We start from the raw sequence: 72,089 nt of genomic DNA, 5'->3' as shown, positions 1-72,089 counted from the left end.
AATATACCTGCACGTCAGATAGTCATAGCAGAGTGAGTAAAGTCAAGAGAAAAAAAAAGAAAGACATTTACCCCTGATGTGGAGTACATGTAGGCTACCAATATAGAACACGGCATAGTGCCAAAAACGCTGAAGGCATCTAGATGGGAGCTACATGCTACACAAATATGGTTCGCTACAGCGCCACTGTCAGTTACAGAGTCGCCCTATCTTAGGGCTAGCGCACTGGAGCAGAACTAAGTGCTGAATGTACATCGCATAGTTACTGTACATGTCTGTGGTTTTAGCATTGTGACGCCAGAAAGTCCTCAGCGTCCTTCAGCGAAGCAAAGTGTTTCTTCCCTCCATTTGGTCAGTTTCACTGGGTACGACAGTGATGGTTTGAGGCCCCGCTGGTAGAGTGTGGAACTCACTGCTTGATAAGCTGTGTGCTGCTCCAGGACTTCCGGGCAGTAGTCCTCAAAAACTGCCACTGGATTCCCATGGTAGAACAGCTTGCCTCTCCTTTTGCAAGCTTCTCGAACAGTCTTTTCCTTGATCCTGTGGTTACGAACTTGTGCAATCACCAGCCTTAGTTTATCCCCGGGGCACTTAGCGGTTAAAGCTCTGTCCAGCTCGGGCCGGATTAACAACTCCATCGGCGAAGATTTTGAGCAGGAGTTTGGAGAAGAAGTCCGTAGGCTGTGCGCCCTCAGCAGTCTCAGGCACCCCCGCTATCCGTATCTTATTATGTTGGCTGTGGGTTTCCAGGTCCACAGTCTTAGCTTTTAGCTTGTTGTAGTGAATTTATCCTCTATCTCCAGCAGTTTGTCACTGACTTGGCTCGCGTAGGCTTCCAGACAAGTCAGCCTTTGTCTGTAGCCGGAGATGGTCGTTTGGACACAGTCCAGCTTAGTTTCGAGGGATGCTATGGCCAATTTAAACTTGGTGGAGAGGGTTGTTTTGTGTTCCTCTAGTAGCTTAGTCAGGGCTAGCGCCCGCCGACTCATTGTCTTTTCTTCCATCCTTCCTTGTGAACGCCATTCAGTCTCTGGGTAGTAGCAAAATGACAGTTACGGCAGATGCCGAGATGCAAGCGAAAAGTTATGTTAAATATTAGGTTAAAACGAAATGTTGCGGGAGCTCACGCACTGAGTGTCTCCTCCATTCGCGAAGCCAGAAGTCCTCTCCCAGTTTAGCTTTGACTGAAGCATCACTGGTTATCATAAAACATCAGGTAATTAGATATGTTAAGATAAAGTCCACCATGAGTTATGTAACAAGATCCAGATGCAGAGCCAGATTCATTTAACAAGGCTATTCACAATTCTGTCAATTATATGCACACCTGTCAATATGCAAGATAATCCCTTGTCTATGAAGGATCTAGAAATCTAATATACAGCACTGGCAAAATGTGAGAACATGCAACACACACACACACACACACACACACACACACACACACACACACACACACACACACACACACTGGTTAGAGGGGGATTACAGTGTTTACACTTGATGTACCTCATCATGACCTTATTGGTGAACAGGCCTTTCCAGGACCCTAAGCAAACTCAATAAAACTAGCCTCCAACTCCAGACCCACTGCACTCTGTGAGGTCCCCCAGAGTGTCGAGCCAGAATGAAGGGAGAGAGGCAGAGAGAAAGCTAGAGAGCAACAACCAGAGACTGAGAAATAAATGGAAAGGCAAATGGGGAGAGAACAAGATATTGAGATTGAGAGAGAAGGGGAGGGTGAGAGCAGAACAGGAAAGAGAGAGATCAAAGACAAACAATGAAGCAGCTGAGACAGGGAGAGAAACATTGAACAAGGGAGAGGGGAGCCCGGTGGTAGAAAAGTAATTCAGCGCTGCAGGGAGAAGTTGTGTTCCGTTCCTGCTCTTGGCCTCACCAGCTGTAATGAGCCTCAGATTACAACTAGACCCCGACCCTGACATGTGCAAAAGGCATTCCTGCTCGAGCTGGCAAAGCTGGAGACTGCACTCAGAGAATCAGCTCATCATTAAAACATATTGCCCTCAGCCAGAATAATTGAAAATAGGAATATGTACTGTAGTTCCTGTAGGCCCTGATAAGAAAGAGAGATATAGAAAGACATTGGCAGACAGAGTGATAGGGAGCTCATGAAGATTGTACATTTGGCTATTGACATTTACTTTTTATTCTTATATGCATTTAAGAGTAGATCAGTAGACTGTGTGCTGGTGCTGTGTATTTATGTATAGTCGATGTGACTGAATGAATGAAATACAAGCAAACAAATGACTGATTTCAGTATCTTACAGGGAAGCAATCTCAGTAATATATTTAACTATAAGCATAATCTGACAACAAAGAGAAGGTTATGAGAATGATGAAAAAAAAGACACATCAGGATTTAACTTGAAAATTGTCTGCATAAGAGATCTGTTGTGAAGCCTACACAGCTTCTATGTGATTACTAAATAACTATTCTATTACTACAATGTATTTGGACCATGCACAAAATGGACTCTTACCCCAAAGAAGTTGTACTTGAACACAGAATTGAAGATGTTTTGCCATTCAGGCTTTATTAGTTCTATGGGGAGTACCAGAAAAAGTCAATATGCAGTCAATATACTTCGGGTTCTGTATTGTTGTCAGATAACAACAACCAACAACAGGTGGTTTAAAAAAATCCGCTTCTACCAGTTCATCTCTCAGGTGGATAAAATGAGCAACCCTCAAATACACCCCTAAACTGGCATCCACATGCAAACACATAGGCTGACACCTAAAGCAGCAGTTACACACAAATACTGATATAGCCATATACTGTACACACACAACTTTACACAAAAACAGATAATGTATTGCTACTGAATATACACTCAAGTGTTATACTGATTTTAGTCTTGAGGTGATATAAAATGCCATTAAGCTTCAGCTTGCATATGTGTACTTAAAGCATATATATATATATATATATATATATATATATATATATATATATATATATATATATATATATATATATATTAACCTTAAAAGAGAAAAAGCAAAATCAAGTATCCGGTCTGTGAAATTGAAGGGCCATACATCTGCAATAGATTCTGAGAATGTGTCAGCAGCTGTACATTCCCACCCAGCAGGCTGTCATTTGGCACTGTTATTTCACTGTGCAATGAACCACCAATGCTATGCCATCACACCGCACTTCACCACCAGTAAGGATTTTCTCTTACATACACAGTGAGTGGAATTCTCCAAAAATGTGAAATGGAGCTAATGCACAAGGGAAATATAACACAATTTCTACAAGCACTGTAGCAAGACATTTGTGGAGCAGACGGAATACCAAAAAATACAGTCCCCTTTTTTCGGTGCATGTAGAAATCACCTCATGCAAGTCGAATAGTATGCTCATACTCTCCTGTAAGGTGGTGAGAGTTTGCCTGTTAAATGAAGGGTGAATACATCCTCGATACCGGCTCTCCTTTCCCACTACACCCTTCTCTAACTATCAGACCCCCCACCCCCCTTAGCCCTCCACCCGCTCCATCATTTCATCCAACCACACTGTATTGTGACACAACATCAGGGTGCACTGAGTTGTTTTGGCTGTATCCCTCTTGTAAATCTATTATAGTGGACACAATTTAATTTTGGATATATATCCTGTTATGCAGTTCGATTTATAAACCAGAGATGTACTGGCATATTTTCCCCCTGGGTAAATGTATAACACTGTAAACCTGGAGTATAGCTGGAGTATAGTCTCAGAAATTTCTTGGACCTAGCATTTTATCCATGTCATGTTTCTGTCTCTATCTACAGTACTGTTATCCCATTTTATGCTACCATCAAACACTGGTTAATTCAATGCTAACATATTGTACTACATAGATACATAAGCACTTCAGTATAAACCTGGGATTATACAAAGACATTTCAAAGAGGTCCAGTGATAAAAATGTCCTCCCAACAAAGGTTCAAACCTCATAATCTCGTAATTGCATCCTTTAGCCTACCCCTGTCTATCAAATAAAATCAGCAATATTTATTGTCATTTTTCAGAGGAAAATACTTTTAACATACACACAAATTGATGTAGCACTTATATGGAAAACAAATATCTATCTTTACCATAAAAGGTTAGTCCTACCACAATTAACACAAATAAATAAGACAGCATATTGTGAATGAAATATACAAGAAGTGCATATTTTAGAAGAGTGCAAACAGAGCTATGCGCAGCCCCATATCACTTTATTTTTATTTACTTTTTACATTTTTTCTACTTATTTTCCTAGTGAGACAAATGGTCCTGTGACTGCCCTGTCAGTAGTTTAAATGTTGGCCTGAATAGAGTTATTGCTGATGTCATGCACATGAGTAAGTGCTCATTGTTGAGCCTGGAATTGTGTTTTAACAAGGTTCATAGTGGAAAATAAGTAAGTAGTTGATTTAAAACATATGGTCAAGGTGTGTAGAGCTACTTTGGTTACTGTTTTTTCTATTCTCATTAAGTTATAAGAAAATGGTCTTAGGTCTGAAAAGAACCGTCACTGCGTTACACCATTTGGTTAACCTGACTCTCTTTTTCTGATAAAACTGATGCTACTGCAACATCTAAGCTAACCTCTCTAGGAGCTGCCATTGTTGATTGGAACAAGCAGTCGGCTCCCGTGCCGTCATCACCCCCCACTCTGCCCTCCCTTCTTAACTGCCACTGGCTTCTTACAGGAGGCCAATTGGCTGGCTCACTTTCCATCTGAACACAAACCCATTACTTGCAACCTGAAAAGATGGATTTGTGTGTGACATGTAAACCTGCGATTCTCGCTGGATCTCATGTTATTGCGGGAATTCAACTGCAGTGCAAGGTAATCATTATTACAAATGATCTGCATGCATAGCCATCCATACTAAACCATAATAATAAAAAAAATTAAACAAGAGGCAAATGGTCGAAGTGCTGAAAGGCTTATGCTTTATGGACATGGCTGAACAGTAGTTCTTCTAAATGCAGTCAAATAACTGTATTAATTAACTACCTAATTACTAATATCGCTACGAACATGTAGCGATATTAGTAATAAGAAGAATAAAATCCTGCCATCCCGAACATACATCTATTCGATAGTTTGTATGATTAAAAAATGTCCATATAAGCTATGTGACACATACTTATAATGATCTGTAACAATTAAGAGCTCTGTCATATCATCACCTTAAAGTTTAAACTCATGTTGTTCTAGAATATACATTTGGTGTGCAATATTATACCCAATATACGGTATAACTATGCACATTTTGAAATAAAAAACATTAGACATCACTTTGTGGCGTAAGTGGCCATAATGACAATAAATATTTTGTTAACAAGCAGTAGCACACAATTGTAGGGAAACCAAAGAGGGAAAGTGAATGCTTTTCAGCTAACTAATGTTTCCGTGCAGCCTATAGCTCAGCTTACTACCCAGAGGAAAATGTTATCTTGAAGAGATAACCATGCGGCTAGTTTTGAGCTGGCATCAATGCCTGCTGTCACTCATTAAACTACACGTCAACTGTTTCAGTATGGAATGCAATAGAAGTGTCAATGCTACATGCTAAACAGAAATGTCTTCAAAAGTCTTATACCTGTGTGTAACATAAAGCCAGTCAGGCTTTTATGCACTGAAAGTTTTCCAATGTGATCAAGCTGAAAGCTATTGCGCAGCTGTGTTTGGAGCAGAAAACAGGTGAAACATAGGATATGGTTAGTTTGACAAGCTTAGAAAGATAAACTGGCCATGTTAAGGCGAATGAAAGAATATTGTTGTTTTTGTCATGAACGGTGCAAGGAATAACTCAGAGGAGCGGGACCAAAATTCAGACAAGGACACCGAGAAAGGTTTAAAGAAACATTTAATGAAAAAACGAGATGAGGGGGAACCAACGCGTGGATCAGTAGACAAAACACAAACGGGTGGTGGAAAACAGGAACTCGGGAAACTATAACAAAAGAAACAAAGAAACGGTTAACAAAGAACAACGCAACACGGATGGAGAACACGATCATAAGTATAGGAAGCTAACCAAGAGAGAGACACGAACCAAGAAATAGTAACAACGGTCTGGGCCAAATGTGAGCCACATCCATCTAAATATCCAGTAAGTGCTGATGAGGGGATGAGCCACAGCTGGGCGGAACCATGCCTAGGACAGAGATCCTGACAGGTTTATGTGTTTTAAAAAAAGTGAGTTTGAGTGGTCTGCGGAGATATTAGCTATATGATATATGATAAGCTATATGGGATTTATTGATGATAATAAAAACATAAAATAACAGCAGCAGCAGTATCCTTTAAAGTGACACTGTCTGTCTAAAATACAGGTTCTTTCACCAACAACATAAATAACAGTTACTGTGATATGTGCCAGGATATATACTGGTAAATATTTGATCGACAAGCTTTCTCAGCTCACCACCGGCCATGCCACAAGTCAGAAAATCAAGGGGATCTTCTTTGTGATTTGATGCAATAGAAATGTGAAAAATGTTGTAGCCAGAGGACAAGCACACGGACACACATACGCACACACATGCACACACACGCACACACGACCCGTCTGCTCTCATGCTTGTTAAGACCCTATCTCTCTTGTGAGAGAGGGTGAGAGCCCTTTAGCCATACTCGAAGGGCTCATTTCCATTCCAGCACACAAACATAAACACACACAACATACACACATACTGCACATAACAACAAACACATACACTAGCCATTGGGATTCTACAAGCACCTGTAGATTGTAATGAGACATAGAGTTCTTTTTGACCTTGGAAGCACCAAAAGTGAAGCTCGTCAACCTCCAGGAAATGCTTGCTAGGGAAACTCTGTGTGGGTGTGTGTGTGTGTGTGTGTGTGTGTGTGTGTGTGTGTGTGTGTCCTGCAGTAATATGCTAGGCCTCATCCCAGTGTTCCATTGTGTGTGTTCGTCTGAGACCCGAGCTGTATACTTCATCGATGGAACACCTGCTGCTGCAGTAACTAGGATGTCAGGAGACTTCATAAATATATATTAGAATCCGAGCTGATACTAAACTAGGGAATAACCCTGGGACTGATCTCTCAAGGTCAGTCTATCTGTATATCCATCCATCCATCCATCCATCCACACTCTACTACGTCTCTTTACCTTTACCCTTTTTTACCCCTTGGGCTGATGTCTGTTTTCAAAAGGTTTGTTGGAAAGGAAATTAACACATGTAAATGTACAACCTTGTTCATAGAAAAATTCCAAATATTAAAAGTGGCAATGGTGGGAATAATAAGAATAAAATGAGCAGAAGAAAAAAGGGATGACAGGGGCAGGGTGCAGATTAGCTTTGTTGTATTTTCAATTGTAAAGAGAGATGCAGTCAAGCTACAAAGGAAAACACAAAAAAACAGATGCCACTGACTAATACATTCAGTGTGACTCTAAGAAAGGGAAAACTTCTCCTGACTAAATGCACTGTAACCAAAGTACTAACACTGGTAAAAATGTCCAGTGCAAAGCAACTTGTTGCATGCCTGAATGTTATTACTTCATCAACTATAACATTATAAAATATTGTATAAAGGGAGTCTATGTTGCTGTACAATGTCAATGCAGACATTCCTTTCACTTATTTATTAATTTACATGAATGTAGTCTAATTTAAATTGTACGTGTTCCACACAAGGTGATTGACAATTTCAAGATGAACTTAGATAGACCTACCAATACCGACAAAACCGAGGGCTCTCTCTCTCTCTCTCTCTCTCTCTCTCTCTCTCTCTCTCCCTCTCTCTCTCTCTCTCTCTCTCTCTCTCTCTCTCTCTCTCTCTCTCTCTCTCTCTCTCTCAGTTTAATTTCAATGCAATCCATGGGGGCTTTATTGGCATGGAAAACAAGAGTTAACTCCTCTCTGTCTCTCTCGCTCTCTTTTCAACATTTTATCAAAGTGTGCTGTTCCCGTAAACGCTTTTCTACAGTGCTACTTCAAAATGCACCTTAAAATATGTCAAAAATGTTCTTGCATGAGGCCCATTCTCATGTTTAAGCTTCATCTTGTGGCTGTGGCAATGACACTGCAGTGATGTGTCAAATATCATCAGATTGTATGTAGCATGTTTCAGGAAAGAATTATAAAGATATTACTATTTTGAATTTCAACAGTTAAACCTCATTCTCCGTGAACCTTCGCCTCATGAGCTTTAACAGCCCCCGTGCCTGTGATGACTTACAATACCTTGAAATGACAGTATCTCGGCACAAAGTCCAGAAAGGATGTATTCCGTTGAAAGGCATCCCACTTTAAATATAGGTCCATCACACTCTGACATTTTATGGTACACTTCACACCTCTCAGCATTAATCTTTCTAATTTGATTTGAGAAAAGATTTTCTTTCTTACCTTATTCATTCTAGTCTTTAAATCACTCTGTGCTGAGCAATGGCAGGGTATTGTCAAATCAAGGCACCTGTGAAGAGAAGTATAAAAGCGTAAAATATGTAGAGGTTTAACCTTATAAAAGGCCATTTCACACTATGGCCTATAACACATTATTTGGGAAAAATACAATTTTAGAAATTGCATTATTTATAATGGTGTTTCTGTATTTTAATCCTATCCTGTAAATGGGTTGTTTTCAAAGAAAATATTGATCTGATCATATTGATGACATAAAATGTGAGTTAAATATGTAATGTGTTTCTCATCTTGCAGGCAATAACCTTTAGGTAGTAGAGACACATGAACACAAACCCAGAAATAATATCTCTACTATGAAGTGAAGTCATCTGACTGGGTAAACCCTGGACCTTAACATAAAATACTGAGTGAGCCAGAAGCCCATAAACAGGAAATACCTTTTTGCAATGTCTGAATGCCCCATAAATTATCATGCTGATATTAGAGAGTACCTGGGTGGATCAGTGCTACATTACCTCATGCTTAAGACAATGTATGGACTTGCAAAGCTGATATATTGCTCAACCCAAGGGGGAATCCATCTTGCCTGACAGACAATGGAGCTACTGAAAGACATAAAAGCCTATCAGACTCCACCATTCGCCTGTAATTAGAAACATAATGAAACAGGCAAATGTGCGTAATATAGAGGTGAGGGAAATGTGGATGGGATTCTAATTGATGCTATAGTTTTGTATGCATTTTTGCATCTGACGTTTGATGTCTGAATTTATTTTCAAAAAGAAATATCCATGTATGTAAGTTGTGTGTGGGTATGCATGAATACAAGATGAAGGATGCTATAGTCTCAATTTACTTGATTTAAAGTTGCAAACTAAACTAAAGGAGGTGTTAGTGATGTAATAATATCCTATAAGAATTGCTGATTACATGTATCCAGGCATATGCACATTCGACAAGAATATGTCCCATGCCATAAAACACAGAAATATATCTGCACTTGTTTATGGAAGCTGAAATATTTCAGTTGTGTTTACATGCAGCTGAGAGTCAGCCAAATGGCCCTTCTGTGTGATAACATAATATTCCTGCCTGGAAGATGAAAAGGTCATGCTCAACAAAGTGACGATAAGCTAAAGAGGATTTTTCAATCTTATGGCAAAATGTCTCCATTTTCAAAAGCCAGACCTTGAACTCACAAGGTGACAAACAGTTCCAGGCTTCAACCTATCAACTTAATTCAACTGCTGGTTGTTAAATCACCAATTTATCAGATATCTGTGTTATCAGAAATAAATTGCTCTTGGCAGTTGTGGAAAATTGAAGGCTTGGTCTGGATTGGGTGGTCAGTTTATTGCTTGAGGTGAATAATTCCTTCATAAAGCTTTTTTTCTCCTGGTGACCTCAGACATATCAAGTTTTAAGACAAGGTAAACACTGGGGTAAATGCATCTCTCATCTGCTAAGTAACTTTATAGTTTGGGAGGATTGGATTATTTGCAATCTCATTCAACCCATTTTAAAATATGCTCTGGATTTCTGGACAGTTTTGTATTGAATATACAAATCTAGTTGATTTTTATTTAAATTGCTGACTGTTGCAAGATATATTCTAGTCAGAACTTACAATTCCATAATGAATACATTTGAATATCATCAACCAAAGACTGGTTAATACCCTAAATACCCATTAGCTTGGCTTACTTTTCCAACCTGATCAGAAACCAGGGAACTTTCAGACACTGTTACAGAAAAAGCTGTGTTCAACTATCATTTAAATGGGACCTATACTCCACTGCTGGTGGCTACTGCACCTGTATTTACCCTCTGTCTGAGACACTTTGTTGCAGTGCCTGTCTCTTTAAGACCTCCTCCCGAAAAGCCCAGTCTGCTCTGATTGGTCAGCACTTCCGGGTATATCCGCTCCCTGCTCTGTTCCCCTTTCTGCAGAAGATCACTGCAATGTAGTACTTAGTGGGATTTTGTATCAAAAATCACTGATAAAGCGTTCTAAACCAAACACTACACAACAGGACATGTTGCAGCTGGAGTGTGATCCACAAACCAATACTGCAGCTTTGTCTGGTGTTAGCATTTAGCTATTTTCCATTAGCAGTGGACTGTAAGTGAGTAAAGCCTTTAAAAAGTTCCTTCTATCAGTATTAGCTTTGCCGAAAATCCAACTACATATTGGGCTTTGTTAATGAAACAGTCCTTGAAGTGACATAGGCTTGGCTGTTGTTGGACTGCTTGCTTCTTTAGGAAAAGCCATATTAAGTTTCCTTCGCAACTGAAAAAGCACTTTCTTGGTAACATACTGAGGAACTGGATTGCTGATAAACACTGCAACAATATATACAAAAAACTAAGGAAAAGCATGATAGTTCCCCTTTAAATCACAGTGATGGACAAGGAATGTTTGTTTCTATCTAAATTAAATGTATGCCATTCATTATTATGTTTTTGACAAGGAGGGTAAAAACAACCTGAGCGAAACATAGAAGGAAAATAAGAAATGATAAAATAAATCACAACATCCTTATATTTTAACCAAAATGCCTTGTGACATGAACACCCATACTGACCTCCAGCACAATCTCCTACAGTCCACATGACATATATGAAACTATTTTTTCACTTTCCAATTTAAGGACTAGTCAAAGTCAAACCTATAGCTCATTCCATGTGTGGGTGTCTCGATTCATTTTCTCTTGACTTCCAATTTAGAAAGGTAAAAAAAAAAAAAAAAAGTAAACCCCATGGCAGTGACCTCTGCTGTAGGTCCATGAATAATGGGGACTATTAGTTGCAAGGTAGTGCACTTCGAGAAAAAGTAGTAATTTGAGCCGCAGGGCTGTTTAATTCAGACAAGCCATGGAACGAGACATTTTGCTAAATGTTTTGCATAGGTTAAAATATTGTATGTAGGACATGCTGCAGGTCACAAACATATCTCACTTGCTCTTTTTCTCTGTCTCACAGGTGCAAAGTAAATGCTTGGCCCTCATCCTGTTTTTCCCTCTCCCTCCATCCTGCTCAAATATTTACACCAATACACCAGAATCTTTGCAAACTATCATGTTTGCTTTATCATCCTTCATTTGATACCCCTGTGTAGACAGGTAGATTTTTCAAGAATGACCTGCTAATGTGTTAGAGCTCTATAACCATGTTGTTAATTTTACGCCACAAGTTAAAGAGTTTATAAAAAAAAATAGTGGGAATTAATTCCTAGATTATCAAAGGATTGACTGTGGCTCAAGGTTTGAAGAATGGAGGAAAAAAAAAAAGCTGGAAAAAGAGTCAGTCGAGCTTCAAAGACCAAATTCTTTCGGTGGAATTGGTGCTACGATAATGATCCATTTAGCCAGTCTGGGAGATTGGCTGCCAAAAGCATGAGGGGGGAAATTACTCACCCATCTCCAGCGGAGAGATGTTTGTTTCCCAGCCCTGCCCTCAAATTATTTCAATCAAAACACAAATTAAGTGCAATTAATGGAGAGCTAAAATGTTCCAAACCAACTGATATGAAATCATTAGGAGTCACCTCAACCACATCTCCTTATTTCTTTCTGCCTTTTTTTCTCTGTGTCTCTTTCTTTCTTCATCAATTGGCCCTCACTCAGGGTAAACTTCGCACTTCATTAATTAATTCATCACCTAAAAGCTGAGTATTGATTTTCAGTAATGGCTTTACAAATCTGTTGGACACCTAGCTGCAGGGATAATTAAAAAGAATGCGTATTGGCAATAAATCATCTTTAAAAGGGTTCAAAGTCTCACAGGTCATGCGGGAGGTAGGTTACCATATCAACAAACAGGCCCTAATATCCCCCAGTAATTAAGGACACCAAAGGACAGCTTTTACGATTGTTATTTTTTACCATAGTAACATCAACCAAAGTGAGCCTAATGGATGTCATGAAACATTGAGTATAGAAATCTCAAAGTGATGTATTGTTGAAAGGTTATTGATTGAATCTGTGCGAAATACAGACTGACGGAATAAAGGTCATGGAGAACACACATTTTAAGTGAATGCTGGCTGTTATATGTGTTACAAAGTTTCCCTCAGTGTATGGTAAACAAAGGTTACGGTATTGTAACTAGGGTTGGGAATCGTTTGTGTTTCCAATACCAGTGCTAAAACGATACTCCACCTGTTGGTATGGCAAGGGACTGCTCTACTTCCAGTTGAACCCAACTTGGTAAGGTGTACGATCAACTGGGGTGTGTGGAACATAGTGGTGTGTACTGCATTGTTTACTGTTGGCACATATTTAGGTAGGCACGTCCTGATTGGATGGTTACGTTTATGGAAATCTCAGTAGGTGGCTGCATGCTGTTTATTGGAGGAGAGCATTACCATCAAAGCCCAGTACAGGGCAGAGTATTTGTGAAATAGAACTGTCACTGAATTAAACTGACCCTTACATACAAGTCAACTACCCAAACAGCATTTGGAAAGGCTGTTCCCATGCATTTTTTGTAAAACAATGAAAAGTAATGCGCACTAATTTGTGGGTTATCCACTTATTTATTGCGTGTGTATTCCACGTATTGAAAGCATTAGATGTATTATAAGACAGCGAATCACTGTGTAAAGAGGTAGGTTGGGGTGGTGGATGGTTCCCAAAGCACAGGACAGTTACCCAGCCGAGAAGGGGTTGTTTCCCGGGCAGTGGAGGTTCATGTCACGGACGTACAAAACCAAACCTCGCCTTATGGTTTTCATGCCTTACCCTAACCATCACTGTTTGTAGGCTAAATTAAGTCCCGGTGCCGTTCATGTCCCAGACGTACTAAACAAAACAACAGTCTTTTTTGTAATCCTGTCACCGTTTGTAGGCTAAAATTGGTCATGTAACGGTATTTTATGGTGCCTTGTTGCCGAAGACCACTCCCAGTCCCTTGCCTTCTGGTGGTCGACTTCACGGTCCCCTTCTGGTCCGTCACAGTCTGTCAGGCCTCTTTCAGAACTTTCAGAAGTGTCAGAACTTTTCAAACGATATCGTACGGATCTGTTCAGGAGAATATGTTGATTTGGGACCAGCTTCAACTTAGGCTAAATCCTAAAAAGGATGCAGTCTCTTTTCATGTATTATTATTAGGTTTATTTTCTATCATTTTCCTAACTGCTTCTCTTTTCTTTGTAAATCTTTATGGCACATCTATAAGGTTCAAATAAGTTTTGTCAATCAAAGTTGCTACAAGCTTGTTCTATGATCCACATATACAGAAACCTATTGATTTTGTCATTACAGATATAATTTTCAATACCATTGTCGAACTGATATATCATGTTTGTTGTTTTTTTGTTTGTTTTTAAATCAATACAACTAAATGCCATTAGCAAAGTAGCATTACTGGTTCAAGATCCCATGAGGTTTCTGAATGATTTGATGATGGCCTTCAAAGAAAAGAAAAACATTGATTATTAAAACCTCTATGTGCCCATGTTTTTCCATCCTTGGGGATATAGATAAAATAAGTGAGATGAATGGTTTATAACTGTTTAAGGTTTGTAAGTTATTAAATATTTAAACCTGTGAGCCTGAAATACTCCACCAGTGAACTTGCTATCACCTGAGCAGGGAACGATGTAGCAAAAAGCTTTGTTCCAGTGGGGGAGGAGACAATGGAAACAGATGTACTGTATGTCTCTTAACACTAGAGTATCAATTGCTTCGTGCTCCAACAAGGTGAATTTGTCATTGAGAACATGTAAATGTATTCAACCAACACCTTACATCATAGTAATCACAGCCTACCTCCGCTGGGGCAAGACCTGTGATTTAAGACAGGAGACTCTTTTTTATAACTCTCTTAAAATGTCTTGTTCTTGCTCGCTCTGCCTCCCTCCCCTCCCTCCTGTTCCTCCCCTTCTCTCTCTCACTCTCACTCACACACACACACACACACACACACACATACACACACACACACACACACACACACACACACACACACACACACACACACACACACACACACACACACACACATACACTGATAGCAAAGGAGAACATAAATCTGGCTTGTGTGCCAGACTGGGCTATGGACACCATAATTAAAGAACATCAAATGAAAGAATTAGTGTCCCTTCTTTCATTGCCATGCAAGACTTGCAAGTCCTCTGCAATTTCTCAGCTCCTCTCTGCTTTACACTTACACATCTAATATACTGTCTCTCCTCTATCTCTCACATGCACACACATATGCACACATACAAACACACGCACACGCACACACACACACACACACACACACACAAACAGGTACACAAGCGATTTCATGAGCCTACAGACAAAAACCACTGTACAAAAAGATGGATATGCTTGGGCATTGGCTGACACCAAGTGTGCACCTGCATGCACAGTCATCCAGTCTGTACTATTCAGACATGTTTTGAACATATTAGAAACACATATACTGACTGATGTGGATACCGTGTACACTCTATACTGTAATTTCATTTCAAGGCTAGGCCACCACAAGCTATAGGCCGTCTAGATTAACTAACTTTGGTCTGCTTGAAATAAAATAAATGTTAAATTTTTTGATAGTTAGACCCTTAAGATTCATTTGGACTTAAAGTTATTAAGAATATATGACTTTGTTGAAATGTGAATGTAGGGAGACACCAAATGTTTAAAGTTTGACAACTCAGCCATACGTTGTTATTTTGTGACATTATGTTTTTTCCAAAATTAACACAATTACTGAATAGCTTAACCACCCTTTAAATGACCAGATCTTGGCCTCTGTAGGATGTGGTGCTTGTTATCCTTGTTTTTGACCTGCATTTTAAGTTAATAGATTTAAAAAAAAAAAGGTATAGTGCTTGGATTCTGCCTGCATTTAAATGTTTCCAAAGAGAAGGAAGGAAACAGCAAATTTTGCACACCCTCTTAAAGGAAACTATTTATTTTTATATCATTTAGTTAATAGACTTCTTAATGGATAGAACATCTGCTCATTTTGTTGCCAAAGTGTATTGACAGTGATTTTTTTTCTTTATTGATTATTTCAATTTATCAGACAATAGGCTTTTAAAGAAGGGAAGTTTAGACAGAGTGCACTGTAATCCCTCTTATTGCCAAGGTACCTTATTTTCTAATTGTTATTATTCTTGAGTAGTAATTAATTTGGTAGCCTTAAGTATTATTGGAGACATTTTCTCACGTCTGCTGTTTTGTAGAGCAGGGGGGGTTTAGAGGAGTTGCTTTTGGAAGCTAAATATGCACTGTCAATAGGTATGTTTTGAATATAATCATGGGGAAAATATCTTGGCATGGTGCTGAAATATGACTGAAATGAAAAAAGTATTTGAAAAGTGCTAGTAATTTTCAAATTTGTCCCAATATTTACACACAGAGATGTGAGAAAAATGTACAAAATCTACATAAAAAGCACCACCAGTTGTCTGACTTGATATATTGTCCTTGTCACACCACTCTGTGTCTTTTGTGTTATTTGAAATGCCCCAACCAGAGATATAGTATGTACACTATGATCAGATGACAGACAGGGATTCCATCCACATGCTCTGGAATCTCCTCTTCTGAAATGCCCCAATCACAGTCTCACTATGCAGACTCAGCGACATGCGTGTAATTCCACCCCTGTGACAGTATAAAATGCTCCCTCCCTCCTGCTTTCCTCTCGCCTACCTTTCCTGTCAATTACCACTCCCCACATGGATGGAAAACTGCACATCTCAGCAGTTAGAGAGCCACCTCTACTTGAAGATTTTCCAAGGTTTGGATTGCAAAATAATATGAAAGGCTTCAAGTAGTGGCTTTTGAGTATGGTTCCCTGTGGGATGTAAGGGCTTACAAATGACTGCCTTTAAGTCCTAACTGAACATAACAAGGCCCTGGAGTTAAAAAAAAAAGAAAAGAAAAAAAAAGACCTGGGAGAGCTCGAATTGAGTTGAGGAAAAGGGGGGAAAACATTTTTATTGGAAAAACTAAGACAAAAAATTGAATTCTGCTCGCACAATATTTTTCAAATGAAAAGAATATATTTTTTCAAAACAGTGTATGTGTGTGTGTGTGTGTGTGTGTGTGTGTGTGTGTGTGTGTGTGTGTGTGTGTGTGTGTGTGTGTGTGTGTGTGTGTGTGTGTGCGTGTGTGTGTCCGTTTTAAAAGTGACAAAGACTATCTCATTCAAATAAGGGTTGCCTTATGAAGAATCTTTAACGGGGAAGGAAAAAAGAGGAGATGGATGTGAAAGGCTCAGTTTAAGTCCATGACTTTGTTGCAAACCTACAGGATGAATCAGCTGCACTAGTTAAAAAAATACTGAAAACATCCCTGCTTGTTTGACTTAATTTTGGCAGGAACAGGAAATCCATGATTATTCTTTATTTCAGACATGTAAAATATTACGATAAACTCTAAGTTACCTTCAATAAGTAAAATGTTTTTGACTTTATTATCTGCACACATGGTTTCACTATTATAATTTAATACATTAAAATATTTTTAAATACTAAATTGATCCCCAGAAGCATAAATATCCCTGCTGCTATGGTTAATACATCAACGCTTGTATTGTACAACAAAAGACATTTCACACTCATACCATAAACAATTCACCAACCACAGTATATTTCTGTATGGCATTGTAAATAGCCTTACTTTATTACCCACATAAAATATATTTCTATCACAGCACTGGTTCCGTGGCGGTCCAGAAGGCTAACTTGGCCTAAAACTGAGGATTCATTATCATGCCAATTACTGTGCCACTGTTTTGTTTGTCCCAATTTACATTTTAGTGACAGGTCTGTGTATTTAAACCTAATTGACATTGATCCACAGAAAGAGGTTGGAGCCCTGCCCATAACACAGTTGTTTCCTCTTATGTGACAATCAATTACAGCTTCATGATTAGACCTATGCAGTTATCATATCAACACACCCGACCACCACCACCCATGTGTCATGATCCTGTTTTATTTTGTATTTTCTGAGTCATGATCCGAGTCATATTCCTGGTTTATTATGAAGTTCTCTCCTCTTGTGCCCCGTCTTTTCTACCTGTCTGTGGTTGTCTGCCTTGCCCTGATTTGTTCCACCTATGTTGCCCTCCCCAGCTGTGTCTTATGTGTGATTAGTCTTGTCTATATACAGTATCCCTTTGTTCCCTTTCAGTTCGTCAACATATTTAGGGTTAGGGTTAGGGACGAAGTCATCAGGAATGGACCTGTTGAATTTGTTCCGTTTCTTCTTCTTCCCGAGCACCGACAGAGTTGGTAGGATTATTCTTTTTTTGTCCAAATGAATCGCCTTTTTGGAAGCTTTATCATATTCGGGGCAAATGTATGTATTTCATTGTTTTCAGAAATGTCCGTGGCAAATTGAATCACTAGCGCCCCCTAGAAAACAGCCCAACTCCCAGGTTGGAGAAAATTTATGAAAACCGGTAGGCATATATAACTCATCCAGGCGTACAAAAAGCCACTTGAAGCAATATCCTGAACTTGACGAAGTTGACCATTTTAAATTGTATGGCCACATTTTTCCACTTTTGCATGTGTCATACTTTAACCAACCCCTCCTAGAGATTTACAACGATCGACTTCAAATCAGCACCATCTTGACATGTGTGACCAAACAATACTCGGCATTTGCATTTTAACTGCACCATATGAATGATGCATGCCGCCAAATTTACACCTCTCGCCATAAAAACAGGAATTCTGAAAATCGGTAGACATATATAACTCAAGACATACAAAAGAGCCTCTTGGAGCAATATGCTAAAGTCAACAGGAAGTCAGCCAATTTAAATTGTATGCCCATTTTTGCACATTTGCAGGTGTCGCCCTTTAACAAACTCCTTTTAGGGATTTAACACAATCAACTTCAAAATAAGCCAGTATCATCTAAAGACATGTCTGATCAACAATACTCGTGTCGCCATTGCATGGCGCCCAAGTTTGGCCTTTCACCTACAAACAGGAAGTCGCTGTAACTTAGGCATACTTGTCCAAACCACATCAAATTTATCCTGCATGCCAAGAGTTAAAGCCTGGCCACACCTACATCTAAATATTGAGTCACAGTGATAGAGCCCCATATTAGCAGGATGAAAAATGACAAACATTATCCAATTTACATGAAATTTCCATTGGAGGTTCTGCACTTCATGTATGGAAACATAAGGCACTCTAATTTCAACATACATTGTCCAAACTCCACCATCTCTAGCAGCACACAGGATGTGGGAAGTGCTGCAAGAGTTGCGATAGATAGCCCGCTGCTTGGGGCATGACAGGTGCAAGGGCCCGTTCATCGCTGCTCGCAGCTTTAATTATAGCTCCTCGTGTTTTTCCTTGTGTCTGTTTTTGGTTAAATTAAATCAGTTTTTCCTTAAGTTCTTGTGTCCTGCCTGTTGTTTGCATCTGGGTCCTGCTCTCAGCTAAAACCTTGACACCATGAAGTTCACTTTTGATTTAGAAGCCATGGGTAGCGAGCCATGAAAACTCTGGTTTTGTAATGATAACATTTCTATTTTAAAAGCTTATTTACACATCATGATATTGAAACAAGAAATGCTTGTGATGTCACGCTGTCTGGTATGGGTTATAAATATTAAAAGAACCCCAACCGATTTCCATTAGGAACTAGCTCTACTATGCCTTGAAGCAATCCAGATTAATATTGGTATGATGCTGCTGGTAAGCCACCTTGCTTATAGGTTTTACCCAGTTTGAGCGTGTGTGACAAGGAATCACTACAAGCCTCAGCAAAAGCAATGGACCAATTACCACATACTTCTTTTTCGGGGGCATTAATTACTTACCACGTCTTTAAATAATATTTTCTGCCGAAAATTGCATGGAAAAGTTGATACCAAGGTTGATATCTCATGTTTGTAAATATGTAGCTAGAGTCAGCAGTATGTTAGCTTAACTTAGCATAAAGACTGGAAACGGGAAAAACAGCTAGCCTGGATCCGTCCAAATGTGCCAATATCCGCCAACCATCCGCTCTAACGACCAAAATAGCTGGGGTATGTACCTTATTTTACCAGGGGGCAATGTGAGGCAGCAGAGCTTCCAAGCCCTGCATAACACATGGCAGAACGCAATATGCACACAGTGAGGCTGGCTGCAGCCGCATGCAACTGAGTCTGTATAGCAGGTAAAAAACTGTTCCTAATGTATTTTGGCTGTAAAGCTCACTTATCAACATGTCAGGAAAGCAATTAAGCATATATCCCCAAAATAAGCTATGCCTTTCAAAGTAGTGCCTTGGATCAGGATAGATGTACAGATGAGTCAATGTTCAGAGTCTTACTGGTCCCATTTTCTCCTGAACATTTCCAATGCATGCATTTTATTCCAACTGACAGTTTCCCCTAATGATACAGAAATGTCAAAATTTTAGTGCTACATACAGGTATGTTGCTTTATGCATCAAGAAATGCTGCAACTTTCACATTGTGCATCACAAACCAAATGCATGGAATACAATGGGGTATCCAGTTAAAACATTGATTATTCAAATACAGAATCACGGTAGATCTTTTTGCCTTTCATGGCAGAAGGGGTCAGTGAACAAGAGCTGGACAGAAATAAACCTGAATGTAAATGTGTGGGTATACCTTCAGATTTCTCCCACCAAGGTGATGAGTGATGACTGTTTTTCTGCCCGACTGCCACAGTGGGTTAAGACAAGGGGCTTTATGATGCATGGACATCCTTCGTTACTAATTAACCTTCATACCACACTAATTAATTAGATTCCAGCAAGGTCAAGCTTTCTAAATGGGACAATTAAGTGCCTTACTCATACAGTATTGCACAATAAAAAGCCTAACAAAGCCTAACAGAGAGAGAGAGATGTCTCTACTAGAGAAAATGATCAAATGTTTAGCACATTTCACTTACTATATAAAATACGATACTTGTGATATTAGAATGTTTAGAATTTGTGAGGATGCTGCTAAACCTTCATTTTTCAGGATATATTTTCTTTAAAATACATTACATTATTTGATATTCATAATAAAGTGATGGCAGGGATGGATATTCTCAGTCTTGCCTAAAACTGCTTTTCTGTCTGTTGATCTTAGTGTACTTAAATTTATCGGAAAATACAAAGTCTGCAATGCAGTTAAAGTGAGACCACCTCATTATACTTATACTATAGAAAAAAAAGAGGCTGCTGTCAATTAAAGTTGTAACCCATGTATGGTTTATTCATGTTATAAAAGTAAAAAGATTTTTGTTGTATTCTGAATGTACATAAGATGTGACGATTACTAAGGACGGATAGGGGTGAGTAGGGGTGTAAGAGGTTGAAAGAACAGATTATAAAAGGAAAGGCAATCCTTTGGTCTGCACCAACACAAAAGATGGCTGTGTTTAAACAAAATATTCAAATGAAGCAAGGTAATAATGTGTCGATGTGAGCATGCTGAGGGCCAAAGAATGTCTTAACAACACATTAGAGATTTCTCAAATGATAGTGGTAGTTGCAAAGCAGTAAACATTAACACACATTTTCAACAGATCTATTACAAAAAAAGATGTGAACGAGAGGATGTGAGAGTCAGGAAATTAAATCTGCATGAGTACACACACACACATTTAATGGACCAGTTGGACTGGACAGCTTGCTTATGTTCAAGAAAAAAAAAACTTGAAGCGAATGCAAGTACGCACACACACACACACACTTCTTTACATATTAATATGTATAAACATATGCATATACAGTATATGTGTATCTATTATACATTTGCATACAGTGCACACAGAAAGTAGGGTAGGTATCATTTAAAAGGCTATTCCCCCTGTACACTTGAGCCCATATCTGACTAACAGTGTGGAACCAGCCAAATGTGGCAGCCAACTGTTCCCCATCCTCAGGCTATGCCTAGGCTTGGCCCAAGTACAACAAATTGTATCATTGTGGCGTGCAAGTGTGTATTCGGCTGTCTGTGTGTATTTGGCTGTACACTGGAGAGGGACCACAGAGAACAATGGGTTGGTGAGATAAAATGACTGTACAGAGTAGCATACAGTAATGCAGTTGACTTGAGTCTGGATGTGTGTGTAGAGAGATGACATGGCATTTACTCTCTTCATAGGTTCAGACTTCATGTGGTCGCTAGTGGATTGATGTCAGATCTCACACTTGGTACTGAAGCAATTAGTTAATTAATCAGTTAGCCGATGGACAGAAAATTAACATACAATTTGGTTGAATGGCTACTTGTTTAAGCAATTAATCAAGCAAAGAGCAAGCAATGCATTTGTACATTTGGGGTTTACAGTGTTGATTGGACAAAACATGTAATTCAAAGACATCATCGAGGGCTCTAAGGGATTCATGAAAGTCCTTTTTTAATTCTCTAACATTTTGTACATAAATGTTGGTTGCAGGTCTGACATAATGATGGAGTAATAGTTATCTTCTGTGATACTGGGTAAAATAGCAATGCGCTTAGATATCTTGTTCATGAAAACCTAAATGCTTATCAGGAGCTATCAGACAGAATTTTAAACCTGAAAACCAAGCTTAAAAAAAAAATATATATATATATATATATGTATATATGGTATTTAAAAAAAAAAAATTCTTCCTAAATTGGATCAGGATGCATTTTATTTACCTATTCTCTTTGTCCAGGTGTGTGTCCTGTATGTGTCTACACCTGTCTATCTATGAAACTGTGTGTGTGTGTGTGTGTGTGTGTGTGTGTGTGTGTGTGTGTGTGTGTGTGTGTGTGTGTGTGTGTGTGTGTGTGTTCTCTAGACATCTAACTGTGCATTTGACAGAGATTAATAAGCAGTAACCTCATCCTGGGACAACCACGGGGCTGTAATCCTATATTTTACTAAACCCCACATAAATAAAACTACAGGGTGCCATTTGCTTGTAAAGACAAAAGGTTCTTTAAACAAAATCAAGCACTAGTAGAGAGGCGGGAAAAGAGAGAAAGGAAAATCACATTTTTTGTCAGTGACAAAAAGAAACAAATGGACAGGCAGATGGAAGTTAAAACAAAAAAAAGTAGTTTCCTATTTCACTGGGGTCACTTTGAGAACCAAATTCTTCCAGATGGTGTGTTTTAACATTTGATTTGTTTTTAGGGAATGATGTACTGTAGTTAGATGATATGGCTGATGAGAATGCATCTGTGATGTGCCCTGGGACATATGAAATGCCGTAAAGAGTGGAAGGTTAAAGAGCCTATTACACAATCTGCTTAGATCATAGTGAGCACTGCAGATTTATACATTATGTTCTTCTCTGTGTTTTTAAAGGAATTCCCATTTTGGGTAATGGACTTGCAGTCCTACTGAGAATTAGATTAGATCAATGTCAATGTCATCTCTGAGGGTTTAGAGCAACGACAGGTTAAACAGTTAACTTGCGGTTTAACTGAATTATTTCAATATCACAAGATCATGTGAGAATTAAACATACCACATTGCATTTTCAAGGTATCATTTGTTAGTGTTTCGAACCACGGTGAGCTACTGGTTGTGTGTGTGTGTGTGGGGGGGGGGGGGGGGGGGGCAAAATAGTAAACCAGTCACTGTAGGTTATCTGTACAGCTTCACCATTTACAGCATGTTATAGTGAAAACTCAAAGATGAGGTGAACGACAAGAAAAATCATTATTATATGAGTTACCTGCCACAATACATGAGCTTAGTGCTTTTATCAACTATTATTTAAAACACTGACATGATAGTGCAAACATGTTTAAATTGGATATGCTACTGATATTGATGTGAAGAAGGCACTTGGATGAATCCAATTTTCATTTTAACCATTATAAAATTACCATTAATATACTGTATAATCTACTGCTAGCAATGTTTAATTTTTTTATATCATATATTTAAAAACTACAACTAAAACCTATCACTCATCTTAATCAAGATAGACTTTATTATTATCTATTCTAGTATTCCTTTTCACAGTAAGTCTCTCTGCCAGTGTACTCTACAATATCATTGTCTAACAAGAGTGCAAAAGTTTCTATAATATTTTCTCAAGTCTATTATGCATGTCTAACCTGGTAAAAACTTTAGAGAGAGAGATTAGTATGTATGCGTGGGTGTTAGCAAGAAAGAAGAAGGGGTAATTAGAGAACACGCTTGTATTATATTAATTCACCCACCAGGGAAGTCCAGCAACACAATCCTTTGGCACACAGAGACAAAATGCCACATCTCCAGGTGTAATTTATTAACGAGTGACGGTAGATAATATGGATGCCCTGGCTCACACAAGAAACAATGTGTTATCCAGTTACCATTACACACAGCTAGCACTGCAAAGGGCTTATATTAATGATGCACCCATTTGGTCTATATGGAGTACACGTTAAAAGCCAATGGCTTGCATGTATTAGAGCTTATTAAGAGGCCAGTGATGGAGAGAAGGAGATGGGTTTTGTGGGAAATATAAATTAAATGAGAGGATAAGAGGACGTGAGAGAGAAAATGAGAAATGAAAAAAAGTAAAAGGAATTAAAAAATAAAGCAAAGAAGACAGCAGAAGGAATAAATACACGTAAGACATAAAATGGGAAAGGAGAGATGGAGTTGGGTGAAATTGAATAGTTCATTAGACAGCAGAATACACCCAAGTGCTCCCAGAAAGCACACTAAATTAATCAAATACGTACGGAGATGCCACAATGCCTATATTACTAACACAGAGACCATTGTGTTGGGTTTACTATAAATTAATGTCCATTACAGAGCAGGGTTCACAATATAGACAATGAAGAAGCATAATCAGGGGACACATTTGTCTCCCATAATGACAAGAAGTCATTATAGCCATTGCCATTAACAAAGACAGTACTTTGTTAACTAGTGGTAGTATTTATATAAATGTTTCCTTACAATAAACAACTGTTTATCATAGGAACACAAATATCATCTTAAGTAATAGATTGTTTAAATAAACTAAATTACAGTCAAAAACAACAATATTCACATTAATCCCATTCAAATCTGCTACTTTTCGCCACATTTCATTATTAACAACATTGTAATTTATTCGAATGTGAAAAATTGATTCAATATCCAATCTACCAAGTAGAGACTAAAGTTCCATTTACCGCACCATGAAAGAGGTCTGTTTTCCAGACTATTATGAAATGACTGATAGAAGAAAGTGACAATGATCCAGCCTCTATGACAACCTGCTATCATTACAGTATCAAATGACCCCTTGGGTTATATTACAACAACCCAGTGTCACCAATTACCAAACAAAGATAAGTTGTAATATCAAAAACATGCATTTATACTGTCTGTTGTCAAATGTTAATGTTTCAAGAGGTCATTTGGGCACACTTTGAGGCTGTATTGAGGCTTTTGATGGACAGAAATACAGCAAATTGCACACTGAATGATTGGTAGAGAAGTGCTGAAGCAAAACAAGTAGGGTTGTTATTATTAGTCACAAAAAAGGAATGGAAAGCAAACGTGTATGCTTTTGGGCCAAGATTACTACTGCAATATCTCAAGTTAAAGCCATAGACTGCATCTCTGTGATGTGACCCATAGGATTCTGAAGAGCCAAAATTAAGCTCACAGTGGGCGGCTCCCTGTGGATATGGGTGTCATCATCTTGACAGTGGCAGACTAATCTAAAAATGTACAAAGAGGCGGCAACCTCAACTTAAATTCAGGCAGCAGAAAACTGTAGCTGTTTGTGCTGTCTAAACTTGAGCCGCTACTGTGGCAAACTGTCTTCCCCATTCAGTTACCACCACAAATCTGATCTAATTCTATAGGAAATACGGCACTTACTGTTATACTTGTAAAACTAATAATTGAAGCAAATCAATGAACCTGAATTTAGATAACATAGATGTATCCACAGTGAGATAATGAAATTGATCATCTTTAGGTCACAATTCCCCACATCACTGTTGCAAACAGTGCACATCTTTATAGTTGTGACACTGATAGAGGTCTGCGTGGGGATGAAATGTTTGTCCTTAATTTAAGGCTTTAACTTTAAGCCTTATTTATAATTTAAATGGGTGTGTTATTGAAAAAAAAACCTCCCCCCATACAGTTGTCATGAATAGTGAAATTAACTATAGAGACCAAACATTTTTTTTTGTATCAAACGGTAAGCATGTTCATTTCTGCTGTAAAGGCAGGGCATTTTAACATGGAGCTCCATGGGGATTTGCTGTGTTTTGGAGCCAGACTCAAGCAGCTACTTCCGCATTGATTTCCTTACTGCAACCTGGAGGTTGACGCTTGGTTAAAGTGTGGACTGTGGACTGCCCAGTTACAATATGCAGTACTTCAGCTCGTAGTGCCTGTGTAAGGGAAAAAATACATTCGTAAAATTCAGAACAATTACAGTACATTACATATCGTAACTAGTCCAAAACATGGACTGTATGAAAAATGGACGCAGCCTCTCCATCGAGGCCCATTCCTGTGTCAGTCTAATGGAAAACAAACCGGCTCCGGGAGTCAAGTGCAGGCAGCCAGCATTTATAGTATATGATTTAAAGTATTATCCCCAAAGCAATTTCATTCAAAAGCAACTGGTCTTGGTTATTTGTCTAGGAAGACGTTTCACCTCTCATTAAAGAGGCTTCATCAGGCTACATCAGGCTGGGACCCAGCCTGGTCAGATGCGTATATGAACTGATAAAGCCTCTTGGATGAGAGGTGAAACGTCTTCCTAGACAAATAACTAAGTCCAGTTGCTTTTGACTGAAATTGCTTTGGGGATAACGATGACCTGGAAAAATGAGAACATTCACAGGCTCATTTAAACTATTTCAACACACTACTATGCCCATAGACTGTAAAAACACTGACCCTCACGGCCTGAATTCTTTCGGTGCTCCAGATTAGCATCTAGTGTATGTTCCATTGATAGTAGGCTGTATTGCAAGTCATTGTGCAAGTGCAGCTACTTAATTAGCATAACATAACTAACATGTTGTGTTCCTAAACCATCCGTTAGTACAGTCGTTGAAAGAGCAAACCATCTTGTCATTTATGGTCACACCACCACACGCATGACCGCAGTCCAGGTCAAGATGATGGAGTTAGCATACTAATCCTGACAACTAGCCTCCGAGGAGAAGATAGGGTCAGCGGCTAGGTGTCACTCATCCTCCAATGAAATAAAAAATAGCCTGGTACAAAAACATTCACCCCCCTCAGTGTTGTCATGGAGTAATAAACATACCTACAAGAATGTTTTTTTGTACCATGCCTTAAAAAGGTTTAATTATGCAGTGAATTTGGCCTGTTTAACATGGGGGTCAATGAGAAACTGCCCTATTCTGCAAACTACTCCTAGTGGACACTCTGAGAACTGCAGTTTTTGGCACTTCCTTATTGGATCAACCAGTAAGTCGCTGTGGTGGGGGCTTGGTCCAAAACAGTTGGACAGATCATTTGTAAACATTGTATCCTTGTGGTAACCAGCATGCCAGAGTCCACTTACCGAGCCTTGTATCAATGCTACGGTTTGTGACTATTTTTCAAAGATTGATTGTGTTATGATGGCAATGTAGCTAGTAAATTGCTTGCTAAAAATCATTATAAAACACTAATAATTATAACTTAAAACAATTATCTCATGCCTCAAGCAACACAGTGATCATATCCGAAGCTCTTTGGTTTTCTGTATACATAATCGAAGGGACCATATAATTAATTTTTGAAGGGCTTTGAACACAAAAACACAATGTAAATCCCCATTACAGTCAAACTGAATACTCTAATAATGTAGTAAACTTATAAAGTTATAACTTTGAAATTATTTTTTTTAGGCTAAAGATTTTAATACAATTTAATATATGTTGAATTTAATAGATTTCCTATAATCCACTTTGATAAATTTAGCTATTTGAATGTATTATTATTCATTTTGTTGACCAAACTTATGGAGCAAAGAATCATCTTCTCTGCCTCAAGTGTCAAAGTGACACTTTAGACTGAAAGAAAAAAAAACACAATGCAGATATAGAGGATTATAAGATTATATGTTTTTAAAGAATAGATAATAATGACTGCAGAAATATTGATTTTTCAAAATCTCTCAACCAGCCCCACAGCTACTGCTGGACCACTGCTCTGTTGGCTCTGCAGCTTATGATGACACACTGCAAGTTAAACATTCCTATTTATGATTCTTTAATAATGTCGTAATCCCACTTCTATAGTTATCTTAACAAATTACATAATCCGAATTGTGTTGAATTGTGGACTGGAAGTCAATGGATGAACGGACCTGTGTCTGAGACTGCTCCCTGGGCTCCCTTATGGACCCGAAATGACAAATATACAGTCTGGCTAATCGTTAGAGGAGTGCACTTGCTATTACACACTGCACAGCCCCACAGGGACGGTCGAAGAGAAAAGAATGGATAATTTGCTGATCTGGACATATTCTTGCTCTCCCACTCTCCTGCTGCGGATGCATATGTGTGCCTGTGTGTGTGTGTGTGTGTGTGTGTGTGTGTGTGTGTGTGTGTGTGTGTGCATAGGGAAGTGAGTATGTGCACATGTGCAGCGGAGGGAGGAAAGAGAAAGAGAATAAATGACTGTAATAAATGAAGATGAACATTCCAGGGCCTCTGCTCTCTTCCTGTGTTTTTCTCATTTTTTCTCTCCCCCACTGCCAAATTTGTATTGATTTCCATGCATATTTATAATCTGCACGGAACCAGTGGGTCTCCTGTGTTTTCAGAGATGATAGGCCTGCTCTATTGTGGCCTGAATACACAGTATTGAACACACACAGAATCTCCAAATCCATCCACTAAGCTTTGATGATGTAAAGCATTTATTCTCATCTCTAGTATGTTTGGGCATTGTGTATCTTGGGTGTGGTGGAAGGTTGGTTTAAGGTTTTACAGCATGTTGCAGTCAAACATTATCTAATCTGTTTTCTTTTTCCAGTTGTATTATCTGAATCAAATGTATTATGTAATTCTTTACTTTGTTGTGCTGTAGTTAGCATTTGCATTAGCATACAGTTTATCAGGTTATCTCATGTTATTGCCTCTTCCACTCTCTGTTTTCTTTTCTTTCTGCATGCCATTCGATGTGATTATAAGTCTTCAAGCTGGTTTAATTGATGTGTAACTTCAACTCCTGGTAGGAGCCTAACTCCACCTACTGCATCAACCCTCATTTTTAAAAATGGAACAAAGTATGCAACGGGTGCATGGGGAGGGTAGAGAGAGGGCAAGTGTAGGGGGGCTGCCCATCTCAGATTAGAGGGTGTTAACATTTTTTAATTTGATGACATACTGTAGAGACAACCAAACTGGTCGAATCCACATCATTATTGGACATAGGGCTGATTCTAAACAGTAGAGAGCATGTTGAGCAATTTTCAACCTATTAAATGTTGATTTTTATAAATGTGGTGAGAGATGTCAATATTAACACCAGCATTGATGTGTATCATCACAGTGCAGTCATATCATTTTGTTTACAGCTCAAAAACATATTTAAGTGTGTAGTACCTATTTAATTATTCACTAATATTGTGATTAATTGTAATTTTACACAATTATGTTCTTGTTTTCCACTATACTTTGACGCTTATTTCATTCATTCTCTTCCACCTATCACTAAGAGCCACTATGACTTCATCGTTTATTGCCTATCAATAGTCTCTTTGAACATAGAGTTATCAAAGGAGATGCACAGGATAAAGACAAGAGACAGGTTTCCTAAGTGGCTTTTCATCTGCCTGCTGTCAGGCTTGACCTTGCTCTGATGGCTTTGTGTGTGTGTGTGTGTGTGTATGTGTGTATATATGTGTGTGTGTGTGTGTGTGTGAATGTGTGTGAGTGTGTGTGTGTGTGTGTGTGTGTGTCTTTGCATGTTTAGAAATTCATATGAATGTGTAAGTGCGTATAAACATATAATTTGGCATATGTGTATTGCCTGACTAATCAATTAAGTCTCAACCTTTCAGAAAACATGTTTGTTGCCTTTCTTTGAGATTTTCAGGTGTGTTGGACTGGTTTCAGATACTGGCCGAATCACTTAATGGACCACAAAGTGCATTGCAACATGTGGGAGGTATACTGTTCTTAAGTGATCAGTGATCACTGCGTACAATAAGGCCATGCAGATTTATTGTGCAGGCAAGCATCAACTGGCAGCCACAAATATGAACAAGGGAGAACATACACACACTCCAACAGACTTAAAGCCAATTAATGAATTTCAATACACACGTCAAACATGCATGTCATCAACAAAAATACAAAAACGTAGATTAAAACATCCAAGACAACCATGCATCATCACACACAGCTCGTGACATATGTACAGATCCAAGATGTATTTTGTCAGTGTCCAGTCTTCCATAGAGTGATTGGTAGGTGGTGCACAAAGCACTTATGGTTAGAGGGGAGATTTCCCCTGATGCCTCATCCTCTCACTCAGTTGATCTAAAAGAAAGGCAAGTGACAGAAGGTTACATCAACCAAATGCTATGTTGCATGTACTGAATAAGTAAGCCCACCTACACACCACCTTTTCACACAGGATATGAGGAGCCACACAGCCAGTTACCATTGTACTTGTTTGACAAAGCACACATAACTCAGCCAATCAGTTTTAAAGGGAGTTGGAATAACAGACAGTTTGGCCTCCAAATTACTGCTTTTTTTTCAAAGTGCTAAAATATAAGAGAATACATGCTACTGTAAAAGCAAGAGAATGCAAGAGCAGAGTTTTTTTGAGTTCCCCAAAAATAAATTGCTGACCTTCCACACCCATCCCTGTATCCACATGATCAAAACTGTTTACAGAAAGTGAAAAACAATTGTGTAGTTAAATTGACCTACTATGTTTAGTTTGCTCAACTGCAAATGCATTGTAAGATGGGACTGGCTCTGCACTGAAAGAAATGACTTTGTGTTTTAATAAAAATGACTACTAAATTATAACTGTTTTATCAGCTTTCTTATTTCCTTAATCATAGTTCTGATGTACTGTTCAGTTTCCAATACAATAAAAGAAGGTTTAGAGTTACTAAATTTAGAAGTTAACACATATGTCAAGCTTAACCCTTATATAGTCTTCACCTTTGTGTCCTATTGGAAGCCCTGAAAGGCAAGATGTTTTTTTGTTTTTGTTTGTTTTTTCGGACATTGTTGGCCAAAACCTAAGAATATCTCCTACGTACGAGATACACTTGGAGGCCTAATTAGGCTTGAGGATGAGAAAGCTGTGTCTGATGCAAGTGAAAGTTAAGCAAAATGCAACATAAACAACATTGTTACCTTATTACTAAGCTACAGATGTCTGTAAAACATAATGGGGCCGTGCTTAGGTGCCGACTTGGTTAAAACAGTGTAGATATATGGTCTGATGGAATTATATTGTGAAGAGACTGCGTGTTCCACATGGCTACTTAATATTCACCTCGGTGGGTGACCGTGATCATGATGCATGGAGTCAGCGTAAACCTGCCTAATGTGTATGTGATGCACCTGGATGCAAGAAATGCAATATGTTAAATAGCTGTAACAACAAATAGCAAGTACACACCTGGGCATTGTTTGTACATTGCAGCTGATGCGTCTGGACATGGTGATTTAAGAAGATAAACACGAGATCAACTGTACCAATCAAAAGTTTGTAGATGCTTCTTTCATTCACCTTTGACTGGTAGCCTAATGTATGTAGTATGTATGTTAGTTGTTAAGTCAGGTGAATGGTGTGTGTGTGTGTGTGTGTGTGTGTGCGTGCGTGTGTATATGTGTGTGTGTGTGTGTGTGTGTGTGTGTGTGTGTGCGTGTGTGCGTGTGTATGTATGTGTGTGTGTGTGTGTGTGTGTGTGTGTGTGTGTGTGTGTGTGTGTGTGTGTGTGTGTGTGTGTGTGCACGCATGCGGACATCCCCCAAGATGAGTGATCAGTGAACTATATGCTAATTTTGACAAATACATAAATACATTTTTATCCAACACTTTTCATCAGATCGTAAGACGGTGAGAGACGTATATATATATATCAAATTCTGAACAATAAGAAAATAACAATATTTCAGAATAAATCAAGTATAAATAATGTGTTCTTTAATTATATATATACGGTGGAGATCAAATTAGAGAACAAAGTATTGATAAAAATAATAAAAGATTATAGCATATTAATAAAAAAATAATTAAAAGGTCAATGTAATTGATTTCAGGCATTTAGTTTCGTGACCTCATCTGTAATACTGTTATTACAGTTAACAGACGTGCAATACATGCAAACATTTGGATACGTTTTTTCTAAATTTGTACTGTCAACATTTTTAAACTCATAGTTAAAACATCAGAGCTAAGAAATTTGGGATTCAAGATGAGATATTTTTACTCTTTGGAAATAAATTCATACAAACGACAAACACTGTACTTGAAGAAAATCATTTCAGCATGTGTGGTTGTAATGGCTCCCTATTATGCTAATTATTAATTTGAGCTTTTTTATTGATCCATTTAAGCTGAGGCAATTTTAAGTGTTTTTATTTGTTTATATATTCTTTGTAAGGGGCAATAGAACTTTGGAAGTATTTCCTTCTCTAGATATGCAAGATAAAAACCCACAAATGTGAAATGTTAAAGAGTTTAATCTACTTACTCATCTCTCCAAAGATATCAAACAAAGTAGCAAAGCTACCATGTATATTAGTTTAACGCATGATTGCTAGTCAGCTGTCAATCTAAATTGATCCACTTATTGGATTGTAGACCTATTGATTATACATAATTGTCATAAGTACATTCATAAAAGAGCCGATTTGCCTTGAGAAGATATATACGTTGTGGGTATATGTTCAGTAATTAGGATTAGGATTAGTGAAGCATGATGGCATGATGATCATTTGCTGCTGTGGTTGTTTTTAGGGGGAGAGAGTTGACAGTAACAGACAGAAACAGCTGTTGTTTTATTTTAAATACAATATCTTCCAAAAATGTGCTATGACACACTCTTGTTCTTCTTGCAGACCAATGTGTCTTCTAACTTTTCGAGAAGCAGAGGATGTGGAACTGTCAGTCTATCTATTTTACCCCCTGTTGACTGGAAGATTTATTTGGTCCCAATAAAGCCCTGATGTATGCTGGAAAAAGGGTTCCACAGCAAGTTGTCAAATCTGTATAAGAAAAACACCTATGCAGGAATAAAAAAAAAATGCGTGTGTGTGTGTGTGTGTGTGTGTGTGTGTGTGTATATGAGAAATGGGGGTGGGCTACGAGCAATCCTCCTCTGACAGTGGCCCAGTGATGGAGCATCCATGTTGGAAGTATTGCTGCCGGTGAGACTGATGGATGATATGTCATATCAGATGGAATAAATACCTAGAGAATAGGTCTGACATACAGTATGGATGTGCTGCAGTAATACAGTCGGAAAACTAGGCACTGAGTGAGGTTGACAGACAAAAGAGATTGGGAGCTATGGGTGAAGTAAAGAGAGGTCAAGGTAAGTGACAAATCTACAGAAAAATTAAACATTGTTTTGTTGAGATTACAAAAACGGGTTGGGGACATATGTATTCTAAGAGTAAGTGTGTAACAAGAAATGAAATAATTTTTAGTTGAGTTCTGAGGTGCAATCTTGGAACCTATCAGCTATATCTGGGCCAAAACTTCCTCTTCAGTGTGTTGGTCAATGTTTACAGTCTGATTAACAAATTGAGACACAAGAATGGAGTTGGGGTTGTGGGAGCACATCTATAGCCAGATTGTTTAAATACATAAACATACAAATGTAGATTTAAAATAATAAATAAAAATAAAAAGCTAAATCATCATCAAACAATAGTTAATGAGTTCTGAGACTGCATTTGTGCCAATGCACTCTACCTCTTTTGCTACTATTACTCTGATGACAAACATATTACAAACAGAAACCAGGGTGGATCAATGCTCAGTGAATTTTTAGTGAATCTTCTCAGATAACAGCTAAACGGTACACTAAAATGTGTTTCTGAAAACATTTTATGCAAAAATTAGGCATTACAGTAAGATCTTTTTTTTTTATAGTACTGCCTAGATTGACAGTTTGATCAGAGTTTATTGTGCCTCTTAAACTGTGCAGGAAGGACCTGCATACTAGATGATGACACCTATTGTCTTAAACCAGCCCACATGAGATGAGAGAAATGGCTGTGATTGGATCATCAGTTTGTAAGCGTCTGTATAGATGGGAGAGGGGCCATGTACTCTACCTGCCTGAGCAAATAAATATTACTGAATAAATCAAGTCACAGCAATCTAGGCGTGAACATCAAACAAAGCGATTCTCGAACAAAGAGGAAGACATATCCATCTCTGCTGAAACATTGCGCTACAAACAAATATCTCCAATAGGACGAAGACCCCAATTGTTATGGCCCGGCTCAGTGACCACAACAAAATAACCCAACAGAGGATGGAGGATCAATAATAAATGTGAATCTATTTAAAAAGTATAAGAAACAAGAGTGAACAGACCCATAACTATAACACAGCAAAAGGAAAAAGCCATCTAGCCAAGCTTTAGGCTGGTGGCAGGGAGAGAGAGGCCGAGCAGACTGGCCAACCATCTCTTATCGACACCAGAAACCACGGCCGCAGGTGTTCCCAATTTCCAGCTCCGCACTACAACTATAGCCACTCCTGGGGGAAGAGAAACCCACACAGAGACACAGGCAGCATAGAGCACTGACAGCCCTGGGCCATCACAGATATACTGTATATATATATATATATATATATATATATATATATATATATATATAAGATCCTCGAGAAATTAGTTGCCAATCAGCTGTGACTTTTTACATCATAATTGGTTATTTGAGGACTTCCAGTCAGGATTTAGAATTAATAGCACTGGTAAAAAATACTAATTACCTTCTAAAAGCTTCGGACAAAGGAATTTTCTTGTAAATACTAGATGTTAGTGCTGCCTTCGACACTATTGACCATTATATCCTGTTACGGAGACTGGAGCATCTAATTGGCATTAAAGGAACCGCATTAAGTCTCATTTATCAGATAGATCTAACCTTCTTCCACAGGGTTCTGTACTTGGACTGATTCTATTCACCTTATATATGCTTCCTTTAGGAAAAAAATTATAAGAAAGCACTCCATAAATGTCCATTGTTATGCTGAGGATACACATTTATACCATATACCATATCATTTACCTAAAGTTCAAATGTGTATTAAGGAAATAAAAACCTGGATGACCTGCAATTTTTCTGATGACTCAGATAAAACTGAAGTTTAATAAATGTTACTAACTCAACTACTTCCCCGGAGTTTGTGCTTTGTCATCTCGCAGGCTCTGCTGATTGTGGTGGTGCCTGCTGCCGTGGCCCTGCATGTGCTATCATATACTATCATTACTTTTATAAATTATAAAACTTGTAGCCATAAAAACATCATCAGTAATATACTGTATCTCATTGTATCACAGCTGTTATTAACACTCCAATCATTGATCATATTTATCACCATAATTATTATCATTGTCATATTCTGTCACCTTAGCTGTACTTGTTTCTACTATTCTAGTATATTAACTGCCATACCATATAAAACATATTCACATGACTATATATATATATTATTATGGTTACTGTTTCTATTGTGAATGCTTGCATCTCTGGGCCTGTCTCTCCGCTGTCTTTGTGTCTGTCTTTGTTTCTCTCTGCCCATCTGTCTGTCTGTCTGTCTGTCTTTTCTCTCTTTCTCTCTCCTTTTCTTCCTCACCAACCAGTCAAGATAGATGTCCGTCCTCCATAGAGCTGGGTCTGTTCAACGTTCCTGTCTGTTAAAGGGAAAGTTTTCGTTGCCACTGTATACTCATGGGGGAATTGTTGGGTCTATGTAAATCATAAATAAGTGAAAGAGTGAGGTCTGTACCTTATCTGTAAAGTGTCCTGAGATAACTTGTGTTGTGATTTGGCACTGTAAATTAAATGTAATTGAATTCAATCATGTATTTATTTCACAGCTCTCCTGGTTACTTTGCAAGATGGCAAGCTGCTCTAAGATGACTGAGGTTGGCCATTCCAAGTCTGTGATTTCAAGAATAGTGAAACTTTACAAGGACATATATTAATTTAAGTCCCTCAAAAAGGCTGGTCACCCACATAAAACAAGGGCACACGAGGACAGGATTAAATAACTTGTTGTTTAAGACAATTTGGACTGAAAGCCGACTCTGCAGTGACCAAACCTCTCATCAGCAGAAAGAATAAGGGCGAGACTTACCTTTACTGAGTAGCATGTTGTGTGGACAGAGGAGAACTGGTCCAGAGTGCACTTCAGTGATGAGAGTACATTCAATTTATTCGGGTGTGATGGGAAGCATTATGTTCGGCATAGGAGGAAGGATCAATTGGGAGGACTAAGTGTCCTGGCTTGGGGGATGTTTTCTGCAGCAGGAGTTGGGCCTCTTGTACAGCTACGTGGCAGGGTGAATGCAAATGTTTATATGAACCTCCTTTGGCAACATTCAACTAACGATTTCCTGTGGGCGCAGATGTGCTGAAGTCATGCAGACCAAGGGCCTCTACACTTCCTATTAATTCTTGAATCCTATAGCCTATATACCAGAAACATTGTTTAAATCATCGCTTCTGACACAACGGTTACTGTGCTCTAATTCTGCTTACTGTTTTTTTCACAAAATAAAGGTTTTTGCTGAAGTGCCTTGGTTATTTTAAAAAACATGCTAGTACAGCAGTGGTATAGTAAGAGCGGATATTCTATCAAATTCTGAACAAACCAACTGTCTATCACAGACTGCCCTAGCCAGTTGGGAGAAGAGTGAAAACCTGTGTGATCTTGTGATACCACTATGTTTCTGCTTGTTCTCAAGATGTAGGGAATTTGCAGGCCTATCAGCTATACTGTACATATGTTGTTGTTTTTGGTAAGTAGCCTATGCTCTGTTTTTAATAACAAAAATGATACCTATTTGAATAGAGAGCCAATTCAGTCTGTACATAGAAATGAGGAGTGTTATTTGTGCAAAAAAACAACAAACAGATCAGTGGCTTTTAAAAAGTCAAGTTTATGTTGCAAATGTAGTAGATAGTGAATCAAAATTATAAGACAAGTCAAAGAAAAGTTATGACTAAAATGATGACAGACTCCTGCAGCCAATAGAGCTATTTTGCTGCTACTTTCAATGGAAAGTGACAAAGACATGCTCATGATCAAAATCCAGGGAAGACTATGGAGCCCCATTAAAGTCAAAGATTTACATCATGTATAATAAATGTATCAAAAAAGACAAAGCTTTAAATTTACTGTAAACAGTAACCATAATATATCCTTTGTTGACCGGTAGGAACGTCTTCAGACTCCCTTAAAATGCAGTTTTTAAGTTGTTGAGTCAAGGATAATTTCTAAATATGTATGTTAAACATTTAATTATGTGTGCTGTTTATAAATGCTGCAAACTAAATACATTAAGTTATTCCTTTCTTTGTGTGAAAAACATTTTGTCAATTTTGTTTTACCGAAACAACTGCCTACAGCGATCAAAAACTATGCTGTAAATGCAGTCAGAGTAAACAGTAAAAAGTGTTGTGTTATGATGAATGGTAAACTGAATGTAACCGGTTGGAACAAATTAACTGGAACTGGATTGTAGATCATTGTTGCAACAAGTTGCACTTTATGTTAAGTACCTGGTTCTGAAGAAAATCTGTTGTAGAAGGTGGCCTTACAAAGTGTTAAATTTACATTGACAATTTAAATGTGTTATAACTGCATACGGACAAGTATATATTGCCGATAAAAGAATCAGAAACATGCATAGATGGGCTTTAAAATTCAGTGGATATGTGTATGTGGGAATTTTTCAGACTTAGTCACAAGCATATTCAATGGAGTCATCTAATTCCCCACCGGTAGGTAGACCAGTGACTTCTACTTCACACAGTGTCAGGTATTCTGCTCTGCCAGGAATCACAATGTTTATGTAACGACCTTCCATTCCATTACATGCAAAGGTTTTGGACTTCCCAGCACTGATAGATGGGATAACAGCACATCTGATGAAAAAAGAAAACAGAATTATGAGGAAAACTATGTTACCGGACAAAAATGATGAATAGATTACACCAGCAGTTGTATTAAGATACTATTGATGCCATTGTGGTGTACATTTGCTATTGTATTTCTATTCGGAAATTCTGTAGCTATCCAGTCCCGTTTACAAAACCAATGTAATATGTTTAAGCCTATCATATGACAGAAAGTGCGGTTACCTGGGATTAGCATTGCCATTGTCATCAAGGGAATTTCCAATGCGGATCTCAGCATCATTGAGCCTTTTGTGGCAACAATCTTTTCTGTTAGTGATGGTGACAGTATTGATTTTATGCATCTTCAGGAGGTCCAGTCTCCACCATGGTTTTTGATCATTTTTTGTGTGGGTACAGGATCCCTGTGCCCAGTCACTAGCACGATTTCCATCAATGGCCCTTTCAGGGTTTCCATTATGGGCCAGGGAGGATTGAGTTACTTTTCCACCTTTAGCAATATTAGTACCTGAACAAAGTAACAAAATGTGTTATCAATGATTGTTTGATGAAGGCACACAAGAATTACATGTCTTGATCAGACCAAAGCCTCCAAAAAATATCAATTTCTCTTAGAGCCTGCATGTACAGAGCCTAAGCGGATTTTGTTAAGCTTAGTGATGCTGCTATAGGCCTAGTCTGCCGGGAATAATACTGTTCCTGATAACCGGAGCTTCTATCCTCTCTTTCTGTATCATTCGTGTGTCATCAATGCATGTTACTAATTCAACTTCTTCCCCGGAGTTGTTTGTGCTTTGTTGTCTAGCAGGTCTCTGCTGATCGTGGTGGTGCCTTCTGCTGTGGTCCTGTGTGACGCTTCCTGTTGCTATTATTACTATTACTCATATATACTATCGTTAGTCTTGTAAATTATAAAATTTGTAGCTATAAAAACAACATCAGTGGTATTTCCCACTGTATCGCAGCTGTTATTACCGCTACTCTTAATTGATCACATTTACCACTACAATTGTTATTATCATTTGCATATTCTGTCACCTTGGCTGTGCTTGTATCTACTATTCTGCTATATTAACTGCCATAACATATAAGTCATATTCATATTACTATAGCTATTATTATTGTTACTGCTACTTTTGTGGTTCATGCATCCCTGAAAGTGTCTCTGTCTGTCTTTGTCTCTCCCTTTCCATCTGTAAATGTTTTGCTCTCTTTCTCTCTCCTTTTCTTCCTCCCAACCAGTCAAGACAGATGTCCGTCCTCCATAGAGCTGGGTCTGTCTGACGTTCCTGCCTTTTAAAGGGAAGGTTTTTGTTGCCACCATATACTCAACGGTGGAATTGTTGGGTCTATGCAAATCATAAATAAGTCAGAGTGTGGTCTATACCTACTCTGTAAAGTGTCCTGAGATAACTTTTGTTATGAGTTGGCACTGTAAATCATATTGAATTGAATTGAATTGCACAGGCAGTCAGCGTATTTTATTTAACTTTGACTGTGACTGTGCTCAAAATCATCTATTGGACACATTAAATGGTAAAATCACCAGTTGGAGGGGTGGTTCCTGAAGGTTGGCCAGTTACTTCCACCTCACACAGTGTCAGGTATTCTGCTCTGCCAGGAATCACAATGTTTATGTAACGGCCTTCCATTTCATCACATGAAAAGGTTTCAGACTTCCCAGCACTGATAGATGGGATAACAGCACATCTGGTGAAAAAAAAAAAATTGTGAGGAAAACTATGTTACCGGATGAAAAAGATTACACCAGCAGTTGTATTAAGATACTATTGATGTTATTGTGGTGTACATTTTCTATTGTATTTCTATTCGGAAATTCTGTAGCTATCCAGTCCCGTTTACAAAACCAATGTATATGTTTAAGCCTATCATATGACAGAAAGTGCGGTTACCTGGGATTAGCATTGCCATTGTCATCAAGGGAATTTCCAATGCGGATCTCAGCATCATTGAGCCTTTTGTCGCAACAATCTTTTCTGTTAGTGATGGTGACAGTATTGATTTTATGCATCTTCAGGAGGTCCAGTCTCCACCATGGTTTTTGATCGTTTTTTGTGTGGGTACAGGATCCCTGTGCCCAGTCACTAGCACGATTTCCATCAATGGCCCTTTCAGGGTTTCCATTATGGGCCAGGGAGGATTGAGTTACTTTTCCACCTTTAGCAATATTAGTACCTGAACAAAGTAACAAAATGTGTTATCAATGATTGTTTGAAGAAGGCACACAAGTATTACATGTCTTGATCAGACCAAAGCCTCCAAAAAATATCAATTTCTCTTAGAGCCTGCATGTACAGAGCCTAAGCGAATTTTGTTAAGCTTAATGATGCTGCTATAGGCCTAGTCTGCCGGGAATAATACTGTTCCTGATACTCGGAGCTTCTATCCTCTCTTTCTGTATCATTCGTGTGTCATCAATGCATGTTACTAATTCAACTTCTTCCCCGGAGTTGTTTGTGCTTTGTTGTCTAGCAGGTCTCTGCTGATCGTGGTGGTGCCTTCTGCTGTGGTCCTGTGTGACGCTTCCTGTCGCTATTATTACTATTACTCATATATACTATCGTTAGTCTTGTAAATTATAAAATTTGTAGCTATAAAAACAACATCAGTGGTATTTCTCACTGTATCGCAGCTGTTATTACCGCTACTCTTAATTGATCACATTTACCACTATAATTGTTATTATCATTTGCATATTCTGTCACCTTGGCTGTGCTTGTTTCTACTATTCTGCTATATTAACTGCCATAACATATAAGTCATATTCATATTACTATAGCTATTATTATTGTTACTGCTACTTTTGTGGTTCATGCATCCCTGAAAGTGTCTCTGTGTCTGTCTTTGTGTCTGTCTTTGTCTCTCCCTTTCCATCTGTAAATGTTTTGCTCTCTTTCTCTCTCCTTTTCTTCCTCCCAACCAGTCAAGACAGATGTCCGTCCTCCATAGAGCTGGGTCTGTCTGACGTTCCTGCCTTTTAAAGGGAAGGTTTTTGTTGCCACCGTATACTCAACGGTGGAATTGTTGGGTCTATGCAAATCATAAATAAGTCAGAGTGTGGTCTATACCTACTCTGTAAAGTGTCCTGAGATAACTTTTGTTATGAGTTGGCACTGTAAATCATATTGAATTTGATTGACTTGCACAGGCAGTCAGCGTATTTTATTTAACTTTGACTGTGACTGTGCTCAAAATCATCTATTGGACACATTAAATGGTAAAATCACCAGTTGGAGGGGTGGTTCCTGAAGGTTGGCCAGTTACTTCCACCTCACACAGTGTCAGGTATTCTGCTCTGCCAGGAATCACAATGTTTATGAAACGGCCTTCCATTTCATTACATGAAAAGGTTTCGGACTTCCCAGCACTGATAGATGGGATAACAGCACATCTGGTGAGAAAAAAAAAAATTGTGAGGAAAACTATGTTACCGGATGAAAATGATAAAAAAGATTACACCAGCAGTTGTATTAAGATACTATTGATGTTATTGTGGTGTACATTTTCTATTGTATTTCTATTCGGAAATTCTGTAGCTATCCAGTCCCGTTTACAAAACCAATGTAATATGTTTAAGCCTGTCATATGACAGAAAGTGCGGTTACCTGGGATTAGCATTGCCATTGTCATCAAGGGAATTTCCAATGCGGATCTCAGCATCATTGAGCCTTTTGTGGCAACAATCTTTTCTGTTAGTGATCGTGACAGTATTGATTTTATGCATCTTCAGGAGGTCCAGTCTCCACCATGGTTTTTGATCATTTTTTGTGTGGGTACAGGATCCCTGTGCCCAGTCACTAGCACGATTTCCATCAATGGCCCTTTCAGGGTTTCCATTATGGGCCAGGGAGGATTGAGTTACTTTTCCACCTTTAGCAATATTAGTACCTGAACAAAGTAACAAAATGTGTTATCAATGATTGTTTGAAGAAGGCACACAAGTATTACATGTCTTGATCAGACCAAAGCCTCCAAAAAATATCAATTTCTCTTAGAGCCTGCATGTACAGAGCCTAAGCGGAATTTTTTAAGCTTAATGATGCTGCTATAGGCCTAGTTTGCCGGGAATAATACTGTTCCTGATACTCAGAGCTTCTATTCTTTCTTTCTGTATCATTCATGTGTCATCAATGCATGTTACTAATTCAACTTCTTCCCCGGAGTTGTTTGTGCTTTGTTGTCTAGCAGGTCTCTGCTGATCGTGGTGGGGCCTTCTGCTGTGGTCCTGTGTGACGCTTCCTGTTGCTATTATTACTATTACTCATATATACTATCCTTAGTCTTGTAAATTATAAAAATTGTAGCCATAAAAACAACATCAGTGGTATTTCTCACTGTATCGCAGCTGTTATTACCGCTACTCTTAATTGATCACATTTACCACTATAATTGTTATTATCATTTGCATATTCTGTCACCTTGGCTGTGCTTGTTTCTACTATTCTGCTATATTAACTGCCTTAACATATAAGTCATATTCATATTACTATAGCTATTATTATTGTTACTGCTACTTTTGTGGTTCATGCATCCCTGAAAGTGTCTTTGTGTCTGTCTTTGTTTCTCTCTGTCCATCTGTAAATGTTTTGCTCTCTTTCTCTCTCCTTTTCTTCCTCCCCAACCAGTCAAGACAGATGTCCGTCCTACATAGAGCTGGGTCTGTCTGAAGTTCCTGCCTTTTAAAGGGAAGGTTTTTGTTGCCACCGTATACTCAACGGTGGAATTGTTGGGTCTATGCAAATCATAAATAAGTCATAGAATGTGGTCTATACCTACTCTGTAAAGTGTCCTGAGATAACTTTTGTTATGAGTTGGCACTGTAAATCATATTGAATTTAATTGACTTGCACAGGCAGTCAGCGTATTTTATTTAACTTTGACTGTGACTGTGCTCAAAATCATCTATTGGACACATTAAATGGTAAAATCACCAGTTGGAGGGGTGGTTCCTGAAGGTTGGCCAGTTACTTCCACCTCACACAGTGTCAGGTATTCTGCTCTGCCAGGAATCACAATGTTTATGAAACGGCCTTCCATTTCATTACATGAAAAGGTTTCGGACCTCCCAGCACTGATAGATGGGATAACAGCACATCTGGTGAGAAAAAAAAAAATTGTGAGGAAAACTATGTTACCGGATGAAAATGATAAAAAGATTACACCAGCAGTTGTATTAAGATACTATTGATGTTATTGTGGTGTACATTTTCTATTGTATTTCTATTCGGAAATTCTGTAGCTATCCAGTCCCGTTTACAAAACCAATGTAATATGTTTAAGCCTGTCATATGACAGAAAGTGCGGTTACCTGGGATTAGCATTGCCATTGTCATCAAGGGAATTTCCAATGCGGATCTCAGCATCATTGAGCCTTTTGTCGCAACAATCTTTTCTGTTAGTGATGGTGACAGTATTGATTTTATGCATCTTCAGGAGGTCCAGTCTCCACCATGGTTTTTGATCATTTTTTGTGTGGGTACAGGATCCCTGTGCCCAGTCACTAGCACGATTTCCATCAATGGCCCTTTCAGGGTTTCCATTATGGGCCAGGGAGGATTGAGTTACTTTTCCACCTTTAGCAATATTAGTACCTGAACAAAGTAACAAAATGTGTTATCAATGATTGTTTGATGAAGGCACACAAGAATTACATGTCTTGATCAGACCAAAGCCTCCAAAAAATATCAATTTCTCTTAGAGCCTGCATGTACAGAGCCTAAGCGGATTTTGTTAAGCTTAGTGATGCTGCTATAGGCCTAGTCTGCCGGGAATAATACTGTTCCTGATACTCGGAGCTTCTATCCTCTCTTTCTGTATCATTCGTGTGTCATCAATGCATGTTACTAATTCAACTTCTTCCCCGGAGTTGTTTGTGCTTTGTTGTCTAGCAGGTCTCTGCTGATCGTGGTGGTGCCTTCTGCTGTGGTCCTGTGTGACGCTTCCTGTTGCTATTATTACTATTACTCATATATACTATCGTTAGTCTTGTAAATTATAAAATTTGTAGCTATAAAAACAACATCAGTGGTATTTCCCACTGTATCGCAGCTGTTATTACCGCTACTCTTAATTGATCACATTTACCACTATAATTGTTATTATCATTTGCATATTCTGTCACCTTGGCTGTGCTTGTATCTACTATTCTGCTATATTAACTGCCATAACATATAAGTCATATTCATATTACTATAGCTATTATTATTGTTACTGCTACTTTTGTGGTTCATGCATCCCTGAAAGTGTCTCTGTCTGTCTTTGTCTCTCCCTTTCCATCTGTAAATGTTTTGCTCTCTTTCTCTCTCCTTTTCTTCCTCCCAACCAGTCAAGACAGATGTCCGTCCTCCATAGAGCTGGGTCTGTCTGACGTTCCTGCCTTTTAAAGGGAAGGTTTTTGTTGCCACCATATACTCAACGGTGGAATTGTTGGGTCTATGCAAATCATAAATAAGTCAGAGTGTGGTCTATACCTACTCTGTAAAGTGTCCTGAGATAACTTTTGTTATGAGTTGGCACTGTAAATCATATTGAATTGAATTGAATTGCACAGGCAGTCAGCGTATTTTATTTAACTTTGACTGTGACTGTGCTCAAAATCATCTATTGGACACATTAAATGGTAAAATCACCAGTTGGAGGGGTGGTTCCTGAAGGTTGGCCAGTTACTTCCACCTCACACAGTGTCAGGTATTCTGCTCTGCCAGGAATCACAATGTTTATGTAACGGCCTTCCATTTCATTACATGAAAAGGTTTCAGACTTCCCAGCACTGATAGATGGGATAACAGCACATCTGGTGAAAAAAAAAAAATTGTGAGGAAAACTATGTTACCGGATGAAAAAGATTACACCAGCAGTTGTATTAAGATACTATTGATGCCATTGTGGTGTACTTTTTCTATTGTATTTCTATTCGGAAATTCTGTAGCTATCCAGTCCCGTTTACAAAACCAATGTATATGTTTAAGCCTATCATATGACAGAAAGTGCGGTTACCTGGGATTAGCATTGCCATTGTCATCAAGGGAATTTCCAATGCGTATCTCAGCATCATTGAGCCTTTTGTCGCAACAATCTTTTCTGTTAGTGATGGTGACAGTATTGATTTTATGCATCTTCAGGAGGTCCAGTCTCCACCATGGTTTTTGATCATTTTTTGTGTGGGTACAGGATCCCTGTGCCCAGTCACTAGCACGATTTCCATCAATGGCCCTTTCAGGGTTTCCATTATGGGCCAGGGAGGATTGAGTTACTTTTCCACCTTTAGCAATATTAGTACCTGAACAAAGTAACAAAATGTGTTATCAATGATTGTTTGAAGAAGGCACACAAGTATTACATGTCTTGATCAGACCAAAGCCTCCAAAAAATATCAATTTCTCTTAGAGCCTGCATGTACAGAGCCTAAGCGGATTTTGTTAAGCTTAATGATGCTGCTATAGGCCTAGTCTGCCGGGAATAATACTGTTCCTGATACTCGGAGCTTCTATCCTCTCTTTCTATATCATTCGTGTGTCATCAATGCATGTTACTAATTCAACTTCTTCCCCGGAGTTGTTTGTGCTTTGTTGTCTAGCAGGTCTCTGCTGATCGTGGTGGTGCCTTCTGCTGTGGTCCTGTGTGACGCTTCCTGTTGCTATTATTACTATTACTCATATATACTATCGTTAGTCTTGTAAATTATAAAATTTGTAGCTATAAAAACAACATCAGTGGTATTTCTCACTGTATCGCAGCTGTTATTACCGCTACTCTTAATTGATCACATTTACCACTATAATTGTTATTATCATTTGCATATTCTGTCACTTTGGCTGTGCTTGTTTCTACTATTCGGCTATATTAACTGCCATAACATATAAGTCATATTCATATTACTATAGCTATTATTATTGTTACTGCTACTTTTGTGGTTCATGCATCCCTGAAAGTGTCTCTGTGTCTGTCTTTGTGTCTGTCTTTGTCTCTCCCTTTCCATCTGTAAATGTTTTGCTCTCTTTCTCTCTCCTTTTCTTCCTCCCAACCAGTCAAGACAGATGTCCGTCCTCCATAGAGCTGGGTCTGTCTGACGTTCCTGCCTTTTAAAGGGAAGGTTTTTGTTGCCACCGTATACTCAACGGTGGAATTGTTGGGTCTATGCAAATCATAAATAAGTCAGAGTGTGGTCTATACCTACTCTGTAAAGTGTCCTGAGATAACTTTTGTTATGAGTTGGCACTGTAAATCATATTGAATTTAATTGACTTGCACAGGCAGTCAGCGTATTTTATTTAACTTTGACTGTGACTGTGCTCAAAATCATCTATTGGACACATTAAATGGTAAAATCACCAGTTGGAGGGGTGGTTCCTGAAGGTTGGCCAGTTACTTCCACCTCACACAGTGTCAGGTATTCTGCTCTGCCAGGAATCACAATGTTTATGAAACGGCCTTCCATTTCATTACATGAAAAGGTTTCGGACTTCCCAGCACTGATAGATGGGATAACAGCACATCTGGTGAGAAAAAAAAAATTGTGAGGAAAACTATGTTACCGGATGAAAATGATAAAAAGGATTACACCAGCAGTTGTATTAAGATACTATTGATGTTATTGTGGTGTACATTTTCTAGTGTATTTCTATTCGGAAATTCTGTAGCTATCCAGTCCCGTTTACAAAACCAATGTAATATGTTTAAGCCTGTCATATGACAGAAAGTGCGGTTACCTGGGATTAGCATTGCCATTGTCATCAAGGGAATTTCCAATGCGGATCTCAGCATCATTGAGCCTTTTGTGGCAACAATCTTTTCTGTTAGTGATGGTGACAGTATTGATTTTATGCATCTTCAGGAGGTCCAGTCTCCACCATGGTTTTTGATCATTTTTTGTGTGGGTACAGGATCCCTGTGCCCAGTCACTAGCACGATTTCCATCAATGGCCCTTTCAGGGTTTCCATTATGGGCCAGGGAGGATTGAGTTACTTTTCCACCTTTAGCAATATTAGTACCTGAACAAAGTAACAAAATGTGTTATCAATGATTGTTTGATGAAGGCACACAAGAATTACATGTCTTGATCAGACCAAAGCCTCCAAAAAATATCAATTTCTCTTAGAGCCTGCATGTACAGAGCCTAAGCGGATTTTGTTAAGCTTAATGATGCTGCTATAGGCCTAGTCTGCCGGGAATAATACTGTTCCTGATACTCGGAGCTTCTATCCTCTCTTTCTGTATCATTCGTGTGTCATCAATGCATGTTACTAATTCAACTTCTTCCCCGGAGTTGTTTGTGCTTTGTTGTCTAGCAGATCTCTGCTGATTGTGGTGGTGCCTTCTGCTGTGGTCCTGTGTGACGCTTCCTGTTGCTTTTATTACTATTACTCATATATACTATCGTTAGTCTTGTAAATTATAAAATTTGTAGCTATAAAAACAACATCAGTGGTATTTCCCACTGTATCGCAGCTGTTATTACCGCTACTCTTAATTGATCACATTTACCACTATAATTGTTATTATCATTTGCATATTCTGTCACCTTGGCTGTGCTTGTTTCTACTATTCTGCTATATTAACTGCCATAACATATAAGTCATATTCATATTACTATAGCTATTATTATTGTTACTGCTACTTTTGTGGTTCATGCATCCCTGAAAGTGTCTCTGTGTCTGTCTTTGTCTCTCCCTTTCCATCTGTAAATGTTTTGCTCTCTTTCTCTCTCCTTTTCTTCCTCCCAACCAGTCAAGACAGATGTCCGTCCTCCATAGAGCTGGGTCTGTCTGACGTTCCTGCCTTTTAAAGGGAAGGTTTTTGTTGCCACCATATACTCAACGGTGGAATTGTTGGGTCTATGCAAATCATAAATAAGTCAGAGTGTGGTCTATACCTACTCTGTAAAGTGTCCTGAGATAACTTTTGTTATGAGTTGGCACTGTAAATCATATTGAATTGAATTGAATTGCACAGGCAGTCAGCGTATTTTATTTAACTTTGACTGTGACTGTGCTCAAAATCATCTATTGGACACATTAAATGGTAAAATCACCAGTTGAAGGGGTGGTTCCTGAAGGTTGGCCAGTTACTTCCACCTCACACAGTGTCAGGTATTCTGCTCTGCCAGGAATCACAATGTTTATGTAACGGCCTTCCATTTCATTACATGAAAAGGTTTCAGACTTCCCAGCACTGATAGATGGGATAACAGCACATCTGGTGAAAAAAAAAAAATTGTGAGGAAAACTATGTTACCGGATGAAAAAGATTACACCAGCAGTTGTATTAAGATACTATTGATGCCATTGTGGTGTACTTTTTCTATTGTATTTCTATTCGGAAATTCTGTAGCTATCCAGTCCCGTTTACAAAACCAATGTATATGTTTAAGCCTATCATATGACAGAAAGTGCGGTTACCTGGGATTAGCATTGCCATTGTCATCAAGGGAATTTCCAATGCGGATCTCAGCATCATTGAGCCTTTTGTGGCAACAATCTTTTCTGTTAGTGATGGTGACAGTATTGATTTTATGCATCTTCAGGAGGTCCAGTCTCCACCATGGTTTTTGATCATTTTTTGTGTGGGTACAGGATCCCTGTGCCCAGTCACTAGCACGATTTCCATCAATGGCCCTTTCAGGGTTTCCATTATGGGCCAGGGAGGATTGAGTTACTTTTCCACCTTTAGCAATATTAGTACCTGAACAAAGTAACAAAATGTGTTATCAATGATTGTTTGAAGAAGGCACACAAGTATTACATGTCTTGATCAGACCAAAGCCTCCAAAAAATATCAATTTCTCTTAGAGCCTGCATGTACAGAGCCTAAGCGGATTTTGTTAAGCTTAATGATGCTGCTATAGGCCTAGTCTGCCGGGAATAATACTGTTCCTGATACTCGGAGCTTCTATCCTCTCTTTCTGTATCATTCGTGTGTCATCAATGCATGTTACTAATTCAACTTCTTCCCCGGAGTTGTTTGTGCTTTGTTGTCTAGCAGGTCTCTGCTGATCGTGGTGGTGCCTTCTGCTGTGGTCCTGTGTGACGCTTCCTGTTGCTATTATTACTATTACTCATATATACTATCGTTAGTCTTATAAATTATAAAATTTGTAGCTATAAAAACAACATCAGTGGTATTTCTCACTGTATCGCAGCTGTTATTACCGCTACTCTTAATTGATCACATTTACCACTATAATTGTTATTATCATTTGCATATTCTGTCACCTTGGCTGTGCTTGTTTCTACTATTCTGCTATATTAACTGCCATAACATATAAGTCATATTCATATTACTATAGCTATTATTATTGTTACTGCTACTTTTGTGGTTCATGCATCCCTGAAAGTGTCTCTGTGTCTGTCTTTGTGTCTGTCTTTGTCTCTCCCTTTCCATCTGTAAATGTTTTGCTCTCTTTCTCTCTCCTTTTCTTCCTCCCAACCAGTCAAGACAGATGTCCGTCCTCCATAAAGCTGGGTCTGTCTGACGTTCCTGCCTTTTAAAGGGAAGGTTTTTGTTGCCACCGTATACTCAACGGTGGAATTGTTGGGTCTATGCAAATCATAAATAAGTCAGAGTGTGGTCTATACCTACTCTGTAAAGTGTCCTGAGATAACTTTTGTTATGAGTTGGCACTGTAAATCATATTGAATTTAATTGACTTGCACAGGCAGTCAGCGTATTTTATTTAACTTTGACTGTGACTGTGCTCAAAATCATCTATTGGACACATTAAATGGTAAAATCACCAGTTGGAGGGGTGGTTCCTGAAGGTTGGCCAGTTACTTCCACCTCACACAGTGTCAGGTATTCTGCTCTGCCAGGAATCACAATGTTTATGAAACGGCCTTCCATTTCATTACATGAAAAGGTTTCGGACTTCCCAGCACTGATAGATGGGATAACAGCACATCTGGTGAGAAAAAAAAAAATTGTGAGGAAAACTATGTTACCGGATGAAAATGATAAAAAAGATTACACCAGCAGTTGTATTAAGATACTATTGATGTTATTGTGGTGTACATTTTCTATTGTATTTCTATTCGGAAATTCTGTAGCTATCCATTCCCGTTTACAAAACCAATGTAATATGTTTAAGCCTGTCATATGACAGAAAGTGAGGTTACCTGGGATTAGCATTGCCATTGTCATCAAGGGAATTTCCAATGCGGATCTCAGCATCATTGAGCCTTTTGTGGCAACAATCTTTTCTGTTAGTGATGGTGACAGTATTGATTTTATGCATCTTCAGGAGGTCCAGTCTCCACCATGGTTTTTGATCATTTTTTGTGTGGGTACAGGATCCCTGTGCCCAGTCACTAGCACGATTTCCATCAATGGCCCTTTTAGGGTTTCCATTATGGGCCAGGGAGGATTGAGTTACTTTTCCACCTTTAGCAATATTAGTACCTGAACAAAGTAACAAAATGTGTTATCAATGATTGTTTGATGAAGGCACACAAGAATTACATGTCTTGATCAGACCAAAGCCTCCAAAAAATATCAATTTCTCTTAGAGCCTGCATGTACAGAGCCTAAGCGGATTTTGTTAAGCTTAATGATGCTGCTATAGGCCTAGTCTGCCGGGAATAATACTGTTCCTGATACTCGGAGCTTCTATCCTCTCTTTCTGTATCATTCGTGTGTCATCAATGCATGTTACTAATTCAACTTCTTCCCCGGAGTTGTTTGTGCTTTGTTGTCTAGCAGGTCTCTGCTGATCGTGGTGGTGCCTTCTGCTGTGGTCCTGTGTGACGCTTCCTGTTGCTATTATTACTATTACTCATATATACTATCGTTAGTCTTGTAAATTATAAAATTTGTAGCTATAAAAACAACATCAGTGGTATTTCCCACTGTATCGCAGCTGTTATTACCGCTACTCTTAATTGATCACATTTACCACTATAATTGTTATTATCATTTGCATATTCTGTTACCTTGGCTGTGCTTGTTTCTACTATTCTGCTATATTAACTGCCATAACATATAAGTCATATTCATATTACTATAGCTATCATTATTGTTACTGCTACTTTTGTGGTTCATGCATCCCTGAAAGTGTCTTTGTGTCTGTCTTTGTCTCTCCCTTTCCATCTGTAAATGTTTTGCTCTCTTTCTCTCTCCTTTTCTTCCTCCCAACTAGTCAAGACAGATGTCCGTCCTCCATAGAGCTGGGTCTGTCTGACGTTCCTGCCTTTTAAAGGGAAGGTTTTTGTTGCCACCGTATACTCAACGGTGGAATTGTTGGGTCTATGCAAATCATAAATAAGTCAGAGTGTGGTCTATACCTACTCTGTAAAGTGTCCTGAGATAACTTTTGTTATGAGTTGGCACTGTAAATCATATTGAATTGAATTGAATTGCACAGGCAGTCAGCGTATTTTATTTAACTTTGACTGTGACTGTGCTCAAAATCATCTATTGGACACATTAAATGGTAAAATCACCAGTTGGAGGGGTGGTTCCTGAAGGTTGGCCAGTTACTTCCACCTCACACAGTGTCAGGTATTCTGCTCTGCCAGGAATCACAATGTTTATGTAACGGCCTTCCATTTCATTACATGAAAAGGTTTCAGACTTCCCAGCACTGATAGATGGGATAACAGCACATCTGGTGAAAAAAAAAAAATTGTGAGGAAAACTATGTTACCGGATGAAAAAGATTACACCAGCAGTTGTATTAAGATACTATTGATGCCATTGTGGTGTACTTTTTCTATTGTATTTCTATTCGGAAATTCTGTAGCTATCCAGTCCCGTTTACAAAACCAATGTATATGTTTAAGCCTATCATATGACAGAAAGTGCAGTTACCTGGGATTAGCATTGCCATTGTCATCAAGGGAATTTCCAATGCGGATCTCAGCATCATTGAGCCTTTTGTCGCAACAATCTTTTCTGTTAGTGATGGTGACAGTATTGATTTTATGCATCTTCAGGAGGTCCAGTCTCCACCATGGTTTTTGATCATTTTTTGTGTGGGTACAGGATCCCTGTGCCCAGTCACTAGCACGATTTCCATCAATGGCCCTTTCAGGGTTTCCATTATGGGCCAGGGAGGATTGAGTTACTTTTCCACCTTTAGCAATATTAGTACCTGAACAAAGTAACAAAATGTGTTATCAATGATTGTTTGAAGAAGGCACACAAGTATTACATGTCTTGATCAGACCAAAGCCTCCAAAAAATATCAATTTCTCTTAGAGCCTGCATGTACAGAGCCTAAGCGGATTTTGTTAAGCTTAATAATGCTGCTATAGGCCTAGTCTGCCGGGAATAATACTGTTCCTGATACTCGGAGCTTCTATCCTCTCTTTCTGTATCATTCGTGTGTCATCAATGCATGTTACTAATTCAACTTCTTCCCCGGAGTTGTTTGTGCTTTGTTGTCTAGCAGGTCTCTGCTGATCGTGGTGGTGCCTTCTGCTGTGGTCCTGTGTGACGCTTCCTGTTGCTATTATTACTATTACTCATATATACTATCGTTAGTCTTGTAAATTATAAAATTTGTAGCTATAAAAACAACATCAGTGGTATTTCTCACTGTATCGCAGCTGTTATTACCGCTACTCTTAATTGATCACATTTACCACTATAATTGTTATTATCATTTGCATATTCTGTCACCTTGGCTGTGCTTGTTTCTACTATTCTGCTATATTAACTGCCATAACACATAAGTCATATTCATATTACTATAGCTATTATTATTGTTACTGCTACTTTTGTGGTTCATGCATCCCTGAAAGTGTCTCTGTGTCTGTCTTTGTCTCTCTCTGTCCATCTGTAAATGTTTTGCTCTCTTTCTTTCTCCTTTTCTTCCTCCCCAACCAGTCAAGACAGATGTCAGTTCTCCATAGAGCTGGGTCTGTCTGATGTTCCTGACTTTTAAAGGGAAGGTTTTTGTTGCCACCGTATACTCAACTGTGGAATTGTTTGGTCTATGCAAATCATAAATAAGTCATAGAGTGTGGTCTATACCTACTCTGTAAAGTGTCCTGAGATAACTTTTGTTATGAGTTGGCACTATAAATCATATTGAATTGAATTGAATTGCACAGGCAGTCAGCGTATTTTATTTAACTTTGACTGTGACTGTGCTCAAAATCATCTATGGACACATTAAATGGTAAAATCACCAGTTGGAGGGGTGGTTCCTGAAGGTTGGCCAGTTACTTCCACCTCACACAGTGTCAGGTATTCTGCTCTGCCAGGAATCACAATGTTTATGTAACGGCCTTCCATTTCATCACATGAAAAGGTTTTGGACTTCCCAGCACTGATAGATGGGATAACAGCACATCTGGTGAAAAAATAAAAATTGTGAGGAAAACTATGTTACCGGATGAAAAATGATAAAAAAGATTACACCAGCAGTTGTATTAAGATTCTGATGATGCCATTGTGGTCTACATTTTCTATTGTATTTCTATTCGGAAATTCTGTAGCTATCCAGTCCCGTTTACAAAACCAATGTAATATGTATAAGCCTATCATATGACAGAAAGTGCGGTTACCTGGGATTAGCATTGCCATTGTCATCAAGGGAATTTCCAATGCGGATCTCAGCATCATTGAGCCTTTTGTGGCAACAATCTTTTCTGTTAGTGATGGTGACAGTATTGATTTTATGCATCTTCAGGAGGTCCAGTCTCCACCATGGTTTTTGATCATTTTTTGTGTGGGTACAGGATCCCTGTGCCCAGTCACTAGCACGATTTCCATCAATGGCCCTTTCAGGGTTTCCATTATGGGCCAGGGAGGATTGAGTTACTTTTCCACCTTTAGCAATATTAGTACCTGAACAAAGTAACAAAATGTGTTATCAATGATTGTTTGAAGAAGGCACACAAGTATTACATGTCTTGATCAGACCAAAGCCTCCAATAAATATCAATTTCTCTTAGAGCCTGCATGTACAGAGCCTAAGCGGAATTTTTTAAGCTTAATGATGCTGCTATAGGCCTAGTCTGCCGGGAATAATACTGTTCCTGATACTCGGAGCTTCTCTTCTCTCTTTCTGTATCATTCATGTGTCATCAATGCATGTTACTAATTCAACTTCTTCCCCGGTGTTGTTTGTGCTTTGTTGTCTAGCAGGTCTCTGCTGATCGTGGTGGGGCCTTCTGCTGTGGTCCTGTGTGACGCTTCCTGTTGCTATTATTACTATTACTCATATATACTATCGTTGGTCTTGTAAATTATAAAAATTGTAGCCATAAAAACAACATCAGTGGTATTTCTCACTGTATCGCAGCTGTTATTACCGCTACTCTTAATTGATCACATTTACCACTATAATTGTTATTATCATTTGCATATTCTGTCACCTTGGCTGTGCTTGTTTCTACTATTCTGCTATATTAACTGCCATAATATATAAGTCATATTCATATTACTATAGCTATTATTATTGTTACTGCTACTTTTGTGGTTCATGCATCCCTGAAAGTGTCTTTGTGTCCGTCTTTGTCTCTCTCTGTCCATCTGTAAATGTTTTGCTCTCTTTCTCTCTCCTTTTCTTCCTCCCCAACCAGTCAAGACAGATGTCCGTTCTCCATAGAGCTGGGTCTGTCTGACGTTCCTGCCTTTTAAAGGGAAGGTTTTTGTTGCCACCGTATACTCAACTGAGGAATTGTTGGGTCTATGCAAATCATAAATAAGTCATAGAGCGTGGTCTATACCTACTCTGTAAAGTGTCCTGAGATAACTTTTGTTATGAGTTGGCACTGTAAATCATATTGAATTGAATTGAAATGCACAGGCAGTCAGAGTGTTTTATTTAACTTTGACTGTGACTGTGCTCAAAATCATCTATTGGACACATTAAATGGTAAAATCACCAGTTGGAGGGGTGGTTCCTGAAGGTTGGCCAGTTACTTCCACCTCACACAGTGTCAGATATTCTGCTCTGCCAGGAATCACAATGTTTATGTAACGGCCTTCCATTTCATTACATGAAAAGGTTTCGGACTTCCCAGCACTGATAGATGGGATAACAGCACATCTGGTGAGAAAAAAAAATTGTGAGGAAAACTATGTTACCGGATAAAAATGATAAAAAAAGATTACACCAGCAGTTGTATTAAGATACTATTGATGCCATTGTGGTGTACATTTTCTATTGTATTTCTATTCGGAAATTCTGTAGCTATCCAGTCCCGTTTACAAAACCAATGTAATATGTTTAAGCCTATCATATGACAGAAAGTGCAGTTACCTGGGATTAGCATTGCCATTGTCATCAAGGGAATTTCCAATGCGGATCTCAGCATCATTGAGCCTTTTGTGGCAACAATCTTTTCTGTTAGTGATGGTGACAGTATTGATTTTATGCATCTTCAGGAGGTCCAGTCTCCACCATGGTTTTTGATCATTTTTTGTGTGGGTACAGGATCCCTGTGCCCAGTCACTAGCACGATTTCCATCAATGGCCCTCTCAGGGTTTCCATTATGGGCCAGGGAGGATTGAGTTACTTTTCCACCTTTAGCAATATTAGTACCTGAACAAAGTAACAAAATGTGTTATCAATGATTGTTTGATGAAGGCACACAAGTATTACATGTCTTGATCAGACCAAAGCCTCCAAAAAATATCAATTTCTCTTAGAGCCTGCATGTACAGAGCCTAAGCGGATTTTGTTAAGCTTAATGATGCTGCTATAGGCCTAGTCTGCCGGGAATAATACTGTTCCTGATACTCGGAGCTTCTATCCTGTCTTTCTGTATCATTCGTGTGTCATCAATGCATGTTACTAATTCAACTTCTTCCCCGGAGTTGTTTGTGCTTTGTTGTCTAGCAGGTCTCTGCTGATCGTGGTGGTGCCTTCTGCTGTGGTCCTGTGTGACGCTTCCTGTTGCTATTATTACTATTACTCATATATACTATCGTTAGTCTTGTAAATTATAAAATTGTAGCCATAAAAACAACATCAGTGGTATTTCTCACTGTATCGCAGCTGTTATTACCGCTACTCTTAATTGATCACATTTACCACTATAATTGTTATTATCATTTGCATATTCTGTCACCTTGGCTGTGCTTGTTTCTACTATTCTGCTATATTAACTGCCATAATATATAAGTCATATTCATATTACTATAGCTATTATTATTGTTACTGCTACTTTTGTGGTTCATGCATCCCTGAAAGTGTCTTTGTGTCCGTCTTTGTCTCTCTCTGTCCATCTGTAAATGTTTTGCTCTCTTTCTCTCTCCTTTTCTTCCTCCCCAACCAGTCAAGACAGATGTCCGTTCTCCATAGAGCTGGGTCTGTCTGACGTTCCTGCCTTTTAAAGGGAAGGTTTTTGTTGCCACCGTATACTCAACTGAGGAATTGTTGGGTCTATGCAAATCATAAATAAGTCATAGAGCGTGGTCTATACCTACTCTGTAAAGTGTCCTGAGATAACTTTTGTCATGAGTTGGCACTGTAAATCATATTGAATTGAATTGAAATGCACAGGCAGTCAGAGTGTTTTATTTAACTTTGACTCTGACTGTGCTCAAAATCATCTATTGGACACATTAAATGGTAAAATCACCAGTTGGAGGGGTGGTTCCTGAAGGTTGGCCAGTTACTTCCACCTCACACAGTGTCAGATATTCTGCTCTGCCAGGAATCACAATGTTTATGTAACGGCCTTCCATTTCATTACATGAAAAGGTTTTGGACTTCCCAGCACTGATAGATGGGATAACAGCACATCTGGTGAGAAAAAAAAAAATTGTGAGGAAAACTATGTTACCGGATAAAAATGATAAAAAAGATTACACCAGCAGTTGTATTAAGATACTATTGATGCCATTGTGGTGTACATTTTCTATTGTATTTCTATTCGGAAATTCTGTAGCTATCCAGTCCCGTTTACAAAACCAATGTAATATGTTTAAGCCTATCATATGACAGAAAGTGCAGTTACCTGGGATTAGCATTGCCATTGTCATCAAGGGAATTTCCAATGCGGATCTCAGCATCATTGAGCCTTTTGTCGCAACAATCTTTTCTGTTAGTGATGGTGACAGTATTGATTTTATGCATCTTCAGGAGGTCCAGTCTCCACCATGGTTTTTGATCATTTTTTGTGTGGGTACAGGATCCCTGTGCCCAGTCACTAGCACGATTTCCATCAATGGCCCTCTCAGGGTTTCCATTATGGGCCAGGGAGGATTGAGTTACTTTTCCACCTTTAGCAATATTAGTACCTGAACAAAGTAACAAAATGTGTTATCAATGATTGTTTGATGAAGGCACACAAGTATTACATGTCTTGATCAGACCAAAGCCTCCAAAAAATATCAATTTCTCTTAGAGCCTGCATGTACAGAGCCTAAGCGGATTTTGTTAAGCTTAATGATGCTGCTATAGGCCTAGTCTGCCGGGAATTATACTGTTCCTGATACTCGGAGCTTCTATCCTGTCTTTCTGTATCATTCGTGTGTCATCAATGCATGTTACTAATTCAACTTCTTCCCCGGAGTTGTTTGTGCTTTGTTGTCTAGCAGGTCTCTGCTGATCGTGGTGGTGCCTTCTGCTGTGGTCCTGTGTGACGCTTCCTGTTGCTATTATTACTATTACTCATATATACTATCGTTAGTCTTGTAAATTATAAAATTTTTAGCCATAAAAACAACATCAGTGGTATTTCTCACTGTATCGCAGCTGTTATTACCGCTACTCTTAATTGATCACATTTACCACTATAATTCTTATTATCATTTGCATATTCTGTCACCTTGGCTGTGCTTGTTTCTACTATTCTGCTATATTAACTGCCATAACATATAAGTCATATTCATATTACTATAGCTATTATCATTGTTACTGCTACTTTTGTGGTTCATGCATCCCTGAAAGTGTCTCTGTGTCTGTCTCTGTATCTGTCTTTGTCTCTCTCTGTCCATCCGTAAATGTTTTGCTCTCTTTCTCTCTCCTTTTCTTCCTCCCCAACAAGTCAAGACAGATTTCCGTTCCCCATAGAGCTGGGTCTGTCTGACGTTCCTGCCTTTTAAAGGGAAGGTTTTTGTTGCCACCGTATACTCAACGGTGGAATTGTTGGGTCTATGCAAATCATAAATAAGTCATAGAGTTTGGTCTATACCTACTCTGTAAAGTGTCCTGAGATAACTTTTGTTATGAGTTGGCACTGTAAATCATATTGAATTGAATTGAATTGCACAGGCAGTCAGCGTATTTTATTTAACTTTGACTCTGACTGTGCTCAAAATCATCTATTGGACACATTAAATGGTAAAATCACCAGTTGGAGGGGTGGTTCCTGAAGGTTGGCCAGTTACTTCCACCTCACACAGTGTCAGGTATTCTGCTCTGCCAGGAATCACAATGTTTATGTAACGGCCTTCCATTTCATTACACGAAAAGGTTTTGGACTTCCCAGCACTGATAGATGGTACAACCGCACATCTGATGAAGAAAAAAAAACAGAATTGTGAGGAAAACTATATTTCCAGACAAAAATTACACATAGATTTCATCAGTAGTTGTATTAAGATTCTGATGATGCCATTGTGGTGTACATTTTGGGTTTCTATTCGGAAATTCTGTAGCTATCCAGTCTCGTTTACAAAACCAATGTAATATGTTTAATCCTATCATATGACAGAAAGTGCTGTTACCTTGGATTAGCATTGCCATTGTCATTAAGGGAATTTCCAATGCGGATCTCAGCATCATTGAGCCTTTTGTGGCAACAATCTTTTCTGTTAGTGATGGTGACAGTATTGATTTTATGCATCTTCAGGAGGTCCAGTCTCCACCATGGTTTTTGATCATTTTTTGTGTGGGTACAGGATCCCTGTGCCCAGTCACTAGCACGATTTCCATCAATGGCCCTTTCAGGGTTTCCATTATGGGCCAGGGAGGATTGAGTTACTTTTCCACCTTTAGCAATATTAGTACCTGAACAAAGTAACAAAATGTGTTATCAATGATTGTTTGATGAAGGCACACAAGTATTACATGTCTTGATCAGACCAAAGCCTCCAAAAAACATATAAATTTCTCTTAGAGCCTGCATGTACAGAGCCTAAGCGAATTTTGTTAAGCTTAATGATGCTGCTATAGGCCTAGTCTGCCGGGAATAATACTGTTCCTGATACTCGGAGCTTCTATCCTCTCTTTCTGTATCATTCGTGTGTCATCAATGCATGTTACTAATTCAACTTCTTCCCCGGAGTTGTTTGTGCTTTGTTGTCTAGCAGGTCTCTGCTGATCGTGGTGGTGCCTTCTGCTGTGGTCCTGTGTGACGCTTCCTGTTGCTATTATTACTATTACTCATATATACTATCGTTAGTCTTGTAAATTATAAAATTTGTAGCCATAAAAACAACATCAGTGGTATTTCTCACTGTATCGCAGCTGTTATTACCGCTACTCTTAATTGATCACATTTACCACTTTAATTGTTTTTATCATTTGCATATCCTGTCACCTTGGCTGTGTTTGTTTCTACTATTCTGCTATATTAACTGCCATAACATATAAGTCATATTCATATTACTATAGCTATTATTATTGTTACTGCTACTTTTGTGGTTCATGCATCCCTGAAAGTGTCTCTGTGTCTGTCTTTGTCTCTCTCTGTCCATCTGTAAATGTTTTGCTCTCTTTCTCTCTCCTTTTCTTCCTCCCCAACCAGTCAAGACAGATGTCCGTTCTCCATAGAGCTGGGTCTGTCTGACGTTCCTGCCTTTTAAAGGGAAGGTTTTTGTTGCCACCGTATACTCAACGGTGGAATTGTTGGGTCTATGCAAATCATAAATAAGTCATAGAGTTTGGTCTATACCTACTCTGTAAAGTGTCCTGAGATAACTTTTGTTATGAGTTGGCACTGTAAATCATATTGAATTTAATTGACTTGCACAGGCAGTCAGCGTATTTTATTTAACTTTGACTGTGACTGTGCTCAAAATCATCTATTGGACACATTAAATGGTAAAATCACCAGTTGGAGGGGTGGTTCCTGAAGGTTGGCCAGTTACTTCCACCTCACACAGTGTCAGGTATTCTGCTCTGCCAGGAATCACAATGTTTATGTAACGGCCTTCCATTTCATTACACGAAAAGGTTTTGGACTTCCCAGCACTGATAGATGGTACAACCGCACATCTGGTGAAAAAAAAAACAGAATTGTGAGGAAAACTATATTTCCAGACAAAAATTACACATAGATTTCATCAGTAGTTGTATTAAGATTCTGATGATGCCATTGTGGTGTACATTTTGGGTTTCTATTCGGAAATTCTGTAGCTATCCAGTCTCGTTGACAAAACCAATGTAATATGTTTAATCCTATCATATGACAGAAAGTGCTGTTACCTTGGATTAGCATTGCCATTGTCATCAAGGGAATTTCCAATGCGGATCTCAGCATCATTGAGCCTTTTGTGGCAACAATCTTTTCTGTTAGTGATGGTGACAGTATTGATTTTATGCATCTTCAGGAGGTCCAGTCTCCACCATGGTTTTTGATCATTTTTTGTGTGGGTACAGGATCCCTGTGCCCAGTCACTAGCACGATTTCCATCAATGGCCCTTTCAGGGTTTCCATTATGGGCCAGGGAGGATTGAGTTACTTTTCCACCTTTAGCAATATTAGTACCTGAACAAAGTAACAAAATGTGTTATCAATGATTGTTTGAAGAAGGCACACAAGTATAACATGTCTTGATCAGACCAAAGCCTCCAAAAAATATCAATTTCTCTTAGAGCCTGGATGTACAGAGCCTAAGCTGATGTTGTTAAGCTTAATGATGCTGCTATAGGCCTAGTCTGCCGGGAATAATACTGTTCCTGATACTCGGAGCTTCTATCCTGTCTTTCTGTATCATTCATGTGTCATCAATGCATGTTATTAATTCAACTTCTTCCCCGAAGTTGTTTGTGCTTTGTTGTCTAGCAGGTCTCTGCTGATCGTGGTGGTACCTGCTGCTTTGGTCCTGTGTAACGCTTCCTGCTGCTTTTATTACTATTGATCATATATACTGTCATTAGTCTTGTGAATTTTAAAATTTGTAGCCATAAAAACAACATCAGTGGTATTTCTCACCTACATGTACAGAACCTAAGCTGATTTTGTTAAGCTTAATAATGCTGCTATAGGTCTAGTCTGCCGGGGGATAATACTGTTACTGATACTCCGAGCTTCTATCCTCTCCCTCTGTATTATTCATGTGTCGTCAATGCATACTTTCAAGACAGCACCAAGTATAACATGTCTTGATCTGACCAAAGCCATTAAAGAACAGGCAGCCATCTTATTTAATTTAACTTTGACTGTAACCTTCTGCTCAAAATTATCTAGTGGACACATTATATCGTACAAATCACCAGTTGGAGGTTTGATTCCTGAAGGTAGACCATTGACTTCCACCTCACACAGTGTCAGTGAGTCTACTCTACCAGGAATCACTATGTTTATGTAACGATCTTCCATTCCATTGGATGCAAAGATTTGAGTTATCGTTGAGTCACATTTTATGGTACAACTCACCAGTTGGAGAAGTGTTAAGTTATGACATGTGATATTGAAGATAGCTATAAATATCTGCAAATTGCACATGTCTATCAAATATAAAAATGGATGGCCAGGTTTCAATTCCCACCTGCTGCCCTTTCCTGCATGTTGCCCCCCTCTCTTTCATCCCTGTTTCCTCTCATTCTTCAAGCTGTCCTACGCAATACATTTATGCAAAGGCCTAAAAAATTAACAAAACATATGGAATTCATTTAGGAAATTTCAAAAAAAAGTCTCACCAAAATGACCACTTGTCTGTTCTAAAACAGCCAACAAGACAAATGTTGTCACAGCTGGAGTCATCATCCTGTGGAGCAAGTTCACACAGATAATGTTATTATTAGCAACCTTAATCTAAAGACCTATGCATGTATTTCTAAACACGTAATTTTCACATAAACGTTTAAAAAAAGAAATGTACTATGCTAATTTGAAGACATCAAGGGTTCCAGACATCAAGTTTCTGGCTAAAGGGTTGGAACACAACATTACCGTTTTCTTCTGTATCAGTTTATGTAAAAAAAAAAATGGTTATTCATGCTCCTTATATATGCTTTATCTATATATTAAGCTGTCAACAACAGTATGTGATGGGTTAAACATGCAACTCAAGTGTTTCTGAAATGCTGTGTTTCAATTTTATTACAATACAAAATTAAGTCTGAAATGGCAGATACAACAATTATAAAGCTTGTGATTTAGCATTTATTTACTATTATTCTTATTAGGAAATTAAAAATGCAAACAATGCAAAAAAGAAAACAGTTGAAAAGTAGCTGCTGCTGTGGTGCTGTTTGTCTTTCAGTACATGTCCCTGATTCTATTGTTCATCAAATAATTCCAGAAGTGATCCCATAATTTTTAGCTATGTGGCCCCTTCACATTCCCAGGGTATCAAATACCATTGTATTCACATGGCTCTCTGTGTCTGACACTGACACACTAGGCTCCCTTGAGCATCATTATTAAACACACCAGGCTTTAAACTGTAAACCCATCTGCTGCATAAGCACAGTTATCCTTACCGACCTCCTTCTAAATTCTCTATAATTAATAATCAAAATAATGTATGTCTATGCTATTTTCAGTAGTTGGTGGCTGGGTCACAAAGCATAAAATTGAAATAAGCTTAGGCCTAAGAATGTACACAAAATATGGAAAGGAGCTTGCCAAGTTTAGTCTCGTGTAAACAGTTAATGGTGGTTTCTTTATTTGTTTGTATCTTTTTTCCCCTAAGTAATATGCCACCAAGAAATAGTTTCAGACAAAACATTTAACTGACACTTAAAAGTGTAAAGGAAATAGTAAGGATCGTCCGACAAACTATAAACCCTAGCTCTGATACACATTGAGCTCTTTTAAATTATTATCTTTATTAATTTATGATTATTACTTTGTTATTACCAAGCTGTAATACAAAGTGAAACCTGATTAAGTTTTTTTAACAGAAGAATAAAGTTGAACAGTAATTCTAAAGACTTACCTGGAAGCTCTATAGCCCTCTGGAAGCAGCAGCTTTATCTGTGTATAGAGGGAAATCCTTTTTATACCTTTGTGCAGAGCATGATTGACAACTGTTTGATTAATAGACACCCTGGTCAAACAACAATATTTTCTTTGCATCCTTCTCATACCATCATCACCCTGTGTTCATACTCAAACTGTAGTTCTATTTAATCCATAGTACATTTACAATAACTGTTTGATTTAAATATAACCACAACTTTTCAAGCACAGACATTATGAAAACAATTTTGAAAAATGTTTGTGTAACAGGCCCTGGGTGTAAAGGCTGTAGTCATTATAAATGTGTTAGGGAAAGAACAAAGTAACATAGGGACATGCAACAGGTTGTGTGCTTCTGCCAAACATCCTGATTGTCTTTTTAATTGCATTTTGACTGCATTCTTTAAACACACATTCCTCTGTTTGAATAGTACTGAGTTACACAATCTCAAAACAAAGGTTACAATATTGTAACCCTTGTTCTACTAGTAATTAATTATTTGATTAATCAATTAATTAATTAGTTTATAACAGCAGGTAGTCACCCACTGAATTTTGCATAAATGTAGCTGGCCAATCATTACATGCTTACGTGAATACATATAGTTCAGTATATAAGGCAGCTTCAATGAGTGGCACAGGAATGACTGGGCCCCTGGGTAGAGGACTCCACCTATGTCCGCCTTGCTTCAAAGGTTGTTGTCTGAACTTTCTCTGCTGAAAATCATGAATTGTTTTGCATGGTCTGTACACCACCACCGAATAATTTTCGCTTCCACATACTTCAATCAACAGAAGTGTAAAAGGTCCGTTTCTGATTCAGTGTCTGGTCCATCTGATTCCGAGGCCCATTGACTTTCCCGTCCCGCTTGTGGTGTGGCGACACTGCGTCTTGCAGGCCTTGGAGGCCTGGACGTGCTGGTTTTCGGGAGGTGTTTGGATATGGCAAAGGGGGAAGAGGGCTTTACATTCTATCATTAAAATGCATCATTCTGGTGCACTTTTAGAGAAATGCATGAGGCTTGATCCAGCTCATGAATGGCTTTAAATGTTAGAGCAGTAAATGAAATCACATCTTTTTGGTTTAAACGTCACATTTGTTATACATTCTGAACAGAAACTATTATTCAATGTAAGGGCCAGGGTTTCAATTGAATTACATGTTTGTTTTGTTTTATTTTGATTTGATTTATCGTGCTGAAGTCTAATTTGTTTCCTTCGCACTGATTAAGTATTGACACTTGTGTATTGACAAGAACCACCTCACACATGCTGCAGTGAAAACATTAAATAACTGTATATGCAGCTTCTCATTTCAACATAATTTCAAACTGTTACTGTCTATGACAAGGGAGGTCAGTAAATGCATCTGTTTTAACTACTACTGTGGTAATTGTTATTCAAATGCAGTACAACCTTCTTATGGTCTTTTAATAATCCCGATTTGCAGTGCAGTGGTCGAGGAGTTGAGAGCAATGTGGATGGGCGATTGAGTTTACCGTTCAGTGTTAATGGTCTACTAAGCAAGCTAAGAGGTAGGGCAGGGCAATACGCCTCATATGGTAGTGATAAGCAATTGATAACGCCTATTCAATTGGCTGATAATGGCCTAATTGGCCATGCTGTACATTTATTTTTAATCCTGATATCAGCAAGAATATGCATCATCTTATAGCAAGACATTTGATTGGAAAATTAACACCATTATTAACTGTTACTATGTGAATCATCAAACTGACTATAAAGTTAATTACCCAGTTAAAATTCAAGATTCAGCCAGTTATAACTTTTTGTATAATTCCATTCACACCAAATACAATAACTTTATTTTATACCTTAACAATCATGAGATAACAATCATCCTTAACTTAACTTAAATGCATACATCACCATCAATGTCAAATGTCATGATAATTCCTGTGTAATAATGTCTCCAAATGATTGCTGAGCTTTTGACCAGAGACCAGATAGTTTTTACAGTAACCATATCACACACCATTTTATTATTGTCCCCTCTTCTAACAAGAGGTTAAGCACTTAGACAGAGGAGTCACTCTGGAGTGTGTCCCTTATGGCATACTGTCAGCCAGTCTCTGGTGAGAATAATGTCTTGCTGATTTGACTTCTTTCTAACAAGGTGCTATACTGTATCTGTCACCAGGAAATTGATGTATTCATTATGTAGTTCATGTAGTTGGGCAAGCATTCACAATATAAAAAGGCCATTTCCTGGACAAGCAAAGAAGACATCAGAGACAGAAAACACAACAAGGTCAGGCACTAATGCAAAGCTTATGTCAGCAGACACTTGCATCATTAGGAAAGCAGGCCTGCACAACACACACACACACACACACACACACACACACACACACACACACACACACACACATGCAATAACAGGCAGATTATAGAGAATGTAATGCAAGGTTTAAAACAGCTACCAGCAAAGGAGTTAAGAAATAATATACAGGTGAGTGATTGAATAGAGAGAGAATGAAAGGATGGGTGGGAACGAGGAGAAGGTCACACAGGATGTTGAGGTGACAGGACAGGCGGCAGTTGTCAAGAGAAGCAGGGAGTTGGGAATGTGTTCACATAAGAGTAGCTCAATGGAAAAAGAAAGAAGAAAAATGAATGAAATGTAGACAAAAAAAAGAATTGAGAGGAGGACAGGGTCTGGAGAGAGTAAAGAGTATATGTACATAGAGAGAAAAGGAAGAGGACAGAACTGGAGGGCAAAAGGTGTGGAATAGGGCCATAAAAGAGCAGTATCGTTGCAGTTGCTATGTTGAGTAAAATCGCTAGGCGCAACATTAACTGGGCTGATACCTCTTTAAAGCGTTAGCAACACAGATACTCATTGCAGTCGACTCGCGTATCATGGAAGCTTCTTCTAGTGGGCCCTTAACCCCACAGGGGAACTATATATAATCAACTTTGATAATTTCTCATTAAGTACTTAATTATTACTATTATTGCGGCTAGTTTATGAGCTCCGGTCCGGTTACTACCGAGGGCCTCAAGCAATCGCTCTCCTCCCTGGCCTAGTCCATGGCAAATGGCATACATAGGAGCATTGAGGTTTCGAAAAAACACGCAGCGTATCCCTCATCCGAGTCCGACTGCCTAGCTTCTCCAACTTGAGAGCCCCGTAGGGAAATGTAGAAGGAAAATGTATACCATTCCTATCTTAGCATTGATATACAACATTAATTTCTATGACACAGCATGGATACACAACTTAATTATATTTGCTGTCGAGTCACCTTCTAACGGTTATAAAAGGCCTTCTGCTGGAGCTCACTCGACTCTGATGCAATCTCAAGGGTCCCTATGCTGTACAGATCTCTCACTCTACAGGTCAACAACAGTTATTATTTTACACCTACAACCACTTATGACTTTGGTACTTTAATATGGGGTTGTGTGTGATGGGAGTGGTGCACTGTAGCATGGATATGCAGAGAGCTTACCTGCAGGGGCTTTCATGGGGTCCTTTAGGTGACCAGTCCCATAACGGTTTGAAGAAAAGTTAAAGAAAGATTTACAAGGTCATTTTTAGAGTGGGAGCAACTATTCTATAGCAACAGTTATAAAAATGATTTAAATACTCACTGGATCAGATGTAAAAGTTTTATGGACGTTTTATTCTGTAATGATGAAAAATTATGAAATGCTGATAAAATACAAAGGTATCCTTGGTAGGTCAGTGTTCAACAAGAAAAATTAACAGCGGAGCCTTTCTCATGTCCAATGGAGTCAGCTGTCAGAGGGTTCATGCAATTCTATCAATTTAGAATTTAGTTGACTTATTAAATTCAAGTCAACAAGTTCCTTCAGAGCTCATAAACTTTCAAATGCTTATTAACTTTGATAGATTCGGTTGCTGGGTTAAAACTGTAAGAGCGATCATGAGGTTCGAAGCGTTACTGGGAAATAGATGGCCAGATGCCCTTAATTTAAAGTCATTCAACCTATGGTAGTCCCCTACACGCGATTAGAATTTCAGCACCAGTTCCATAAAACCATTTCCTTCACAGAAGTGAGGACCTGACATCAGGGACCAGACTTGCTCACCTCTGCAATCCAATGAACAAATGCTAAGACAATTGAACATGAATTGTCACTAAAATATGCTGAAGTGGTGGATGGGTTGAAAATACACCAGAAAAGTATTAATTTACTGTGAGAAATCAAAACTTAATGGTGACAAAAGTTTACTTTTGTATGTAATGCTCTTAACTAACACCACAAACATTAGTATTTTAAACTTAACCATGATCTTTTCCTGAACCCATTCACATAGTGTTGTTACCTAACCCCAACCAAGTAATGTTATTTTTGTTTCAAAATTCAAAAGGAGACACCTAGAGTGTTAAAAAGTGACAGCCTTTAAAAACTAGTACTAGTAGGTGTAGCAGGCCTATCTATGACCCTGATAACCACTGATAATAATAATGGAGTGTCTATTTACATTCGGGTGGAAATAGTATCTGCTACGCAATCTGGCTATTTACACCTGACCCCTCATTCAACGCCTCAAAGAGTGACAAGGTGTGGTTTTGGGGTAACTAACTAACTGTGGTTGAGTTGGTTAAGCATTGGGAGATCATGGTTTGAATCTGGAATGGGAGATTATGTAAACATTTTTGGACTTATTATTTTCACAGTTTGGTTAGATCAAAACTACTTGGCTAGGGTTAGGCAGAAAATAAACAAAGCTTGTAGCTGTTGGCTACCGACATCCATTTGCAAATAGTATACATTGACATGTGTACCAGGGTGTAAGTAGCCCTTGCCTAATAATAATGGTAATAATGTCAGAAACAAGCATGAAAATTGCACGCCATTTTTTCACAGTTCTCCCCAGGCTTCAACATCATTCAGTCTAACTTATCCAGAAAACATTGTTAAATCTGCAAAGATATAACATATTTGACAGAAGCAAGATAGAAAGAGGAATAAAGAGGAGTGTTAAGAGGGAATCTCGTTGAAAGAACAGACTACACCAGCTCTCCAGGGAAGCACTCCCTGATCAATAGCTTGCTCTCAGGTCCCCTCTAATGACATCTCTAGCACCAGATTGCATGCCAGGCCAGTGTACTTGTTTCAGTCTATTGTCCCAGAGAGATCTTCCTAACATTGGGTGTTGAGCATGTGGAGGTGGGGGGAGACAGTATATCAGACAATCAAATGATATGATTTTCTCTTCCAATCACTTTTAATTGTGTCTTCTTCATATCTTCTGGCTTTGACAATGAGAAGACAAAGGTAAAGATTAAAAAAGAAAACACAAAGCTGCCTTCTGCCCTTTGCCACTAGGTCCACACAAATAAGTTTTCCCTTTTATAGGATATAGGATTTGCTTCATTTTTTTTAGTTTTTGTTTAACACATAAGCTATTTTGGCAGTGATGATTAAAATAACAAATACAATATTTTGACAGTGTTGATTTGATACCACACTTCTCTACACCTTGTCAAAATGCCTAGGCTGTTAATAGCTTACAATTACCACATTTTATACTCAACTTTAGTTCAACTCATCTAAATCCTCTTAAAAGGTCAATGACCTGTGAATATACCTGCTGTTACCTGACCATAACGAAGGTTATATAGTTAACTTAGAGGTAGAGCCCTCTACTGGACTCTTTGGGTAGATCTCTCCTCCAATATCAAACACGCATTCACCCACTGAAATTTGAATAAATGTAGTGCCAACATGCCTACCTAAACATATGCGGATTCCACAGTATATAGGGCAAAAAACACAGCTGTCTGCTATCCTACACCCTCTTCAGCAAGCGGCACATGAGCACCACTGCACCTGGGTAGAGGGCTCGACCTATCCGAATTGAACTAGGGTTACAACATAGTAACCTTTGTTCAATTTCCCATAGACTCCACCCTCCACTGGACTATATGCGTACAGTGGGTGGAGCCCAGGTACTCTAAGACTAAGAAACCACAATCTAAGAAGAACAATGATCGACCTGCAAACTTTTGTATTTCGGTATCTTCCGCTGTTCCCAACAGGGCAGCAGACCAAACTCCGTCCTGCCTGGTGAAGTAGGCCACGGTGGCGAGGTTGCCGGTCCTCACCAACACATGCCTCCCCTGTATCAAGGGATTGAGGCACGAGAAATAATGCCTGTAACTCGAGAAGGTTGACCTGTCCCTTCATTTCCCTTGAGGGGGGCATCCATGAAGACTGTGACCCAGGAGATCACACATCCCGGATGTGTTCCTTCAACAGGTGTTGTTGGGTCCCCCAGTATCACAAGTCATCCTGTACTGAGGGGAAAATGGTAAGCAAAAGCCATTTTGGCTTCATCGCATTCAAGTGAAAACTGGCAAACCTCTGTAAGTGGTTAGCCCCAGTGGTACTACCGGACAGATAGCTGCGATGAATTCCAGCACCCACATGACAGTCAACATCATCACCATTGCATACCATTACAATTTGCAAACAGTATGCTACAGTGACATCCTACTTCCACATTTTGACATACTGACATACATGGCAAAAGAGTCGTTTATAATCCAGTGGATATATTTTTCCAAGCATCACAATAATAGCGAAATTACTCCTTTTACTTTAAGAGTTTGATTAATTTGGCCTGATAACATTTGGAAAGTCAAGAGTTCTCCTTATACATACATGGGTTCAATGACCAGAGAGAGAAAGAAAGAGACTGTGCAATGATGGTCTGGCAAGCTACAGTGTGAATAGAGTACTGCAGAGCCATAACACAGTGTTGTCTGATTGTTTCATAGGGGTTACGTTCAAGGAACCAATAAAAACACATCGCAGCACAACCCTGTTAGAAGGGGCTGCATTGCCTCACCTTAAAATAATGGCCTATGTCATTTTTTTTTCTCAAAATTATTTTTTGCCATCTCTGGTAAAATCACCTACATCTTCAGTTGAACAGATCATGTGATCATACCCCTGTAGTATAATGGCCTATGTCAAGAGTATGTAATTATGCTATTTTATTTTGCCCAAGTCACAAGACAGTGACTCAGGCAATTTTACAAACTTTTCAAGATGGCGTCCACTTCAAAAAGAAAGAAATTCTACCTAGCTATTTAAGTTATTGCCATGATGCAGGACTCGTTCCATATTAGCACTTGATTACCCATGATATGTCACAGTAGTGGGAAAAAAAGAAGTGCACTGTTTCGCCGATGTCACTTATTCCAGAAGTAATTTGGCTCAAGTCAGGTTCAAATTGTATAAGTCACAAAGGCCTGTTTGTAAATTGTCATCTAACCCTCACATGTTACATACTGTATTTGTTCTGTGTTCTTGCATGTGTGTTAGTATAAACAGACACACTGCAATGTATTCTTTGTCAGTATGAGAAACTGAGGGTATGGAACAGAGGCAAAGACAACACGACACATCCACAAATATTGCTGTATCAACTGTAACACAATTACAGTTAATTATACTTGAAGCCTAGGAGTCCACACCCTCTGTCAGAGGGCAGAGTTTTGGCCTTGGAAGTGGGGGCGTCTTTTGGTAAAGGCTGTCCACTCTCAAGCGGACAGAAGACAATGTCCAAGGTTATAGTTGGCATGCAATAAAAACATTTGCAACTTCTCAGGGGCCATTGCCCTGCAGCTGTTATGCACATACGCTGTCTTAATAGGACATCCCATTGAGGGAGAAGAAGCCTATACATGCCAAATGCAACACCAAGCTTATAAATTAACAGAAGAAAAAGAGTGCAAAAATACAGAGATCTTTCCTAAATCCTGGCGCTTGTTCCATCTGATTTCCGTGCGTAATCTATTACTGTCCTTCTCTCTTTTTCTCACTATACTCCCTATTTTTTTCCTTCACCCTTTCCCTCACTTTCTTTCACCCCAATCCCTTCACCACACTGCCTCTTTTTTATTCCCTTTTCCATTTGTTTGTCTCTCTCTTCTAGACCCTTGATCCTCTTACCCCTTTAGTTTGTCACCCCCCTCCAACCCCACCTCCCCCCAATGCCTACACCCATCCTCTCTTCCCTCAGCTCACAGGAGGGTCAAGTGCACAGGCTTTTGTCTCAAAACATGTGGAGGGAATTAATTGGCTCCAGCGTTTGGCTCTTTCCACCCGACTGCTTCTGTATGGCTGTCACCTGGCTCTCGCTCCTACTTCTGTCTCTATCTCTCTTTCTCTTGCCACTCCCTCCTCTCTCTCTCTCTCTCTCTCCCGATGTCTCCCCATGTCTCCTTTTCACTCATTCTGACTCCTCCTTATGTCCCCCTTTTCTTCTCCTTCCACTGTCTCTTTCTCTCTTTTGGCTCTCTCTGTGTTGTGGCCCCCTTGTAAGATCAAGCCCTCTGCTGCAGCTGAAGGGCTCTCAGGTTGTGTCTAATGAGGGAGGATAATGCATGCTGTTGTAGTTGATGGATATATAAGAGGAGACAGAGGAGAGGCATAGTTGGAAAAAGAAAAAAATTAAATTATTTTATATGTTGATATACAGTATACTGTGCATACAAAATTAATTCCAAGGTCAAATGTTCTGTTTGTCTTAGATCAATTTAAACCATAACATAACAAATATTTACAATCTCCTTATTTTCTCTATCTTAGGGACTAAATATTTCCATCCTCTTTTATTTGCATATGTCCAGTTATAGCTGCTTAAGCTACCGATAAAAAGTGACTTTTGGAGAAGCTATACAGATGGATGACAACACATCATTCCTCTCTCAGTCTGTCCTTTCACCATCCATTGACCCACCCATCCTTACAATGTCTCTACTCTCACCATTCCAAAATTAAAAGGGAAAAACTGTTTCTCAGCTAAATATTGATTGCGAATAATCTCATTCCATTTCCTTATCTCCTTTTATCCCCACATATCAGTCCATCCATCCACCCACCCTCTAACTATCCTACAGCATTACATCCTAAAATCCAGATGCATTTAAAAAAAAACCTGCTAATTCCATTTCCCCTATCCCTCCCTTTTTGCCTTGCCTTACCCCAATTACCAGACCCCCCCCCCCACCCACCCCCTTCACACACACACACACACACACACACACACACACACACATATACACACACATTTACCCCTCCATGCACCTCCTCCTAAGAAAGAGGGATAAATCAGGCTACATATTAATTCTATTCAAAGGGGGGGACCATGTGCCTGCTGTACTTCTTGTTTCCATGACAACCGCCTCAGGATTCATAAAGATTTCAGGGGCGAATGGGGCTGGGAAAGTGGGTGTCACCCCAAAAGAGGATAAGCATAATTACAGTGAGATAGACAGGCAGTCAGGGAATGGTGAGTTGTGCAAAGCAACTGTCCCAGCCAGACAGATACTGTTAGCAGTCTGTCTAGAATTTAATAGCTGAAAGCTATGTTGTACACGCTGAAAATCTATTGTTTTACTGTATAGTATGATATGAACTTCTAAAATTGTGTTTTTTCATTGTGGCATCATAACTTTCCACTGGGTTTACATCATTTGAAAGCATTTTGAAATATCTGTTGTTAGGCATGGTTCTCTTGCTTATCATTGTATTTTCTGTTAGCAAAACCATACTACAGATTAACTT

General features: G+C 38.8%; 4 protein-coding genes across 4 annotated transcripts; all 4 read right to left on the bottom strand.

Moving 5' to 3' along the window:
• Nucleotides 1–36,472: 36,472 nt before the first annotated feature.
• LOC310950620 (uncharacterized protein) lies at nt 36,473–40,816 on the bottom strand (the record flags this gene model as incomplete). Its single annotated transcript, XM_083918524.1, has 5 exons — nt 36,473–37,471; nt 37,688–37,970; nt 39,009–39,172; nt 39,376–39,658; nt 40,711–40,816. 5 exons carry the CDS (start codon nt 40,814–40,816, stop codon nt 37,285–37,287), a joined length of 1,023 nt encoding a protein of 340 aa, XP_083774650.1. The 3' UTR covers nt 36,473–37,284.
• Nucleotides 40,817–44,475: 3,659 nt separating this feature from the next.
• LOC310950619 (uncharacterized protein) lies at nt 44,476–49,794 on the bottom strand (the record flags this gene model as incomplete). Its single annotated transcript, XM_083918523.1, has 7 exons — nt 49,595–49,794; nt 49,217–49,380; nt 47,882–48,164; nt 47,515–47,678; nt 46,192–46,474; nt 45,815–45,978; nt 44,476–44,762 (listed from the first exon to the last, which is right to left on the bottom strand). The coding sequence occupies exons 1-7, from the start codon at nt 49,711–49,713 to the stop codon at nt 44,476–44,478; spliced, it is 1,464 nt and encodes a 487-aa protein (XP_083774649.1). The 5' UTR covers nt 49,714–49,794.
• Nucleotides 49,795–50,900: 1,106 nt separating this feature from the next.
• LOC310950618 (uncharacterized protein) lies at nt 50,901–55,202 on the bottom strand (the record flags this gene model as incomplete). The annotated part of the gene is made up of 7 exons (XM_083918522.1): nt 50,901–51,081; nt 51,285–51,567; nt 52,610–52,773; nt 52,988–53,270; nt 54,314–54,477; nt 54,691–54,973; nt 55,160–55,202. The coding sequence occupies 7 exons, from the start codon at nt 55,200–55,202 to the stop codon at nt 50,901–50,903; spliced, it is 1,401 nt and encodes a 466-aa protein (XP_083774648.1).
• Nucleotides 55,203–55,998: 796 nt separating this feature from the next.
• Nucleotides 55,999–61,311, bottom strand: LOC310950617 (uncharacterized protein; the record flags this gene model as incomplete). The annotated part of the gene is made up of 7 exons (XM_083918521.1): nt 61,247–61,311; nt 59,810–60,092; nt 59,436–59,599; nt 58,108–58,390; nt 57,732–57,895; nt 56,394–56,676; nt 55,999–56,179 (listed from the first exon to the last, which is right to left on the bottom strand). Exons 1-7 carry the CDS (start codon nt 61,308–61,310, stop codon nt 55,999–56,001), a joined length of 1,422 nt encoding a protein of 473 aa, XP_083774647.1. The 5' UTR covers nt 61,311.
• Between the last annotated feature and the right edge of the window lie 10,778 nt (nt 61,312–72,089).

The sequence above is a fragment of the Echiichthys vipera genome (assembly GCF_963691815.1).
Source record: "Echiichthys vipera genome assembly, chromosome: 8".
In the NCBI taxonomy this organism is placed as follows: domain Eukaryota; kingdom Metazoa; phylum Chordata; class Actinopteri; order Perciformes; family Trachinidae; genus Echiichthys; species Echiichthys vipera.
Note: the sequence above shows the minus strand (reverse complement) of the source record. Positions and strands in the feature narration are given on the sequence as shown.